The 71,064-nt window shown below is 45.7% G+C and overlaps 2 protein-coding genes across 7 annotated transcripts in view; one reads left to right on the top strand and one right to left on the bottom strand.

Moving 5' to 3' along the window:
• LOC311594759 (major histocompatibility complex class I-related gene protein) overlaps positions 1-11,242 on the bottom strand; it is an 18,046-nt gene extending 6,804 nt beyond the window's left edge. For 3 of the 5 annotated variants that reach the window (XM_084776761.1, XM_084776762.1, XM_084776760.1), the window contains exons 1-3: positions 10,998-11,242; positions 2,412-2,672; positions 1,463-1,738 (exon numbers count right to left, since the gene is read on the bottom strand). In XM_084776761.1, the coding sequence (XP_084632887.1) occupies positions 1,463-1,738; positions 2,412-2,672; positions 10,998-11,052 (592 nt within the window). In that variant the 5' untranslated portion in view covers positions 11,053-11,242. The remainder of the gene's footprint in view (positions 1-1,462; positions 1,739-2,411; positions 2,673-10,997) is intronic. The other 2 variants (XM_084776763.1, XM_084776764.1) reach the window with 2 other exon arrangements.
• Positions 11,243-25,628: 14,386 nt separating this feature from the next.
• Positions 25,629-70,754, top strand: STX6 (syntaxin 6). Of its 2 annotated transcripts, none has more exons than XM_084786404.1 (8): positions 25,629-25,859; positions 39,994-40,163; positions 43,119-43,213; positions 51,531-51,593; positions 53,834-53,959; positions 55,426-55,532; positions 59,652-59,746; positions 65,220-70,754. In XM_084786404.1, exons 1-8 carry the CDS (start codon positions 25,825-25,827, stop codon positions 65,294-65,296), a joined length of 768 nt encoding a protein of 255 aa, XP_084642530.1. In that variant the 5' UTR covers positions 25,629-25,824; the 3' UTR covers positions 65,297-70,754. The 2 variants fall into 2 exon arrangements, with proteins under 2 accessions (XP_084642530.1, XP_084642531.1); XM_084786405.1 differs by having other exon boundaries at positions 39,994-40,175; positions 43,131-43,213.
• The last annotated feature ends 310 nt before the right edge of the window (positions 70,755-71,064 follow it).

The following is a 71,064-nucleotide window of genomic DNA, read 5'->3' as shown; positions in this document are numbered from 1 at the left end:
CACCTCGAAGATCCCCTTTCAGCATTCCACCTCAAGCAGGGCTCTGCTCGCCATGCCCCCTCTCCTGGCTCTTCTGATCATGCCACTGCGATGGTGTCTCCACACTGCACTGTTCCAGACACTTCTCCCTCCCTCGCTGGTATTCCCACTGGTATTCCCACTGGTATTCCCACTGGTATTCCCACTGGACCCCTCGTAAAGGAGCCCGGGGGTTAAATCTCCCCAACGAGAGCATTTTGGCTGTGTGTGCCATGAGTCCTTGCCAGAACTTTGTGTCCCACTGTTAATCTCTGAAGCTTTTTCTGATGGTCACAATGATTAGCTAAAGAGGCCACATGTGATCCAACTCGGCCCACTCACAGCTCCCCTTTGGTCTGCTTATTTAGGCAGCAAGTACTCAGAGACCGTAGCCTGTCTTGTGAAATGAAGAAGACACCAGGATGTGAGGCTGGTGCTCTTAGCTTCAGCTACCCCATCACCATCAAATAGGATGTGCTTTCAAATAGGATGCGCTTGAACCTGTTTGAAACAGGGTTGTTAACTGCAACCATTGAGCCTACGACAGTTGTTCTGCTAGCAGAGAGGGAAGCCAATGTTAGGTTCTAATTGTCTGCCTCCAAAGCCCATAGTTTTAGGGGGATAACACATGTTTATTTTGTTTTGGTTTTTGAGTCATGGTTTCTCTGTCTGGCCCTGGCTGTCCTGGAACACACTCTGTAGACCAGGCTGGCCTTGAACTCACAGAAATCTGCCTGCCTCTGCCTCCCAAGTGCTGGGAATTAAGAGGCCACCACCACCCAGGAGGGCAGTACATGTTTATAAACATAGTCCACACCCCTCCTCTCCACGCCAGGCCTGCCATAGCTCTGGAAAGTCCCCCAGACTAGACCTTACTCTCATGGGAAAAAGTCTATAGTGTTCCGGGATTTCCTGAAACATTTTGAATCATCATCGGTCAAACAGGAAACTTCTGCATTCTGCTCAAGTTGATCAGTGGGGTCATGCATTTATGGCAGAAGATAAACTCTGTACCCAGAAGAATTATAGTGTTAATCCCCAAGTAAGGAAAAACCTTGTCTTCCCCAGGCTCTTCTTCATAAGGCCAGCCTTTCATGCACACTGAGATCGTGTGAACCCTTGCTTCTTAAATAATCTGCAACAATTGCTCCACTTCTGAAAGCTTTTCCCAGCCTCTCACTGACAGGAGATGGAACACTTCTCCTGATAGAGGTGCCCTTGGAGGCACTACATTCTGTCAAGGCAAGTGGAGCTGCTCAGGCTTGTCAAGACGCTGCTAAAAATATAACTAATGAGAGTTCTCTTGGGAGGTTACAGGTCAGAACAGTCCAACCAAGAGATGCATTTCATCCCAGGGTGAATGTCACCTGCAGAAGAGGAAGTCAGACACCCACATGGTTTTTCTAGGGGATGTAAGAACAAGGTGCTGTCCCCTTCTCTTTACCTGTTCTTTCTAGGGTATCTTTCCCATACTCCAAGAACCTCTTCAGCCAGGCAATGCATTCTTCTTCCAGCCAGTTCTTTTGGTATTGCAACTCATGCAGATTGGCCTCCCATGCCCTCTTGATGATGTGAGCCACGTTATCTATAGCCACCCAGGAGAGGCTGTCTTTATTGAAGCTGATGAAATCTCGTCCGTCATATGCATATTGGAGAAACCCCGTGGTGCTGCCGTCGTCCAGCAACTCACAGCCAATCATTCTCTGGTAGGTGTGAAGCCCTGAAACACACGCAAGCCATGGAACGATGGGTGAAGTCAGGGACAGAGGGCCTTTCTCCAGTGATGCAACTAGAGCACGGCTAGAGCCACTTTTTGCCTTGGAAGACACCACCACATAGGCCTGTATATTCGAGTTCCGGAAGGCTCCTGTTTTGCAGACCCACTCGCTAACAGACATTGGTGGGGTACCTACTGCTTGCCAAAGGATCACATTGATACTTGCCTTGGGGAAATTATCCTATCTTTGGGATGATTCATTGATAAATTTCATAGCTATTCTGAGTGCAGTGTAGGAGCAAGAGATATGCAGGAGCCAGAAATATCTCTGGGGCAATTAATATAGTAAGTCTCTATGCAGAAATAAGCAAATCATGAAGCCCAGCCATCAGAAAATGAGTCCCAAGTCAGGCAAATTTAAAATGAGAAAAGAGAAGATTGCTGGATGCCAATGGGACAGGAATATGGGGACAAGGGATAGACGGTTTTCATAGAAGGACAGTATGGAAGAGTCACAGAGAAGATGGTAGACATTGGACTCTAGCTACATGATCTAAGTTTTGCCAAAGGCCACAGAGAATATGAGCAACTGGTGACACTGGCCATAGGCAGCCCAGGGCCTCTCTTCTGGGGAGTAGGCAGCGAGGGAGCGTGCTCATCTCTGCTGCAGTCACACCTGAGTGGTTGTAGTGCCTCTGCAAATGCCTCAGCTCCACCTTGAATGTCTGCTGCCAGCCCCTCAGCAGCTGCGTGTACCTCTCCCAGTGATCAGGTGCCAGGTTCTCCGCCATCCATGGGGCCCTCGGCTCCTTCTGTCGAGTGACACTGTCATATGTGGTGACGGGGTGCGAGTCCACATACCCAACAGAGATAAATTCGGGAACCCCTGGGCCAGGTTCCGAAACAGCCAAACGAAAATATCTCAGCGAGTGAGTCCCTGAGGAGGAGGCAAGGAAGGCAGGTGTTGAGAGTCACAAGGATGACAGAGGGTATTAAGTGCAACCCACGGCATTCCCACGCCACTGTCCTCGCCCTGGACTCAATGGCTTCCATCCCACTCTTTTCTCCAATATGATTATAGCATCCTAGAAATTACGACCTGAACAAGACTTCAGTCCTGTGACCAGGAATGAAACTTGTAAGCAACATACAATGTGGTGCTCTGGGCATGGGGGCAGGGCCAAAAGCCTATACACAGGGCTGGGAGGGGAGGGTAGAGGGGCAGCTATACCCGAAGAAGCTCTCAGAACCTCTGAGGGAGAGAAACCCCTAACAACCCACCTCCCTTGTTTTATCAATAAAACCTCTAGGTTGATAAGTGAGGACCCTCATTCAACCCCCTTCCCTCTGCACACATTGGAGTATATGCCCCTCCTCCTAGGTTAGACAGAGTCAGAACAGCTATTAAGGCTCAGGCTTCCTGGGGCAAATACTTTGAGAAGCACAGTGATTTTCCTTGCTGAACCAAACCACTTCCTCCTTAGGTACTTTCTTATTTTTTTCTATTTTTTTTCCTTCTGCCTAAGTATCGATATGAGGATCATGCTCGCCACTAAGGGTTAAAAGTGAAATGAAATGAAACTATTTCTTGCTGCCCCCATGAACTCTCAGGTTGTCTGAGAAGTTCGGGGCAGGGTGGGAATAAACAAGATGGGTTCAAAGTAGCTGCTAGGAGCTTTCATGTCAACGGTGGGCTCTTGGGGAAGTCTTTGCAGAGATGGCAACACCTTGGGGGAGATCTCAGGGTCAAGAGTAGCATGCGGGGGGGGGGGTGGGGGGTGGGTGGGAGTTGGCCAAAGCGTGCATTCTGGCCAGCCAAGGAAACCACAGGCCTTCTCTGCATTCGCCCTGAGAGCCATCTGGTGCCTCTACAGGTACAAGTCATGCCTGCACTTAGCTGGGCTTTTCAAATGACACTTCGCTGTATCGGGATGTCTCCTGACAGATGTGAAAGTCACTAATTCAGAACAGAGAAGATGAAGAAAAGTCCACAGCACACTCTCCTTCATAGCATGTGAGACCTTGTGACAATTTATATCTTAGCAGAATGTGCTGCCCAGATGTTGAGAGACTTAATATAACTATTACAGTCTAATCATTTGGAAAGACCAATTGATTATGAAATTAGGCTGGGCTCTCCCCTTCCCATGAGTCAGCAGCATTACTCACTTGTTGAACTGAAATCTATGATCTAGACTTCGGCCCTTGGCCTAGCCGGGCCAGTCAAACCCCTTCTCGAGGGGCATTTGCTGCTGATCACTTCTGCTAGGCCCATCCAACCCAACAAGCGCGTCTCACACCAGCCAACATGCCGGCTGCTTCCCTCTCCTGAGTTTTGTCCCTTTAACTTGGTACAGTAGCAGTTGGGCCGTTTTTGACAAACATCTGAGGAAATTTACTGGAATATGAAACAATGGAGCATACATTTCCAATCCTTCATCCATGGAGATTTGTATTTACTGAATATCTACCATGGACAGGTTGCATAAGGCAACATCAGAAAGAGGAAAATCAATCAGGTACCAATTGTTCTCTCCAGGAATTTACAGTATGACTGGGGTTCTTAATTTATATAACATAGCAAATACAGTGTCCCAAGAGAGGCAGCAATGGAGTGCAGGCAGGGCAGGAGCCCAGCACTCACAAAGGGGATCTGCTGAGAAACCCTCCAGGGAAATCAAGGCACATCAGTTGTACCTTTAATGAGTCCAAAGGGCAGCAGGTACCTCCATCATAACTATTAGAATTGCATTTAGTTATCAAGCAAGTACCATACATTCAGTACCATACTAAACCTTTGAGAAACACTGGTTTCATTCATTCCTTACAATAATTAAAAAACAAAACAAAACATGGTCTCATGTACCCCAGGCTGGCCTCAAACTCTATGTAGTCAAGAATAATCTTGAACTTCTGATTCCTTGCCTCACGCATTGCCAAATCTGGTTCAAGTGGCAACGGGGATTGAATCTAGGACTTTATACAAGCTAGACAAGTACTGTCTGTCTATTGGGCCACATCCCCAGCCCTCACAATAGCCCATCAGGGAGGCGGGGGGGGGGGTGTCCTATAATACCCATTACACAGATGGAAAGTGCTCAAAATTAACTAAATTAAATAAGTACAAGCTTAGAAGCCATGACGAAGGAACCAGGAATCAAAATCTGAACTCTCACATAGGGAGCTTCTCTACCTATGACTACTCCACTGCTTGAGAGGGAGAGGCACTTCTCCAATACAGGATGCTAAGGCTTTCAGAGCCTGGATTAAAGTGCCCTCTCCTGCCCCCTTGTGTCAAGCATGGTCCAGCCTCTGATTTTCCAGTCCCTAAGGCCCATGCTCCAGATCTTGCTCAGGAGGTAGTAGGCTCCGATTGGATAGCCATGTCAACAATGCCGGTTTTATTGTTGCCCTATTCAAGTAACTCAGTGCCTTAGTAAGGTAAAAACAATGGTCATCTCTGATAACCACTCTTTAGGATTCCAGGCATTGTGGGAATGAGGGGAGATATAAATGGTTGGGTTTTTAAATTTTTGTTTTGTTTTTTTTTTTTTAGTTAAAAGAACCTTTGGGCACCTCTCAAAGCTTGCAGTACTGTGGATGGCTCAGCAAGCAGCAGAAACATTAGTCCCCTCTCTCAACAACTGTCAAGTGACAGGATCTTACGGTGAGTCTAAAAACAACACACTTGACACTCCGACTTCTTAGCCACTATATTAATTGCTTCTCTTGTCCCTATAGAAAAATATGTGATAGAAGTACAAGGAAGGGAGGACTTACTTTGGCACATGGTATAAAAGGGTACAGTCTGGAATGGTGGGGATAAAAGGTGGCTGGGCTTGGTCTGGTCTGGGTTTTCTAGAGCTTGTGGTATAGTTTCCTTACCTCTCCATAGGTCAGAAAGCAGAGGGCTCAGGCTAGAAGTGTGCTGGACCATTATAACTCTTGAGTTCTAACCTTAAGGACCTACATCTGTTAGTTAGGCTACATGTCCAAAAACTGCACAGCTTCTCATGAGATGCCAACTGAGCACCTGGTGTTTAAATATACACACCTGGGGGTACATTTCACATTCAAGCCACAGCATCCCACCCTGGGCCCGGACACCCATGACCACCTCATGATGCAAGATGCATTTTACAACTGTGGAAGTCCCTAAACTCCTAAGAGGTCCAAAACTGATCAAAAGTCCAAAATCTTGGGGCTGGAGAGATGTTCCTTGATTGTACTAATATCTTTAGTAATCACCCCAGCGTTTCCACAGTTGCTTTGGCCACGGCTATACTCACATTCCTTTCCTGGCCAAACTACAACCTTCTCATATATTTCTTCTCCACTTTCTGGTGTGTATCACAGTATTATGGCTAAAAGCAGGGACAGCAACTTCCATCGTCTGAAGGCTGTGCTGACTAGAAATTTTCTTCACCAAACAAATTTAATTCAGCCTCATTTTGACTTTCAGGAAGACCATAGATTCTTTGCTGGAATGTAGGACAAATGGCCTCTAGTCCAATTCCTGATAAGGTCCTTATTTCTTTCTGAAACTCCTGAGAGAGAACCTTCCCTGCCCTCACTCATCTTGGCTTCTGGTCTCCCATACTTCTGCCAGGATATCCCATGAAGCTCTGGTTACAGCAGTCTAAGGTTTTGCTAGCCCACAGCTCCAAACCTCTTCATATTACTCTTATATTCCACTTCTGAAGTCCTACAGACCTCACAGTCAGGTTTACCATTGCAATGACCCTACCCCTGGTACCAATTTTCTGTGTGAGTTACACTTCTCATTGCTGTGTGACATAGCACTTGATTGACAGAAACTACTTAAGGCAAGAAGGATTTATTTGCATAACACTTTAAGGAGCTATATGGTCCATTAGAGTGGAGTAGGCATGGAAGCTGGGATTAGCTTAGCTGGGGCTGGAGGATCTTGCAGCTCTCTATGCTCATATTACACGGTCAGGAAGTATTGAGCTTGGGATAGAAGTACGTCAACCTTTGCCCCTACAGCCTTGAGTCTGCAAGCTAAGTCCTATGTCCAAATGCTCTACAATATCATAACACTGCCACCATCTGAAACCAAGCGTCCAAACACACAAACCTGTGGGGGAACATTTGCTATAGAAACATAACAACTACTCGTTCACGGCTGCCCTTTCAAAGGTTACCAATATCCCATGTCATATAAGTATTATTCTTTGCTGAATTTCCAGGAAACACAGCTCTAGGTGCTAAGGGCATAACAATGAACACATTAAATCAAAGGCCCAGTCCTCTGACATAATTTCTAGGAGGGATATTGCCAATTGACAAATATATAATACAAGGTCAAGTGGTAATAAGTTGTATAAAGAAAACTAAAGCAGAGGAAGGAGATGGTGTGGGGAGGCCAATAAAAGCCCAGAAAAGGCTTCTTTGACCAGATAAAATAGGGTAGAGTTGTGTCTAGAGTGAAGGAGGGGGCCATGGGAGAAGACCCTTCCAGATAACTAAGGCCAAATCCTTGAGGGTGCGTGCCTTGTATGTTGGAGGAACATGAAGGAGAGCACTGTGGTACTCTGGACAGTGAGTGAATGAGGGGGCTCCTGCTCCCCACCATACACCCTGAGTACAATAATGCCCAAATAGATCATATTCTCAGGAGAATCTTATCTTATGAATCTTATTCTTTTTTTTTGTTTTTGTTTTGTTGAGATAGGGTTTCTCTGTGTAACCCTGTCTGTCTTGGAACTTGCTCTGTAAACTAGGCTGGTTTTGAACTCATAGAGATCTATCTGCCCACCTCTGCTTCCTGAGTGCTGGGATTAAAGGGGTGCACCCAGTGAATCTTATTCTTTTCAAATGATTCAATGAAATTGGAATAAAATGTGATTTAACACATACATTCTTAGTAGAGTTTCTCTAATATAAACCTAGATGTCAGAAATAATGACCCTGGTCATCGGTCTCAATTTGTGCTTCATAAAATGAAAGCATTTAAATAGTAATGTGTTTGATCCTTAATCTAGACTTCCTCCCTCCGACTTTTAGCAATCTTCTTCAGTAAAAGGATTGTGGTCATGCAAGACTAGACAGCTGCTCCGCCTAGCTAGAATTGGAAAAACCTATTTAACAGATGTAGATACATTCAGTGTCAGCCATGAAGAAGAGGGCCTAAGAGGAGTGAAATATAGCCTTGGAGAAATTTGTCCTGCATGAAGCTGGCCAAGAGCACAGGGAGACAGACTGCAGTCTAATAGGGATTTTAAGCAAACGCCCACATTTTCTCACGTTAACTCTTTGAACTCAAGGTTATTTCTAAGCACAAGATCTACAAGTTTCTCTTTTAACACTAGTGCAACTGGCCTATCTATTTTCAGCCCTTGTTTCTCTGAAGCATCATTCATAAAGTAGATTGATGTAGTGGGATAATGCATCTATTGAATTATGAATAATACCAAGAGACTAACTTGAGTTATATCAAGATGAAACACACAAACTACATATTGCTATACAAAGGAAACGTCAGGCACGACTTCCCAGTTTGATTACAGCAACACACATCACCAGTCCAGTTTCCCACCAGCTGAAATAAGAGCAAGAAGAGTGATATAAGCACAAAACACTAATTTTTACATCAGTTCTGCAGCTACAGTAGACCCTAGGTTTACATTTGAATTCCTTATCATTGTCCAAACTTGATATAACTCATAGTCAGGTGACCTTAATGTCTTAGGAACATTACTCTGCTTTGCTTTGTTTTGTTTTCTGAGGCAAGGTTTCTTTGTATAAGAGCCCTGGCTGCCTTGGAACGCTCTTTGTAGATCAGGCTGGCCAAGAACACATAGAAATCCATCTGCCTTTGCCTCCAGAGTGCTGGGATTAAAGGCGTGTGCCATCATTCCCGGCTGGAACATTACTTTGAAATATAAGGTCTTTTAGGAAGCGTTGAAGTGCCTGTTGGGAACTAGGTAGGGTCATAGAAACAAGAGTACAATGGAGCTGTCTCTTCCCACTGGTAAAAAAGGGAAGATTTGGGGAGAAGAGAGTGAGAGAGCCATGAACAGGAGCTGTGAGGAAGGAGCAGAAACCGTCACCTGGGGCCTATGCAGCTGAGGCAGGAAATAACATAGGGATTATCTTAACATTTCCTGGAGTTACATCTCAAATGCTCTGGTTTCTCTGCCCTATGTCTTCCATTCACCTATGGTGTAAAAGTATCTATTGGTGGGTAACACTGGGCACAAATATCAAGTAGACCTTAAGTCATTTTCCATAATCTTCCCTGTCATTGTCCTCAACGTTCATTTAGTGAGAGTTATGGGAGGAAACTGCTTCAATATATATATATATATATATATATATATATATATATATATATATATATATATATACACACATATAGATAGATAGATAGATAGATAGATAGATAGATAGATAGATATTTTTTAAACCACTTTCAGGAGCTGGAGAGATGGCTAAGAGGTTAAGAGCACTGGGTACTCTTTCAGAGGTCCTGAGTTCAATTCCCAGCAACCACATGGTGGCTCACAACTATCTATACTGAGATCTGGTGCCTTCTTCTGGCATGCAGGCACATGTGTAAACAGAATACTGTATAAATAATAAATAAATAAATAAATCTTTTTAAAAAACACCAACCACTTTCCCCCCTAAGATTGGAGGGAAATGAACAACAAATAGGAGTTAGTCAAGCCCAAAAGAAGCTACAAAATATAAAGAAGAGGGATTGTCAGAAAAAAGAAAACAAAAACAAACAAACAAAAAAACTACATTGTAGAGAGCTACAGCCGGAGACTCTCTTTTCCTAGTGCCTCCTAGCATATGAACCAACCCAGACGCTAGTCTGCAAAAGGACTGGGTGATGCAGTCTGTAGCGATCAGCCTCCAGAACACAGAGCAGCACAGAGCAGGAGCACACGTCAGGAGTCAGAGGGAAACAACCAGCACAGAGGGGCACCCCATCCTATGTGGCACCCTATCCTATAACTTCCCACCCGTTATCTAAGCACTGGGTACTCAGAAGTCCAGCAGTGTCACAGAAAGGCCTGGACTAAAGGCAGAAGACCTGTGCACCTGTGGTTGCTGCCTTTGTGGGTTCTGCCAATCCCCTTAAGCCAGAGAAAAATCTAACCTCATCTTTGGTTTTTGGTTTTTGTTTTCCTTAATTTCTTTCTTTCTTTCTTTCTTTCTTTCTTTCTTTCTTTCTTTCTTTTTTTCCTTTTCTTTTTTTTGAGGCAAGGTCTCAGACTCACCGTTCCCCATCTCCAAGCCTCTACAGTAGCTGTTATGGTCCTCCAGGTGTCTGACACATACCAAGCTATCTATCTATCAGTCAATACTTGTAGAATTAGCACACAGATGAATTGAAAGAGTTCCTTCCTGCCATGCGCAACAGTCAGCAGCTTAGGTGATCTGGTCTGAGTTCTGGATTTCTCCCATGAACCTTTAGAAATGCCAGCACCAGCTAGAAAGCAGTTGCTTAGGCCACGGAAGACTTGACACCCTCTCTCACACACAGGCTCTCTTATGTTTGTGGTAACACAGGGCTCCCAACTCCCTAGAAACACAAGCTTTCTAAACTACAATGAACCATTGAGGATTTTTGTATGTTTGCTTGCTTATTTTAATTTTTATCTATTTTTATGCACTTTGGTAGTGTTTGCCTGCGTGTATGTCTATATAAGGATGTTGGATCCCCTGGAACTGGAGTTACAGACAGTTGTGAGCTGCCATGTGGGTGCTGGGAATGAAACCCATGTCCTTTGGAAGAACAGTCAGTGCTCTTAACTGCCGATCCATCTCTCCAGCCCCAGAGCTTTGTTTTTAATCAGTAACTATTTCCTACACCTAGTAAACAATCTCAGAGCCTCGGCTTTCTCTTTCTTGGAGCTCTCGTTACAGGCAGTCCTTGTGGTGAGGAGGGAAACTATGAGCAATGGACCCACTGGACTGTGACTGCTCACCGCCCCTGAAACTCTCACTACAGTCCTGTAAGATTCACTGTAAGAAAAGAGGAGAAACAGAAGGAAAAGAAAGGTGAAAGCAGAAAGAGGAGAAGTGAGGGCATTACCGAGAAAGTCTTTGCAGAAAAACTGGCAGACACAGACACAGACACACACACACACACACCCCTGGGCAGCAGGTCCATCACCCTTCAAGTCCTGGGTGTAATGGGCCCGTGGATTTGCCCCTGCCTTTTTCATAGTTTGCACCACAAGTTTAGGGTTTAGCTTTAGGAGTAGAGAGCACCTGGGATACTTACGGGCCTGGCTGCGCTTCACCAAGAGTACTACGAGAAGAGACAACGGGAGCATCATCAGTCCCCCTCTGAAGTCCTTCTTCTTCTGGATTCTTTTACCTTAGACAGAGACAGGCCCTTGAGTCTTTTGAGAACCTGTCCTCTACCGGATCACGGAAAAATTTGGTAATTGAGCAATACGAAAGGCATTCTCCAATAAGAACTGGGAAAAATATCTGCTATCATCAGTTGCTAGGTAGAATAGAGACCTAGGAAATGAAAGCAATAAAGATTAACCCCTTGTTTTCAGACACTGCTTGATTCTATCGGTGAGCTTCTTTTCACCCATTCCCCAACTGTAGCACAGTTACATGAAGAGTATAAAGAAACAAAGATGAATAATTCATGTTATTGCCTTTGGTTCTTTCTTGGATTTTTGTTTTGTGGGGTTTTTTTTATTTTCTTGTTTGTTTGTTTGGTTTTTGTTTTTTTTTTGGTTTTTTGTTTTTGTTTTGTGTGTGTGTGTGTGTGTGTGTGTGTGTGTGTGTGTGTGTGTGTGTGTGTGTTTCAAGACAGAGTTTTGGGCTGGAGAGACGGCTTAGAGGTTAAGAGCACTGCCTGCTCTTCCAAATGTCCTGAGTTCAAGTCCCAGCAACCACGTGGTGGCTCACACCATCTATAATAAAATCTCGTGCCTTCTTCTGGTGTTCAGGTATACATGCAGGCAAAACACTGTATATATAAGAAATAAATAAATCTTGAAAAAAAAAAGACAGTTTCTCAGTGTAGCCTTGGCTGTCCTGGACTTACCTTGTAGACCACGCTGGCCTCAAACTCACAGTGACCCAACGGCCTCTGCCTCTCCAGTGCTGGGATTACAGGTGAGCACCACCATGCCCAGCTGCACTTTAGATTTTTAACCAAAAGACAAAGAAAATCACACCTGGGATCTAGGATTTGGGACTCCCTGCTCAGCCTGACTTTCCTATCCATCTATCTCAGATAGCATGTATCCTTTAGGTTGTCCTGTCGTTTTTACTTATGTCCTTCCTGTACTTTTCCACCTAGAACCATAGGCCCCAAACATGCCTGTTGGAGCAGGAAAAGAAAAGGCCTTGAGAGAGATTCTGAGAGGCTGCCATTCATCTCTCAAGGAGAGCAACCTCCAAGGTCAAGCTGTGGCGACATTGTCATTAGAAGCACATGACAAGTTAGGAAACAGCAGCTGAAGCTTGTTCAGGGAGCTGAGGGAACAGGTCTAGACAGGAAAGAGGAAGGGCAGTGGGATGGGGAGAAGAAATGGAGGCCAGGCATCGAGGCAGGCAGGCTTTGGCTCAGGTTCAGGGGCCTGGGTTTGATCCCAGCTCTTTGACTGGGGGTGGGGGTGGGGGGGAGGGGGGAAGAGGTGGGTGGGGTAGGAGGTGGGGAGATGGGGGGTATGAGGGGGTGGGGAGGATATCGGAGGTGCCAATCTCACATTGCAACCAGCCTGGGCATCTTCTGCTTTGTGTACTCCACAGGACTGTTGAGAGGCTTGCTGAGCTTGTTTATTATGCACAAGAGGAGGCAGAAGAATCAAATATCCTGGCTTCCTTCCAGGTGAGTTGAGTGATGGCTTACCCTAAAGGGTGGAGCCTGTGAACAAGGCACCACTTTATAAGGCAAAAGGAACTTCGCAGGTGCTATTGACTTACACGGGCTGGGGAGATGATCCTGGGATGTCTGGTAGACCCAATGCAATCATGAGGGTCCTTCTTACGGGGAAGCAGAGGGTCAGAATCCGAGAAGGAGCTGTGACATCAGAAGCATTGCTGAAGGGGGCGTGAGCCAAGGAGAGCAGGCTTGGATGGTACCCCGGAACATTCAGAAAGAATGCATGTATCAATACTTGGGGGTTTTGCCGATAAAAGCTGTCTTCAGAACTTTGGCCTCCTGAAGTATAAGAGAGAAAAGGTACATTGCTTTCAGACAACCAATTCTTGCTTTTTAAAGAGAACTTTTAGGCATGTCTTCCTTTCCCCAGGAAAGGCCAAATGGAACAAGTGATGACCGCTTCTCAGATGCCGTGTCTCCTTCTTCCTTTCCTTCCTCCTTTTTTTTCCTTTAACTATCCATCTAGCAAATATAGGTGCCCGTGTGCCCTCCACAGCCCTCCAGTTATTGCTTGTTGTGCCAGTATGTGTTTCTTCGGTGATTTTGTTGTGGAGATGCATGTAGGTATGTGTGTGTGAGGTTCTCTTTTTAAGGAGGGGTTTCATGTTCTGATCCTAGTTTGGAAATTATTTCTCAAATTTATATTTTCCAAGACTGATATACATCCTTAATTGCATGACTTCACAAGTTCTTATTTTTTTCCTTTTTAAAAAAAATTTTATTTTTGAGATTATTAGTTTGCTACATCAATACTCTCTTGCCTTTCCTCCTTTCAAACTCTCCCATAAACCCCTCCCTGTTCTCTTTCAAATTCATTGCCTTTTAAAAGGCTGTTACCACATGCATATTACATATATTCATAAATATAATCTGTCCAGTCTGTATGATGTTACCCGTATGTATGTTTTTAGGGATGACTGTTTGGCAGTGGACAACCAATTTGTACTGTCTTCCGTGGGGAAGGCCACCTCTCCCATTCTCAGTTGCCTAGTTCTTTGTGTCAGGTTGAGACTTCATGCTGCAATCTCCACTCCACACTTCTCCATCCAGTGTGCATGTTCACTGGTGTCATCCTTGTTCCGTTCACCTTTGAGCAGTGTGGTGGTTTGAATGATAACGGCCATATATTTGGGACATATATTTGCATGCTTAGTCTCTAGTTAGTGAACTGTTTGAGATAGGATTCGGAGGTGTGGCCTCGTTGGAGGAAGTGAGTCACTAGAAGTGGGCTCTGAGGTTTTTAAAAGCTCATGCCAGACTTGGTGTCACTCTCTCTGCCCGCTGCCTGTGGATCAAGGTTTAAAGCCCTCAGTTACTGATCCAGTGCCGTGCCTGTCTGTTTCCTTCCATGATGGTAACGAACTAGCCTTCTGAAACTGGAAGCAAGTCCCTAATTGAGTGTTTCCTTTGATAAGAGTTGCCTTGGTTATAGTTTCTCTTCATAGCAAGAGAAAAGTAAGCAAGACAGAAGATGGTACCGGAAGTGAGTGTATTGCTGTGACAGGCCTGACCATGATGTCATTTGAAAGAAAACAGAAGACCTTGGGATGTTAGACTAAAAAACTGTTGAGATGTGTTGAGCATGCCTTAACAAGACATCCTAGCAGGAACATGGAAGACAGTGATGCAAAGAACAGTGTAGAGTGTGAAGGCCCAGCTCAGGAGGGGAAGAATATTATTGGCTGGCCCATAGACCATTCTTGTGATATTTTGGCAAGAAATATGGCTGCTTTTTGCCCTTGTCCTATAAATCTGCCTGGGAAAAATTGAAGAGTTTTGGATTAATGGCTTTGGCAGAGGAGATTTTCAGACAGCCTAGTGTTAACTATGCCATGTGGTTATCAATGATTACTCTGATGCAGAGCTACAGTGAAAAAGAGCAACTGGGGCCAAAAGAAATACAAAATGAACAGTCTGAGGGGGAAAAGGAGCAGCAGGAATAATGAGACACTATCTCAAAAACAAAACAAAACAAAACAGTCCGGACGTGGTGGCACACACCTTTAATCTCAGCACTCAGGAGGCAGAGGCAGGTGGATTGCTATGAGTTAGAGGCCAGCCTGGTCTACAATGCGAGTCTAGAACAGCCAAGGCTACACAGAGAAACCTTGTCTCGGAAAAACAAAACAAAACAAACAAACAAACAAAAAAACCCGGAACAAACGGAAGGGTGGCCTCAGGGCAAGACCCCACCCAGCTAAGCCTCCAACTTGTGAAAAGGGATTAAAGGAGAGATTAAACAGCAAAGGAAACCACCAACAACAGAAAGTTTATGCAAATGAAAGTCAGGGAGGGGCCCAGTTTCCAGCCTGAGCAAGCAGAAGAACTTGGCAGCTTCAACCACACACTTTTGTTTTTATCAAGTAAGGTATAGGAAAGAGGTTATAGAATCATCCTCCATGTTTAAGGAAAGCTGCTGAGTACAGGGCTTTGGCAAGACAGTCCCCACATGAGGGTCTGGAGATGACAGTGCAGGGAGCTGTGACGGTGAAGCTTGGGTTAAGTTGGAGACCCCAAGATGGAGATGCCAGAGCTGTGAGTGGGGGGTAGGGGTACCTGCCAAGGATAGGTGCAGACAAGGTGTGGAACCAGCCTGAGAAAGAGAAATAGAGGAGAGAGGGAGGGAGGGAGAAAGAGTGTGTATGTTGCAATAAACAAAATTGCAGGAAGGAGTTGGAGGTCTGAAGAGCACTTTGACATCAGACACGGAGATGCAGAATTTGGAGTTTGCCCTGCTGGATTCTGGTCTTGCTTTGGTCTAGTATCGTCTCACATCTTTCCCCCCTCTTTTTTGGAATGGCAAGCTGTATTTCATGCCATTGAATGTTGGAAGTACGTGGTATACTTTTTTATTTTGATTTTACAGAAGGTTATCTAGGCATAGCATTCTTGTATACTGTGTAAAGACCCAAATGCTGGTTTCTGTGCCTCCATATCTGGTTGCAATCCCTGTTCTGAGACTCTCCTGTCTAAACATTGGTCCCCAATTGTTCCCTGATATGTCAATGAAGAAGCTTAACAGCCAATGACTGAGCAGGGGCGAGAATAGGGCTGGAAGAGGGGAGGGGAGGGGGGAAAGGGAGAGAGGAAGTGGGGATCGAGCAGGGAGGAGAGGTCCAGGAGACATCAGGAAAGAGCAGCTGGACCAGAGAAAGCCATAAAAGCAAGTATCTCGGGGATTTACACTGGAGGAAGCCAGATTATTTTAGAGGGTTAAAATAGATTAATACTGCTCAGATCTTGTGCTGTAAAGCATGCTAACCAAATATAGTAGCCCAGTCTCAATTATTATGCTGCCATGCTTCCTGCCATAATGACGATGACAGGCTAAACTCTGAAACTGAAGCCAGTCCCAGTTAAGTGTTTTCCTTTATAAGAGTTGCCTTGCGGGGCTGGAGAGATGGCTCAGAGGTTAAGAGCGCTGTCTGCTCCTCCAGAGGTCCTGAGTTCAATTCCTAGCAACCACACAGTGGCTCACAACCATTCTGCACACATGTGGGCAGAATACTGTATAAATAATAAATGAATAAATCTTTAGCCAGGCGGTGGTGGCGCACGCCTTTAATCCTAGCATTTGGGAGGGAGAGGCAGGCGGATCACTGAGTTAGAGGCCAGCCTGGTCTACAAAGTGAAGCCAGGACAGCCAGGACAGCCAAGGATACAAAGAGGAAACTGTCTCCAACCACCCCCCCCACCCCCCCACCCCCCCCCACCCCCGCCAAAAAAAAGAGTTACCTCGGTCTCTTCAGAACAATAAAACCCTAAGCAAGGCACCCTCTTCCCATCTTTTCTATTTACCTCTCTCTCCCTCCCTAAGGAACTTCCCTTTCATGTTCTAATTCTCTTTTGTAATTCTTTTACAAATTTATATTTTCCAGGATTAATATACATTTAATGGTACAACTTTACTGCTCCTTAAGGTCCATCAGGATCAAGATTTATTTTCGCCAAGGGATGGTGGCACACGTCTTTAATCCTAGCACTCGGGAGGCAGAAGCAGGTGGATCCCTGTGAGTTCGAGGTCAGCCTGGTCTACAATGCGAGCCCAGGACAGCCAAGGCTACACAGAGAAACGCTGTCCTGAAAAAAAAAAAAAGATTTTTTTTAAAGATTTATTTTCTTTTAAAATTTATTTATTATTATGTATACAGTGCTCTGCCTGCGTGTACATCTGCAGGTCAGAAGAGGGCATCAGATCACATTACAGATGGTTGTGAAGCACCATGTGGTTGCTGGGAATTGAACTCAGGACCTTTGGAAGAGTAGGGAGCACTCTTAACCACTGAGCCATCACTCCAGCCCAAGATTTGTTTTCTTTACACAACTTAAAAAATTGTATTTATGGAAGAGGTCCCCCTCAGTCACAGTCATAAGGAAGGGGAGTAAGGGGGAAATGGGAGGGAGGGAGGAATGGAAGGATACAAGGGATGGGATAACAATTGAGATGTAATATGAATAAATTAACAAAATATATTTAAAAAAACAAAAAAAGTTGTATTTATTATTATTGTGTTTATAAGCATGCGATTGTGGGTGCCCATGCCATGGAATACATGTAGAGGTCAGAGGACAACCTTGTGGGGGGGGGGTCACACCCCCTAATCCTTCTAAGTCTTCTCTTTCCTTCTTTATCTGAATTCTATGGATCAAACTGGTTCCTAACTTGCTTTATTGTAAAAAGTATTTAAAATGTACATATGTGACCACCTGACCTTTTTTTGACTTTTTTTTATTAAAGCATTTCCCTCATCAGGCATACTTTTAAACATTTCTAATGACCATCAAATGACATCCCATAAGACATTCATCCCTTTTTAGTGTTTAATATATAAGATGACTAACATTGGTCCATGTTTATTTTGAGCCAGCTTGTAGAAGGCAAGAGCAGACATGATGATGATAACCAAAGAGCGGGAAGCAAATACAGCCAGTGTGTGCATATGTGTGCACTCTCCTGTTGTTGGGTGAAAATGTGAACAATTACAGCCAGATCAATGGTATTTAATATAAATGAATATTTCCTGGAATGACCCAGAGAATGCACATTGGCTCCACAGTTGGTTGGAATAGAGCCTGGAGAGATGGCTCAGAGGTTAAGAATGCTTCCTGCTCTTCCAGAGGCCCCATGTTCAGTCCCCAATACCTACATAGCAGCTCACAACCTTCTACCTCTCTTGTCTGACCTCCAAGGGGTCTTGCATGCTCATGGTGCATATTAATTCATGCAGGCAAGCACAGCACACATACACATAAAACAAACAAAGTTTCCAGTAATGATAAAAAGTATAACATTTTATACTCATAGTATACTTTTCTTCTTTAGCCTTTTAAAAAAAAAAAAACACTTAGCATGGACCCAACAAAACTAACAATGCAGTTAAAAACAGACCAAGGATTTGAACAGGCCAAAGGAAGATTATACAAATGGCCCCAAACACATGAAAAGATTATTAATTCTATTAATCATTAGGGAAATGAAAATCACAACCACGAGATACCACCTCACACCCATTAGGCTGCTGGCTGCTAGTTAAACAGACTAGAAAAATAACAAGTGTTGGCAAGGAACCCTTGTGAACTACCAGTGGGGGTGTGAAATGATATAGCCACTGTGAAAATAGTTCCTCCGCCGGGTGTGGTGTTGTATGCCTTCAATCCCAGCACTTGGGAGGCAGAGGCAGGCAGATCACTGCGAGTTCGAGGCCAGCCTGGTCTACAAAGCAAGTCCAGGACAGCCAAAGCTAACAGAGAGACCCTGTCTTGAAAAACAAAACAAAACAAAAAATGCAGTTACCATATAATCTAGCAATTAAACTTTTAGCTATTATATTAATTCAAAATAGTTAGATTCAAGTCCTAATGAGATATATACACATTTGCGCTCAAAACATCATTATTCACAAACAGCAAATGGTGAAAATAAGCCAACTATCTCATGATGGGTGAACGGACAAACAAAAGGTGGTGAACAGCAGCAGAGCATTATTCAGCTCTGAAGATGAAACTCTGCAACTCCTTACAACATGAGTAAACCTTGAAGATGCTATACCCGGAGAAACAGAAAATCACAGAAAGACATAAGCTCTCAGAGTCCACTCATCTGAGGTACCCAGAGCAGTCAAACTCAGAGACACAGGAAGTAGGATGGTTGACATCAGAGACTGAGGGGCAAGGGGGAATTGTTTCGTGGGTACAACATGAAAATATTTCTGGAGATGGGTTGTACCACTCTTCACTTAAAAATGCCTGAGGGCGGCTAGGGAGCTGCCTTCGTTGGTCAAGCACTTAACATGAGGGCCTGGGGACCACCGGGTTTGACACAAGTGAAAAACACTGGATGTGGTGGCATGTGCTGGGATCTGAGCCGAGAGGCAGAAGCAGGCAGATGCCTGGAGCCTGAAGGCCAGCTAGCCTACTCTAATTAATTGGCAAGGTCCAGGCTGCCGAGAGATCCTGTTTCAGAGAACGAGGTCAACATTACCTGAGGAATTGACTCCAGGCTGTCTACCGGCCTCGATGTGCACTTTGCACACATATACACATGGATCATCAAACACACAAAACCATGCACCCACGTGTTTAAGATGATAGATTTTACAAGCCCTTTTTACCAATACTTTAAAAAGTTTAAAAATATTAAAATTGAGTTTGGATGGTCTACAGTAGTTCGTACTTTGTAAAATGTGCTCATGGATATGAGCCCATTAGATCCTTTACAACAACTTGCAAGGGAACAGGCAGAATGTTGTAACTTCCCTTTTAGAGTAGAAGAGATTCCTTGTAGGGGTAGGGTTTTGTTTTGTTTTTTTGGTAACAGGCTCAACAGGAATGGGGATTATTTTGAAGAGACATTTGTGCCCCTCCCGTTGACTCTCAGACTATGGAAGCAATGGTCCCCAAGGAATAGGAATTTCTCCTGGAATCTCAACCTGGGAGGAGGCTGAAGACTGGTGCCAGCCACAGGAGGAACTTTTTTTTTTTTTTTTCATTTTTCGAGACAGGGCTTCTCTGTGTAGCCCTTGCTGCCCTAGAACTCTGTTGACTAGGCTGACCTCATACTCAGAGATCTGCCTGCCTCTGCCTCCTGAGTGCTGAGATTAAAGGTGCTCCCCCCACCCCTTCCCCTGGCTCACGCTTTGTGTTTTCAAAGGAGGAACTTTGTTTCCAGAAAAGCAATTTCGCATGGTCTGTCAATTTGTCAGATCACCTTGTAGAAAAGACTGGAGCTGAGAAAAGACTGGAGCTATGGGCTAGCTGGCTTAGCTATGCACACTTCTGCCTTGTCTTTAGACCCTGATGCAGGCATCTGTGGTTCTGAGGTACAATGTGATCTCCTTTGGTCCTCGTGCCCACTGGCTCTGGGGTGCTGACACCTGTGTCCTACATTTTGCATTGTCATATCTTTATTTCTCCACACCCTATCCTGCAGGACCCAGTGAGCTCGCTCCACCATTCACTGTCCAAATGTTGGAGACCCACTCAGGGACTAGAGACTCCTCATAACACTTTCTCAGTGACTTCATAGAAAATGGAGTTGGCGCACACCTTTAATCTCAGCACTGGGGAGACAGAGGTAGGTGGATCGCTGTGAGTTCGAGGCCAGCCTGATCTACAAAGTGAGTCCAGGACAGCCAAGGCTACACAGAGAAACTCTGTCTCGAAAAACAATACAAAACAAAACAAACAAACAAACAAAAGAAAAAAGAAAATGGAGTTGGCACATTAGCTTCCCTCAGCAACCTGAACAGAATTTTAGTGCCACGGTTGGGTGAATTTTGACAAATACATGCACCCTTGTACCCCACACCCTATCAAAATACAGAGTATTTCTAGCAACCCAGAAAGTTTGCCACTCTACCCCAAAGCAAGTATCCTTTGGATCTTTTTACTCTATAAGAAATCTTCATTATTGGGTGGGGTGGGGTGGGGTGGGGTGGGGTGGGGAGGATTAGTGGGAGTGTGGGAGGCTGTGGCTTTGGCTAAGCATTGTCCCTAAGCTATTGTTTCTCACCTAAGACCTGGGGCCTGCTACATGGGGGTGGAGGTGGGAAAACAAAGACATGATTTCCTCTTGTTTCTCACACTTAGCTAGAACTTCCTTTTCCTTGGAGAGTGGAGGCCAAGTTCTAGTTTGACAGAGGGTAAAGGAGAGTGATATATTAAAGAGAAGGACACCCTGGTGCGCTCCGCACCCAGGACACACAGCTCCAGGTTCTCCCAGCGCATGGTCCCTATCTGCTGCAGGCCATGGCTGACATCCCCTGCCTGCCCTCTATCCTGAACCTTCAGGGCCGAGCTTTTCCTTCCCCTTCACTATATAATCTGGACATTTTGTTGCTATTGCTTTTCTCTCTCTCTCTCATTTCCTCTTACATGGCAGCCAAAACTGCTTCTAATGAACCTAAAATTCTATATTTTAACTTACCTTACATAAAAACAATTCAATGTTCCTCATTTTTTTAATTAGGAAAAGGGAGGAATGTACAGGCCACTGATTTTAATAATTAAAAAATAAGAAAATAAGATGCCAACCAAGAGATATTATATCGAGTTTTATTGTATGAGCATGGGGAGAGAAGGAAGGGGGCAAGGGTACCCCAGAGAGGGAGAGGGAGAGAGACAGAGACAGAAGCAGAGAGGGAGAGGGAGAGAGAGACAGAAGCAGAGAGAGAGAGAGACAGACAGACAGAGAGACAGAGGAAGAGAGGAAGAGAGAGATAAGAGAGAAAGGGGGTAAGAGGGAGGGGCTAGGTGGGTCTGTCCTTTTACGTACTGGGAAGGCCACGCCCCTGAGGCAGGTAGGCAATGACATCACAGGTAGGCTAGGCCGACTGAAGCCGAATCCTAACACACCCTATACCCACATGCTCCTTGAATCCTCCACTATTTCCATTATTGCCCCCCCAGATCCTAATTATTAAGCTTCCTTAAGCGTGTGTCCTCTGCCCTCTGTTCCCACTTGTAAAACTCTCATGTCTTTGTGGCTCAATTAATAAATCTATGAGCTGGAGAATAAGGGTCTGTGCCAGCCCTTAAGATGGTGATGACATTTGCACAGTACCCAGACCCTCCAGGAGTTTACAGTTTAGTGGGAAAGACCAAAACGCATGAAGCTAGTATACACATACCTCAATCAGGTCATCTTCTGGAGTCTCTTTCCTTAACAACAACAATAGTTTTTGTTACAATAGATTAGGCATAGTTTGTTTCATTGTGGCATTTTCATATATGCATACAATATGCTTTGATCATATTCGTCCCCTTCCTATTAACCCATTTTATCCCCTATTTCCACTAACTGCCTCACTTCCCCAAGTGGCAGGAATTTCCTTCTTGGAGAAGAAGCTGACTGCTCCTCCTAGACAGCTCCAAGCGTGGCAAACCGACTAGCTCACCTCTTCCTCCTCTTTTTTACCAGCGTCTCCTCATCTGGAACCAACCATGTCTACCTCCATGGTCTCAGTAGCTCTTCGCAAACGCACGCCTCCTCCGCCTCTTCCTTTCCACAGGCCTGGCTCTTCCCTCTTCTGGACACTGCCCTTCTAGCCACTGCAACATCTGTCTCAACGCCAGTGTCTCCGTTACTTTTCTAGTGCTGTGAAGAGACACCACGGCCAAGACAACTGAAAAAACAAAGTGTTTAATTTGGGGTTCACAACTCTAGAGGACAGTAGAGTTCACGATCATGATGGGGAGTACAGCAGCGGGCAGGTAAGCTAGTGCTGGAGCAGTAGCTGGAGGCTTTCCTGTTGAGACAACAACCAGGGTGGGGGTGTGGGGGGCGTGGGGGCGTGGGGAACAGGGGCGAGGGCGGGGGCGGGGGTGGAGACGGGGGGGGGGGGCGTGAGCATGAGAGCCCTAACTAGGAATGGCGTGGGTGTTTGACACTTCAAAGGCCACCTACACCAACAAGGTCCCACCTCTTAATCCTTCCCAAACAGCTTTATCAGCTGGAGAAGCGGCACTCAAACAGGTGAGTAGTGCACAGACGCCATGCTTGTTCAAACCACCACAGCCAGCTGGGACTCGCTATTTCTCAGTTTCTAGGCTGATAGGACAGAACACACAGTGCTCAACTTTCCCACCACCTAGCCCTGCCCACCTGCAGCCTTAGCTCGTGCTGAGGCAGGGTAGAAAGACTAGGAAAATGAACTGCCCCTTCGAAGGAGACTCTCCTTGCGCTGGGCTCTAGTTAGCCTTTCCTGCGGACAAAAATCACGGAACTGCAACACAAATGATAGAGACAAATTGCCTATAGAGATAATGTGTGTTTTCTTAAAAACATCTTAAGACTGATGTTAAAAACAGCAAATGAACTAGCCAGTTAATGTTAATCTCGTTAATTTAAGATTTACATTTATTTGTGTGTGTTTGTATGTGTGTGTGTGTGTGTGCGTGTGTGTGTGTGTGTGTGTGTGTGTGTGTGTATGAATGTAATGGAAGCCAGAAGAGGGAATTAAATCCTTTGGAGCTGGAGTTAACAGGCAGTTGTGAGCTGTCCCACTTAGGTATGGTACTAGGCTCTGAACTCCCACCCTTAGTATGAACAGTAAGGGCTCTTAACCCCTGAGTCACCTCGTAAAATCACTTTACAACTTCATTTACTACAAAAAAAAAAATCCTTTAAAAAAGCTAACAGGTTCATGTACCTACTTAACGCTTAAACTTTAATTTAGATTTTGCATGATTTTTAAAGCCCGTATTTTACATCCTTAGAGAAATTCAAACGTCGAAAAGCCACAAAATCACCTAGATAGATATCCAAGTGTGACTCTCTGTGGAGGAGCCCACAGTCACGTCTCGAGGTTGTGCTGTGCCTTTTCTAAATACTTAGTAAAGTTACTACTAACTTGGTTTCCCTAGCGTTCACCTGAAATCTTTCTGTGGCTGGACCTGAGTGGAAGTCCTTAACACCAAAGGGAGTGACTCAGGCTGCTGGCGGCCATCCTGTTGGGCTGTGTCTTCTGCTGCTCCGGATCCCAGCAATGCTCTTCACTCTGGCCTGAGAGGTTGCCCCCTCCTGTCTTTGGTCACTGTTTAGGAGCCTCCCATCTGCCCCTCCCACCCCCTACCCCCCACCCCCGCAGAATACACTGGCATCTCAGTGCTGTTATCTGGGCTTTGGAATTCTCAGGTTACCTGTGTCCTGGAACTGAATGCTCCTCCCCACAGGCCTGAGAGCTCCTTAAAGACTAGGGTAGTCATCTCTGAGTCCTCAGTGCTTTCAATGGAGGAAAAAGCTCAGGTGTGCTAGGCTTTGTCCCAAGCCTTCTACACTGTAGGAGAAAGATATTACTATGGTATCCACCCACCCTAAGGACAGTGAACAATTTGAAACCTTGCTCGGTCGTGGCTGCTGGGAGTAGCAGAGCTGAGGTTTGAAATTCAAGTGTCAGGCTCCAAGCATGGCTTATAATTCCTGGGCTCATCTGCCTTTCTGCTTACATGTCGTTGTCAAATGAATATTTTTGGTTTTGTTTGTTTGTTTGTTTGTTGTTTGTTTTGAGACAGGGTTTCTCTGTGTAGCCTCGGCTGTCCTGGATTCCCTTTGTAGACCAGGCTAGCCTCGAACTCACAGCGATTCACCTGCCTCTGCTCAAATGAACATTTTTAACCTCCCATCTCAGTAATCAGGTAACCAAAGCCGGCAACTCTCCCAGTAGCTCCCCTCTACCCCTGCTCCTTCCGGAGCTCAGAGAAGCATGGCTTCCCCTTCTCTCTTCTCTCCTCACCCCTTCCTCTATCACGTCCGGGTACTACGTTTTTTTTTTTCCTGGGGGGACATCGGGTTCACTCCTTCCTTTATTCTCTTTTGCTGTCTTCTGGACAACAGCTTCCTTCAGGTGCTCCTGATGCCAGTGCCTTGTCCTTTGGGGACCTCAGAGTTTACATAACAACAACGCAAGAGCTAGATAGTGTTTATATCTCCCCCACCTCACCCCAACATAGGGTTTCTCTGTGTAGCCCTGGCTTTCCTAGAACTCTCTCTCTCTGTAGACCAGGCTGACCTCAACTCACAGAGATCCACCTGCCTCTCTCTGTTCCCTGAGTCCTGGGAGTACAGGTGTGTGCTACCACCACCTGGCTTGTTTAAATCCTCAAGAGGGATTGCAAGTTCCAAAGGAATTTGTTTGCTGCAGCAAGCTCCAGGGAAACTAGAGGTTTTGGGCAAGTCACTAAACCTCCCAGAGTCACAGCTCATGCACAAATGAAGATAAGTAACAGCAGCTACCTCACAGTGAGATAGTGAGGTAATTTAGAGCCCTGCCCAAAGCAGAGTAAGTGCTCAGCCATTACCAGCAGTGACAGGTCACAGTCCTTATTCATGAGAGTGTGTCAAATATTCTAGTTCATTAACTGTGCAGGATAAAATGCTCTCTGGGCGTTTTGGAATCATTGCTGAGAGGAAGCTACCCTGCCTGACTCTGCCTTTGCCCTTCAACTATCTGCTGAGGAGTTCATTTTCAGAATAAACTTCAAAAGATAATACATTTTGGGGAAAGTGCCCCGGATCTGCTGTTCTGTGATGTCTGTGTTGTGTGACCCTGTACAGAAGAGACTGAAGCCTCCAATAAAATAGAAACGATAAGATCGTCCTCCAAAAGAGTATGGATGAGGATGTTTATACAGCCTTTGCACACTACATGATGTAAGACTTAACCATAATCAGATTATTTGAGACTCCTTTAGTGCAAGTCGAGGATATGATGCATGTAAATCACATGGCATTAAAAGCAAGTATTAAAAGTAGAGGAAAGGTAAAAAGGTCTAGGCAAATCAGACACTTCAGCTGCTTTCTTAAGACTCTGCTTTCTCCAGCAGCAGCAGAAGACCGCCCCCACCACCCACAGTCCCGCCTCTCAGCCCTAGCGACGCAAGCCCAGGTCCCGCCCCTCTTCGGCGCAGCGCCTGGGCGATCTGGGTCACATGAGCAAGAGTGCGGAAGTGAAGCTTCGGTACACCTCCACGATTGGTTGTGGCCAGGGTCCTGGGGGCGGGGCCAGGCGCCGGAGGTGCTGGGGGTGGAGGCTGTCGTGGGGGCCGGCTTGGAGTGGGATTCGGCCCACGGCGCTGACCGAGTGCTGGACCGACGGCCGTCGGGCACCGGCTCCGTGCGCAGCGTTGCTCCGGGTCGCCCCGGCCGAGGCGCTGGCCGCGGGAGACCTCTGGGAGGGCTCGGGCTACCGAGCCGGGCGCCATGTCCATGGAGGACCCCTTCTTTGTGGTGAAAGGGTGAGTGTGGGCCGAGGACTCCCGCCACTGGGGGAAGGGAGGGAAGTCGAGGCAGGGCGGCACACCCTCTGCGCCCCGACGCCTCACGTCGTCCGTGCCTGGGCCCCCGGGATTCCACTTTCGGCCCGCACCGCACTTCCTCGGGGTCGCGCGCCGCAGGTGGGGAGCGACGCGCTGGAGCGGGCGGACAGCATCTGGGCAGGAAAAGGGAAATGGCCCTCCTGGAGTGGGCGTGCGCGGGGGCGAGCTCCATTGTGGAGTCGCGGGGCTAGCCCGGGACGGCCACCCCGCGCCTTGCCCGCTGGCGTCCGGCTGGTGCGGGAGCCGGGTGCGGGAGGACGCGCGATTTTTCGGGGGAAGAAAAGTCCTCCAGGCCCGGTGCTGATGTTGGAAAGAAAACAATATTCAATCAGCCAAACCAAACTTTCCAAGGCTTTCCGTGAGCCGGGATTTTCCCACCGTATCGAAGGAAATGAGTGTTTCTTTTGAACTCCTTGGTTGCGTCCTGGGTGTTTGACAGGTTTCTCTCACTTAGCGTTCTGCCTTCCAGAAGCTGCCTGCCTTCTTTCTGCAACCTAGCTGTCCTGACTCCATCTTTGATTGTTGAAAACATCAATTGCACTTTGTTGTATCAACTTTGTAGCCATAACACAAATGCAAGAAAGAGCAATTATGATGTCGCAACTTACTTCTAACAACATGTCAGCTTTATGCTTTGAATATCAGAGAAATGTAAAAAATCTGAGATCTGCAAAGTTCTATTGACTGTGGAAGTGTTCCTCGCTTTTAACTAGTTGCTTCTTGGAACTTATTTGTATGGTGGTAAAAGCTAACCAGTTGTATGAGTGTTTGTTCTTGTATTTAAGGGTCCTGAGAAAATTTAAACGTTATTTTAGATGAGATACTTTATTAACCATGGTGTGTACAGTCAAATATATTATGACTGCTTTTTCTTTTTTTTCGGGGGCGGGTGATTTCACAGACAAGGTTTCTCTGTGTAGCCTTGGCTGCCCTGGAACTCACTCTGTAAACCAGGCTGGCTTTGAGATGTGCCTGCCTCAGCTGGGATTGAAAGTACCACTACCAACCGCTAAGATTGCTTCTACATTTCTGTAAAAGGGTTTTTCTTTTGCTTTGCTTTAATTTAGATGGGAGAATAGGAAGGTATAGATTTAACAGTAAAATTTACCTACTCGGAAAATGTGTTATTTATTAAGGAATTGATTTAGGGTTTTAGTTTTTTAAATTTAGAGTTAATTTAGAGTTGTATACTTTCCCCTTGAATGGAAGGGAGTTTTGTTTGTTTGGTTTTGGTTTTAATTTATTTTGTGTCTGGGGCATGTGAGTGTTGTGGCACACATAGAGGAACCCAGAGGACAGTGTGCACTCTGAGGTCCCCGGGAATCTAACTCAGCCTTGGTGGCAGGCACCTTTGCCTGCTGAGCCATCTCACCAGCCCAGAATTGCCGTTTTTAGCACTCAAGTTGCAGAAGTTATTTTTGGCATGGAGTAGATGTCGGAGATAACCAGAAAATTTTTTGTTTGCCTTGAGTGAAAATTTTGAAAATTCTTCATTGCTCAGCTGTATTGGTATTTCCCCCCCAATATGGCTGGGTCCCATGTGTGTGCCACAACACTCACTGGCATAGGTCACTCATTGCAATAGGAGAAACCAAGCGTGTGGGCTGGAGAGATAGCTCAGCAGTTAAGAGCATTAGCTGATCGTCCAGAGGTCCTGAGTTAAATTCCCAGCACCACATGGTGCCTCACAACCATCTATAATGTGATCTGATGCCTTCTTCTGGTGTTTATGAAGACAGAGCACTCATGTACATAAAATGCATGAATAAATACATGGGGAAAAAAAACACCAAGAGAGCCACATCATTGTCTCCAGATGTGTGATAGCATATTCATGCAGAGCCTTTTAAACAGCACTGAAGGCCACTGAGCTATCTTGGTAGGTGGGGCATATAAAGAGGAGCCTGGTGACCTGAGTTTGAGCCCCAGAACCCACATAGCAGAAGCAGTCCTGCTTGTTGTCCTCTCTCCTCGTGCAGGAAATTACACACACACACACACACACACACACACACACACACACACGAAATGGAAAAGTTAAAAAAAAGATTAAAATGCATCACGATGTAGAAAGAAATAAAGAGGACTCAAGTGTGACTTTTTTTTTTTTTTTTGGAGACAGGGTTTTCTCTGTGTACCCCTGGCTGTCCTGGAACTCACTCTGTGTAGACCAGGCTGGCCTTGAACTTACAGAGATCCACCTGCCTCTGCCTCCCGAGTGCTGGGATTAAAGGCGTGCACCACCATTCCCAGCTGAAGTGTGACTCTTAAACAAGGTGCTTCTAGTGTAATCAGTGGAATAAATCATGTCAGAATTAAGTAGAAACGACAGGTGGTCATTAAGTGGAGAAGCGCTTCCCACGGATGATAAGTATCTCAGGTGTTCAGAGAAAAGGCAGAACCTTAGGAATTTCTATGGTGGGAAAGCTATTGAGACAGGGATGTTTTGAAGGTAGCAGAGTTCACACACTTTAGGCTTCTCTCCTGCCTAGAGGCTTAGGAAAGAGACTTGTATTGTGTTCCTACTTCCATTTTCTTTCTTCTGCCTTTTGATATATTTGCTTAAAACTGTCCAACAGAAGCGGAGGTGATAACTAATATCTTTAATCCCAACACAGACAGAGGCAGGCGGATCCCTGAATTCGAGGCCAGCCTGGTCTGTGGAATAAGTTCCAGAACAACCAAGGCTACACACAGAAATACTGTTAAAAAAAAAAAATCAAAACCGAAACCCAAAATGATAGATGCACCAAGATTGAAAGATGTTTTCATCAAGGCTGCCAAATACAAATAGCCAAAACACTAACAATGTAACATTTATATAATTCCTGATTGCTTCATGGCTCTTCTTGCTGAAGATAGTTTATTATATATATGTATAATAATATAAATGTATATGTAAGAATCATTTAATAAAAAGGAAAAAACAAAACAAAACAAAATGAAACCAAAAACCAAAACCAAACTAGTGAACCAAATAAAAAATTGTTCAGCAGAAACATAATGCATGCTGCATCCCCCATCTCTTTCCCTCTCTCTCTCTTTTCTTTCTTTCTTTCTTTCTTTTTTTCTTCCTTCCTTCCTTTTATTGTGGCCAAGTCTCTTGTGTCTCAATCTGGCCTTAAATTTATGATCCTGTCCCTACCCCTCTGATTACTGGAATTTGAGCATGCATCATCATTTTATATTTTTTAGTAGTTACATTTAAAAAAAGTGAAAATGATTTAATGTCTTTGTCAGTAGATTCAAAAATATTATTACATATACTCGCACCCATTGCTACCAGCTATAGTGTTTTTGTTTGTTTGTTTGTTTATAGATAGGATCTTGTTATGTAGAACTTGCTGGCCTGGTACTTTCAGTGTAGCCCAGGCTACCCTTAAACTCGGCAGTCATTCCTCAGCCTCCTGGGTGCAGACATTATAGGCATGCACTTGGCTTCAATATGCAATTAAAGATTATTTGGAGTATTTTTTATTTTAAACTTCTATCTTATTTCAATTTGAACATTAAAATTTGAATATATCCTATATTTAGAAATAATTAAACTTAAGAGTTCAAAAGATATATTCAGTTTGGGTGGTAGGAAACACTTGTAATATGGTAGTCTGGAAGTCAGGAGCAGAAGGAACAAGTGTTCAGAAGCTAGCCTCAGAATGATGTTTGAGGTCAGCCTGGGCTACATGAGACCCTGTCTCAAAGAAGAAAGAAAAAAGAAAGAGAAATTCACATAACCCTAATTGCTCCAAACATACCAGTTTTTAAAATAAGTAAATGTGAGTTCTTCAGTGACACTATGGGTTTTTGTTGGTTTGTTTTTGGTTTTTGTTTTGTTTTGTTTTCCCCAAGGCCATGTAGCCTTGGCCTCGAACTCACAGAGATTCACCAGCCTCTGCTTCCCAAGTGCTGGAATTACAGGAGTGAGCCACCACACCTGGCAAGTGACACTACTTTTTTTTTTTTAATGACACTACTTTCAAAGTCCTTAGTTATACCTGAATAGGCACATGTGAATTTCATATTGGACAGCCTTCAAGGCCTAAGCAGGTGTAAGCCACTTAATTACATTTAATGGCTGCCTGTTGCCTAAAGAATAAACTGTAAAATCATAATACTTCAATTACCTACTACCAACCTAAATTCAGCCAAATTAAAAAAAAAAGTCTGTAATTGACTATCTACAGTTATATACATTTTTGACCCTAACTCACTGCCGCACATTTGTTACTTCTGCCTTACTATGACCAAAATACTAGAGAGAACGAGAAAGACTTAATTCTGCCTTAGGGTTTCAGAAAGGTCAGTCCATGGTCTCTTGGCCTCACGCACTTGGACAGAACATGACATCAGTGGGAGAATGTGGCAGAGGGGAGGTGTTCATTCATGACAGGCAGGAGCAGAGAAAGTGAGACAGGAAGGGCCAGGGACATCATACCCCCAGGAACACACACACACATGCACACGTACACGCACACACTGACTGACTGACTGACTGACTGACTGACTTCTTCCAGCTGGGTCTCCCCTCCTAAAGTTTTGAGACCTCCCTAACAGCACCTGCAGCTGAGGCCCAGCCTGTAGACACACAGGCCTCTACACGTGGCACTTCTTATCCAAAGCACAGCCTGCTGCTCCCACAATGCCCTGTGGTGGCACTCAACCACTGACACTGCAGGAGGGTCAGAGGGACTCTGACTTGTCCTCACTTTCACTATACTTGACTCTAGCTAGACCCATCACCCTTATTTTCTGGGAGTGGCTTTTATGCCTGTGACTTTGTGCTTTCCTACTGTACCCCCATTTTCTCCCTCTCCCACTGGACCCCAGTGTTTATTCCTCAGTGTCTTTTACAGCTTTGGGTGCTCACCAGCGTTCCCAGGTTCAAGGCACCTCTTTCAAGCTGATGCGCTCCCAACTGTATTTCAGCCCTAACCACTGATCCAGGGATAACCCCATCCTTGGTAGCCGCCTACAGAATATTTCAATTGCTAAAACCAAACATCATCAGATCTCTTACAAGAAAAACAGGTATTCAAACAAGCAAGCAAAGATAGACTATAAAGAACGCCTGCCTCCTTCCCTAACTCCTACGGTAGCCAGCAGCGCCACTTCCCAAGTCTGGGAACTTCTCTAGGCGTGAGTCACTGCCTCCTCCTTCACTTCGGTCCTGCACAGCCCCCACGACATTCTAGAGCTGCACGAATGTTCAAGACAACCTAGCCTTCACCCACGGAACAGCTAAAGAGATGAGGCCTCGGACATTTTGGCTGCTTGCCTCAAGTTCATTTGACCTTGAGTATGAAAAGTGTTACCCCACCAAGACCTGTTTAATCTCCTCTGGACAAATCTGCATTCCTTATGGAACCAGAAGATCTTTGTTTGAGCCCTTGAAAAAGTAGGTGGCTTTAAGCTAGTGAACAGTAACTTTTCTTAGAAAACAAAACAAAGCAAAACCCTACCTCCTGGCAGCTGGAGTGATGGCTCAGAAGTTAGTAGCCCTTGTTCTTGAAGAGGAGCTGGGTTGGATTCCCAGCACACACTTGGTGGCTCACAACTGTCCATAAAACTCCAGTTCCCCAGCAGTCCCCTACTGAGGACTGGAGCGCCCAGCCAGTCACTGGGGGCTGGTCAGCAGCTCCCAGAGCGCAGGCCACCGAGTGGGTTGGAGCCGTTGATTGGTCCTGAGCTGCCCTACAGACACCTGAGCAAAGGGGGAAAAAAGTAGAAGGAAAATAAAGTTCCTAAAAGCTGGAGAAAAACAAAACAGAAACAAACCAACCAACCAAAACCCTCCAGTTCCAGGGGATCCGATGTCCTCTGCTGACCACCATGGGAACCAGGCATTCATGGGAGCACAACACTCGCGTACATAAAGTAAAATAAATTGATCTTACTTGACTCAGTGAGGGAGGGTAGCAAAAGCAAACAAAACAAAACTCCTAACCAGTATATGGTTGCTGTGTGTCTGTAATCCCAGCGCTTGGGAGGCAGAGGCCAGGGGATTGCCATGATTTTGAGGTCAGGCTGGGCTGCATATTGGATTTCAGGCCATTTTGGGCAATATGGTGAAACTTTGTCTTAAAACAAACAAGCAAGCAAACCAAAAGCGGGGTCTGTGAGCTGACTCAGTGGGTGAGGTCGCTGCCTTCTCTGGGAAGCGTATGGTGGGAGGAGAGAACTGAAACCCACAGTCTGACTTCCAAGCAGTGTGGCAGGACCCTGCCACATGCACACAAAATAAATACAAATTTAATTTGTAAAATTAAAAACAGAACCCCATAGGATTATGGCCTTAATTGTGTAGCCTTCTTAGTTCATGTAAGCACATCTGCGACATTTCACAGTGAGAACATTGTCTAATGAGACATCTCTCAGACATAGCTCAATCACCAAGCAACACATGAGTGTATTGCCACATCGAGACATGCTTAGTTTTGTGGTTTTCTTGGTGTCTTGTTTCAGTAGAAGTTGCAAATTTAAAACAGCTTATTCTGAAAGCTTGGTAACAGGAGGGAGGGTGGGACTGAAGAGCCAAAAGCTTGACGGAATCAACTCATCCAGTACTGAGTTAGTTCCTATACTCTATTTTTTCACCCAACAAATTAGTGCTGAATCTATGCAGTAGCTAAGGACTAATAACACAGGCCTCTTAAAACACCCAGGCACATGCTAGGGGCCACCTGGCAATCCTCGCAACAAGCTGCGTCATGCACGTGTGCTGAATTAACTGTTATGCCACAGATGCGCTGGCGTGTCAGGCCACCTTTGCAGGACTGCCTGCTGATCATCGCACACTTTAGTCAGTGCTTTCCAAGGCTTCCTTTTCAATTTCCTTCACACTGATGGAGCCAGCACTATTACCAAACCAATATTCCTAATCCCTAATTTCTCTCCCTTCTCAGTTCCCAAAATCTCTTAATGGCTTCAAGATAAGGTCTTAGGTTGACAGAATTTGACCCTGTTCTACCTGTTCTCAGTGAAATTATGTTGCTTAATGTGGAGCCTGCAGCTGTTTATTAGCTGTGTGACCCCTATGTACTTCCTTGGCTGCTTCTCTTTGGACTGAGACAGAAATTCCCCCATTACCTGGCTGTCTTTACAAGGTGACATTTCATATAAAGTGCTCCTGGCGCAGGAGATGCATCCTTTAAATGCTAGCTGTTATGTCTCAACAAACTGTCTACCCCACTTGGCTGTTCACCTCCATGATTTCTAAACATACAGTGCCCCACCCCCACAGGGGAAGGTGGGAGGGCTCCGCCGACGGTGCTGCCTTCTGGGAAGCACCAACCTTGTCTATGAGGAACACCGCCAGTAAAGAATGCATACTAGCAATTATGCTGTGCATTTACAGTAGTGGATTGGAAATACAGGGGGGAAAAGTCCAACCCTCTGCTCACAGAGTAATAAGACAGTGAGAGGAAGCAGCACAATAATGAATGACAGCCGCCAAGGGGCTCTTCCTGGAGACGCAGGAGATGCTCACAGTGACTCATGGGAGCTCAGCGGGTAAACAGGCGGAAGAGCGAGCACAGTCAGACTGGACTGACATGCTGGAGCACTGAGGCAAGAGGGAGCAGTGTGAGTGCAGGCTCACAGAAGGTGCTCCCCCAGGCAGTGTTCTGTGGCGGCTACCAAGGATGGGGTTATCCCTGGATCAGTGGTTAGGGCTGAAATACAGTTGGGAGCTCATCAGCTTGAAAGAGGTGCCTTGAACCTGGGAACGCTGATGAGCACCCAAAGCTGTAAAAGACACTGAGGAATAAACACTGGGGTCCAGTGGGAGAGGGAGAAAATGGGGGTACAGTAGGAAAGCACAAAGTCACAGGCATAAAAGCCACTCCCAGAAAATAAGGGTGATGGGTCTAGCTAGAGTCAAGTATAGTGAAAGTGAGGACAAGTCAGAGTCCCTCTGACCCTCCTGCAGTGTCAGTGGTTGAGTGCCACCACAGGGCATTGTGGGAGCAGCAGACTGTGCTTTGGATAAGAAGTGCCACGTGTAGAGGCCTGTGTGTCCACAGGCTGGGCCTCAGCTGCAGGTGCTGTTAGGGAGGTCTCAAAACTTTAGGAGGGGAGACCCAGCTGGAAGAAGTCAGTCAGTCAGTCAGTCAGTCAGTCAGTCAGTGTGTGCGTGTACGTGTGCATGTGTGTGTGTGTTCCTGGGGGTATGATGTCCCTGGCCCTTCCTGTCTCACTTTCTCTGCTCCTGCCTGTCATGAATGAACACCTCCCCTCTGCCACATTCTCCCACTGATGTCATGTTCTGTCCAAGCATGTGAGGCCAAGAGACCATGGATTGACCTTTCTGAAACCCTAAGGCAGAATTAAGTCTTTCTTGTTCTCTCTAGTATTTTGGTCATAGTAAGGCAGAAGTAACAAATGTGTGGCAGTGAGTTAGGGTCAAAAATGTATATAACTGTAGATAAGTACAGATTTTTCCCCCCTGAATTTGGTCAGCAGTAAGGCTAAGTGAAGAGTGTTTTGATTTTCCCTGAAATATAAAAGATGAATGTGTGGAAGTCAAGCAAGGGAAAGAGCCGCTTTCACCCGAAGTTGGCAGGGGGATGAAGCATGTGGGGTGCAGGGCAGGAGCCAGCTTGGGGAGTGTGGGAGGTGGTTGCTGAGGCTTACACAGCATACAGCCTGGGTCTTTGAGGTTGCACCTCTGGATCAGAAACTATTTGCCTTTAGTAGTCTCTTGTATTTGTCAAGCCAGAAACTTCTCTGTAAGGACATTGACCGGATGGGTGCAATTCCAGACACGGGCTGCCCCATGTATACGTTGTCCCATTTGCTTCTTACACTGGGAAGTAAGCATTCATTTCTGTCAGTCAGTAGACTGTGACCCCTTGTGTTACACCCGGCAGACCTTTGTCACCACCTCAACGGACCAAATAAAGTGGTGACCCTGATCTCTAAGGTCCCTCAGCTGGTACAGCTCCCTCCACTGTCACCTTCTCTTAGAACACACACTTAGGATGCCTCCGCTGACAGGAAGTCAGCCACACTGAAGCCACTCTACCAGAGGGATGGGGAGAGACTCCAGAGAGCTGGGGAGCAGTGACAGGGGAGCCCTGTTCTCAACATTCTTCAGCTCAGACCCAAGACAGTGTGCAGCCAGGACAGGCCATCCCTGTTGTGTCTGATCACTCACCCACAGAGTCTGCGAGCACACCAAACACTGTTCTACAACAAGTTGGGGAGTAATTGTTGCGCAGGCACAGGCACAGGAACAGATGCCAGCTCAGAGTGTGTCTGCATGGTCAAAGAAGAAAGGCAGGATCCAAGAGGAAGTTGCAGCTGCAGTTAACACAGGCAAATAGCAGCTACAAAAGAGGCAAACCCTTCTCTCTTGGTCTAACCCAGTCACCAAGGCTGGATACTCATACAGAAAAGAGATTTACTCAGCTCATGCAGAGTCCAGGGCTAGGCCCTGTAGAGAGAGGCCCTGGGCGGCATCATACCATGACGCAGTCATTTATGAGGGAAACAGATGCTATACAGGGGAAAACCCCAAAATCAAGGAAGAAGGGTAAAGCTCTGTCTTTTGTAACAGTCTTTCTTTCAGGAACTACCTAGGGCCCCTCAAGAACTGTTTGAGTGCCATGTCCCAAAGATCCGATTACCTCCCGCTAGGATGTGCCTCGGAAAGCTTTCAGCACCTCCACACTGCCACACTGCCATGCTGCCACCAGCATGCGTGGACCCTTAGGGACACACTCAAACCACATCCAAAGTGGGACATTCATTCTTAGCTTAGATATTCCTTGTTTCTGTTTATATTTGGCAACTTTTTTTCCCCTTTTTGAGACAAGATCTCACCCACCAGGCTGGCCTCAAACTCACCTGCTTCTGCCTTCTAAGTGCTGGGGATAAAGGCGTGCACCACCACACCCAGCCTGTACTTGGTAAACTTAATTAAATACAAGTAAGAAAACTGATTTTTTTTTTTTTGGAGGGGGTGACATTTGGAAATATTCCTTGTTGTCCTCCCAAAGTAGTTGCTTGGGATGATGAACTTTATACTGTGGTGTGGCAGATTGCAATGCGGTACGGAAGAGGCTTTACAGTCAATAGCAATGGGTCAGTGTTGAGTTAGCTGCAAAAGGCTGTTCCTGTTGCTGTCAGCTTTTGTTTAAAGAGGGTGAAAGAATCTTGTTTGGAAAGGTTTGATTGCCTTTTCCTTTTTTCACACCCCCCCCCTTTTCTCTGCAAAGGCACATTCATTTATTAACCGGCAAAGAAGAGCGGTGTGACAAGTGATCCCGTGGTCATATTGTGGGTTCATTGTGGGTCCTTCATCTCGTGGTCATGAGAACTTGTCTGGTCCAGTGGTTTTGACAGGCTGTCAGACAGCAAGCGGGTAAACTTTCTGCTTTCAAAGTTACTAACACAGTGCCTTGCTGCCTGTGACATGGTCCATAAGGCTGACTTTTTGAAACATGTAAGCAGAAAACTTGCTTGACGCACATGGATTACTCTCCATCCGTGCTTGACCAAGGCTTCTCTGCATGAGGAGCTAGAGCTGCAGTTCTTAGGAAGCTAGCTTTAACTGAAGGGCCAGCCGTGGCTCCAAAGGCACCGGTGAGCCTGCTGTTCCTTAGCACGCAGCTTAGCTCAACCCTGGAAGTCAAAGTGTATTGTGCTCTTGTATGTTCTGTATCCTTCCCACTGCCCGGTTGGGAGAAAAGTCTGGAAATTGCTAAGCTGGACTGTCAAACAAAGGAGCGTTTTGGCCACAGCTGCTCATTCCAGAAAATGCTCACCTGGCTGGCTGTGTAGGGGAGGTGGTTTCCTGGGCAGCCCCTCCTCAGCTGGTTTGACTGAGACTCCCTTTGCTTTCCTAGGAAGCCAGAGAAAGGAAGAAGGACACTTCCTTCTCCTTTTGCCTTCCCATGGCAAATGGATGGACGGCAGGATTATGTGCTGAGGTTTAGGAATTGGCTTAGTTGAAATGCTGAGTGCTTCTCAGTGCTTACAGCTCGGTGCTTGTGCAGCTCTGAGTGGAGAGGCGTCCTGGTTGTCATGGGTATTTTTAGAGGTGGCTTGTGCTCTTGGCTATGTGGAAATCTCACGTTTTGGGAAATTCTGACTAGTGTTTCCAAAAGTTCTCTGCAAGGCCTGATTGCATATACCTACAATAACCCCAGCCTTCAGGAAACTGAGGCAGAAAGATTAACCCAGTTCAGGCTTAACCTGGGCTACAGAGTTTGAGACTCTTTCAAAACCCACCACCAGCCAGCCTTGGTGGTGCACACCTTTAATCCCAGCACTTGGGAGGCAGAGGCAGGCAGATCACTAAGTTCAAGACCAGCCTGGTCTACAGAGAGAATTCTAGGACAGCCAGGACTACATAGAAACCCCGTCTTGAAAAACAAACAGCAAAACAAGCCCTGGCCCCTCACAGTCCCCGTTCCCGCAAAAACAGAAAACAAAACAAAAACCCAACACTATGGTCAGAGAATTTGGTTGTGGATGTTACTAGCAGGTTACTGTTTGATTCTCTAGACGGCCTCTTCAGTACTGTTAAGTTGGGGTTCCTGAGTACACTACAAACTTTGGCCTTTCTTTCAAGGTTTGAATCCATTGCTGACAGTACCTACCTTTGAGGTCTCTCTAAAAAAAAAATCTGCCTTAGAAATGTGAAATAATGGTTAATGGTTGTTGTACCTTCCTTCCTTCCTTCCTTTCTTTCTTTCTTTCTTTCTTTCTTCCTTTCTTTTTTTTAAATGTTAGCTTTTCTTTTTTTAAATTCTATTTGCTCATGAGTGCTTTGTCTGCATGTTCTCATGCAGGCCAGGAAGGGCACCAGATCTCATTACAAATGGCTGTGAGCCACCATGTGGGTGCTGGAAACTGAACTCAGGACCTCTGCAAGAGCAGCCTGTGCTCTTAACCTCTGAGCTATCTCTCCAGCCCTGTTGTACCTTTCTTATGTCTGCACTCTAAAATGAAAACTACAAATGAATTCTGATTTGAAACTTAAGATTTTTCCCCCCAAGAGAGAGGGTTCCTCTGTGAAGCCCTGGCTGTCCTGGAACTCTCTTGATAGGCCAGGCTGGCCTCAAATTGAGAGATGCACTTGCCTCTGTCTCCCAAGGTCTGGGAGTAAAAGCATGTGCCACCACTGCCTGGCTCTTTAATACCAAGATCTTTAGTGTGGAATGAGCCAAGTCTCTGGTCAGGTGTGTGGGTGTTGGGCATTATTCTGAGACTGCCCTATATAACCTTTTTCTGCTTCCTGCTTCTTTGGGATGTGCTTTAGTTCTGGCATGCTTAGGTACTCCAGAGCCACCAGGGTCCACTCTATATTCCATCACCCCAGAGAGTTTTCGTAAGACCATGCAGCATCTTCCTTTTTTAATATCTGTCATTTCGATTCATGTAAACGTGTGTCTGTTGTGTGTATGCCCCATGTATTCAGGTGCTTGAGGAGGTCAGAAGAGAGCGCTGATCCCTGGAGCCTGGTGTGGGTGTTAGGAACAGAACTCAGGTCCTCTTTAAGAGCAGCGAACTCTCTCAACTACAGAGCCATCTTTCCAGCCCCGAGACCGTGTAGTCTTGAAAGTATGGTCTAGGACTACAAGTGCTCCTGAGACAAGCCACAGGAGGATCTGTTTGTTACTCAGACTCTTTTCATAACATATTACATTTTTGCCTCTCGTTATATTGACATTTGCACTGATGAATAGTGCTGTAGTGGGTGATCCTGTAAATCATTGTGCCTTGCTGTATTCATGGTGACTTACCGACTGGAACTCAGGGGAATGAGTCATATGCTCTTACAGAGAGCCTTCACAAACAGTAAGAGTGGCTAATTCTATAAAATCTTGCTCCTCACATAGGCTTTGTTTATTCTTTGTTTGTTGTTGTTGTTTTTTGGTTTTGTTTTGTTATGTTTTGAGGCAGGGCCTCTTCGTGTAGCCTTGGCTGCCCTGGAACTCATTATATAGACTAGGCTGACCTAGAACTCACAGAGATCTGCATGCCTCTGCTTCCAAGTGCTGGGATTAGAGTGGACCCCGATGCCTGGCTTTTCTTTTCCTTTTTTAAGGTTATACTTTACTTATAATAAAGGTCACCCCCTTTATTGTCTACTTCTGCATAATTGCATGAATTCACAGGTATGTGATTACTATAGTTAGGATACTGGGCGGGGCTATGGAGACCGTTCAGTTGGTAAAGTGTGAGGACCTTAGTTAGGTCTCTAGCAACCATTTTTTTTAAAGCTTGTTATCCCAGATGGGTTGGTGGAGACAGGCAGGTACCTGGGCCTTGCTCCCTAGCTATCCCAGCTTAATCAATGAGTGCCAGGCCAATGAGAGAGACAGTCTCAAAAGGCAAGGTGGATTAGCTGCTAAGGAGCTACAGCCGAACTTGCTGTTTGGCCTTGGCGTGTGTGTGCATACAGTGCACCTGCTGCTGAGGTTGTGGTGCAGTAGTTAAATGGGATTTAAGCCCAGTGATAGTAAGGAACATTTGTAGAACCTTTAAACTACATCTGCTGTGAAAGCATGCTATATGGTAGCGTTTCTGGGCCTAATCCCACACTCCAAACAAGAAAAACATCAATGTTATCTAGAGAAGCAGATACTTAGCAAAGCTGAAATGTATACAAATATTCCAGTGAGGTTTTGGGTTTAAAATATCTCAGATCAAAATACTTTGAAGTCTATAAAACATGAGCCATGGGAGAATAGTCCTCCACTCTTCCACCCCAAGAAAAGAGAGATTGACTACCATGCCAAATGAAAGCCTCATGGATGTGAAGGACCCTCTAGTTAATTTATAGGCTTGCTTCTTTGTGTTACTTTAGTATTGTCTGTTTAGAAAAAACCAGAATTGTCTTCCTCAAACAAACTTGATGTTAAAGTTGTGTAAATAATGGCCAGTTTGTTCTGCATCTGCTGGGAGCATAACACCCAGTCTGTGTGTGTGCTGGGGTTGTGAGGGCGGTGATGTCATGGTGCTGTGGGGATGGGTGTGGTGATGTTGCTCTCGTTGGTGGAATGAGTCGTGTGTGACCGCTCCTTTCCCTTCACCTTGACTACAGAGAGGTACAGAAAGCAGTCAACACTGCCCAAGGATTGTTTCAGAGATGGACGGAGCTCCTTCAGGGCCCCTCTGCAGCAACAAGGGAGGAAATCGACTGGACCACCAACGAGCTGAGGAACAACCTCCGCAGCATAGAGTGGGACCTGGAGGACCTCGACGAGACCATCAATATCCTTCTCTGTCGTCTGGGGCGGAGGGCCTGGGGGCGTAGGCAAGAGGACAAGGTTTTAGTTGGATGTCTTGAGCCATAGATGAGAGATTTGCTTTTATAGTGATCTGGCTTTCATCAGTACCACAACACATCTGAAGTCATTGCCCAGTGGTCTCAGGGGGGACAGCCTTGTTCTTCCAGGTATGGCAAATCCTGCATTATCCAGTTTTCATAGGGCAGTGATCATTACTTTGGACCCCGGAGCCAGTCTTCTGGTGTTCAGTTTCTCATTCCACCATTGTAAAAGTATAAATAAACCTTCCCTCTCACACAGTAAGATACTAATACTTCTGATGTCTGTGTGGCGCTTTTCCTCACACACCAGTTTTCCAGCAGCCACCATCTGACTGTTCTACATTTTGACACATCTACCTGGAGATAGCGTGGAGTCCTGCAGTATTCAGAGCCACCGTATCAGATGCCAGGTGCAAACCCCAGGATATGACCTGTGCTCAAACCCACTTCCTGTTTGTTTAATTTCTAGAGCAGCTTACAGAGCTCAGGGAAATGCATTGCTTAGGTTGCTCCTGTATTATAAAGTCTCTGTGTGGAACAGATGCCCAGGGGAAGATAGGCAAAGAGCGTTGTGTGGTCTCCAGGATTGCTACCTTCCTGTGGTGCTCCACGGGGATGATTAGGTCATTGGCCACTGCTCAACCTTTAGTCCCATTCTCCCCCCCCCCCCCAGGGGTAGTTGTGGCTAGAAGTTAGTATCAATAATCATAGAATTGGTTTGTTTAGTGATCAAAGAAACCGTGTAGGAGTCATCAGTCATCTACTCGCATATAGAGTCTAGAGACGCCAAGGGCCTTAGGAGCTCTGGGCCAGAGACCGAGTTGAAAGAGATTTTTGATACAGTGTCATAGCAGTAACGAGCTTTGGCACATTAGTGAGCTTCTCCGTACTTTAGTTTCCTCTTCAAAAGAATGCTAGGACTAGGAGAGTGCCCAACTCAGAAGTATCAACAGAGTTGTGTGTGTCAAGAGGTATCAAGAGCTTAGAGTGGGCCTGCCCAGAGTAGTTGACTTTAAAGGGTTAGCTGTTGGGCTGGGCTGCTCCTTGACTGTCCTAACATGTGAGGACCACAGTTCTGCGTGCATGCAGACACCAGCAGTTGTCATTGCTACTTAGCAGTGTATACAACCAGCGTTACAACTTGGTAGTTAAAGCTCAAAAGAAAATCTCCTCAAACACTCCTTTTCCACTGAATTGTAGTGGTTTTAAAATGCCACTGTCCACTGAAGAGCTGCTTGTACCATGAGACTGTGTTTGGTTCGAGCAGATCCATTATGCTAATTTATGCAGTTGATGCTGGGCGGGGGAAGAGCCCACAGATCTGACTGACGAACTAAAGAACTACTGAAACCCAGTTGTGCAGCTTTCTGACCTCAGCCACGAAGTCTCTGTAACCAAAACTTTGCTTAGAAGATAGGCCAGTTCCATGTCTGAGTTCTGGTTCATGTTTTTCTTTGAAATAATACATCCAGGAAAGCAGCTTTTGCAAGGCTCACCCCTGGGCAGCATGGGCTTATAAGCAGTTGCTATGGAGAGTTTAATTGCTGTTCTAGAACTTTTTCTACATTATTATGGTACTTATATTACTATATATGCTACCTTTTTTCTTTCTTTTTATTTTTTTGGTTTTTCAAGACAGGGTTTCTCTGTGTAGCCTTGGCTGTCCTGAATTCACTTTGTAGATGAGGCTGGCCTCGAACTCACAGAGATCCACCTGCTTCTACCTCCCAAATGCTGGGATTAAAGGTGTGCGCCACTACTCCCTGCCTTATATGGTAACTTTTAAGTTACTAAAGACAAGTAAAATAAAATGTGAGGGGATAGGATCAAAAGCAATTTCAAGAGGATATTGTTTCCTCTGAGACAGGTTGGGGGACGTAAGTTGTGAGGCAAGAGAACAGGGGAAGGCAGTGGGGAGTGAGCACAAGCAAAGTATAATGCGTTTATATGGAGTGTCACAGAGAAGCCACGTTGCTTTGAGTGCCAACTGGTTTGTTTTTTTTTGTTTTTAAGACTATACAAATAAATGAAAAGAATTTAAACTACAAGAAAGAAAGAGCTGGGCAAGGTGGTGCCCACCTGCAATCCCAGCAGTCCAGAGGATGAGTCCGGAGACTCACAAGTTGAATGCCAGCCTGGACGCTAGGACTGTGTGGTGAGTGTTAGGCTAGCGTTGACGACACAGTCTGTCCCTGTCTCAGGAAACTGTGAGATGAAGGGCAAACATTTCAGCATTAATCATTCGTTCAGTGACCATTTCCTGAGTGTTCTGGGTACCAAACATTTTCTTTTTTTTAAGGTTAGGTCAGAAGAAACTATAGCCACCAGGCCCTTGTGGAATTAGGCTTGGGAACAGATAATAACGATGCAGATAATGTACAGACTGAGGAGAACACAAGGGTTTCTAGTGTCTGATGCCAGGCAACTGAGCCAGGCCTGGGGATAGAGAGAGCAAAGGCAGTTTCTCTGAGGAAGCTTGGTCTCTGGAGGCTGAGGAGGAGGGTTACTGCTGGCATAAGGAAGAGCTTTGCAGTGGCCCTTGTAAGGGTTTGCAAAAGGTGCCTGTGGCAAGTCTCACGATCCCAGCGCCTAGGAGGCTGAGGCAGGTTATCACTACAAGTGCAAAGAAAAACTGAAAACACAGTGCGTTCCAGGCTGCTCCAGGTTTCCTGTGTCAACGAATCAGGAGTCAACAAAAGGATAATCACAGGTGTTAGCAAACATCTGGAAGATCCTAGCTGACCTGTGGTCTGTTAGCCATGAGTTTATGGTGAGCCCCATGGCTCTTTTCAGGAGGTTTGGGTTGTGTATTCCTTGTGTTTCAGCGCCCTGTGGTTTAACAGGATGGCATCAGGTTTTTGATGGTGCAGTTGCTTTACCTTAATGTGTTGGCCCACGCATTGTTGAAGCAAATCCTAGAAAGTTCAACCTGGATGCAACTGAACTGAGCATAAGAAAAGCCTTCATCACAAGTACTCGGCAAACTGTTCGGGTAAGGAGCACTCCTTACAGGGTTGTCCATGAGAGACACTTCTCAGAACCCCACTCAGTCACAGCCAGCAGCTTGACTCTGAAACAACCTTTCAGCATGAACTCATTGCCAGAGCCTCGTATAAAGCCTCTCTGGTGGGAGGGGAAATTCACTTTTACTATTGTCTGGGTGTTGCTAGATTGAGAACGATACAAAAAGCTGCTGGCTGGAGGGTGGTTATAAAAGCCTGATTCTACTTGCCTATGTCTCTAATTTCTATAAAATAGTGATTTTAAAAATCTCCTAATGCGCTCTAGTTCTGGACAAAAGGAAGTCTCTTGTAGACGCCATTTGCTTTCCTGACTGGCTGGTAATCGTGTGCATTGTTGAGGAGTGGCTGGTCCTGGGTTTGGCTGGTAGCCGTCCCTACCATCTGAGTTGCTTCTGGAACTCCTACATCCATGCCATTACTATTGCGATGACAGCCTCTCAGGACTTACCCAGGGCAGGCAAGCCAGGGATGGCATTAAAAACAAGCATGGACACACCTTTAGTACCAAATTATTATGAATACTACCCATAAGTAAAAGCTGAAAGAGAAAAATGTAGTTTAGATAAAATCTTGTCATTCAGATGTATTTTGTACTCTGAAAGTATATGGCTAAGCTGTCTGATTAGCATAACTAGATGTAAGAGAAGCAGCTGCCATTAACATATGTACTCAAAAGTAGCTTCCTTGAAGAAAGAGACTTGGGATCAGACCAGTGCTGACATATGGCAGGAACCTTGCCTTGTGTTTGCCAAAGACTTTCATCATGTGATTTCCTCTTGAAATGATCTCAAATGGTAGATTATCATTGAACTTACACATCCTTGTTTCTTGTTTCACTCAGAGTGGGCTTTCTCTGTTGTTATAAGTAAGTTGTTTATATATAAGCTCACATGTAATAGAGCAGGAACCTTTCTGACTTCAGGCCCCACCCCCCACCCCGGAGACAATGAGTGCTTGAATTCAACATTTTGACTTTCCAGGCAGTCGTAAATGCCACTCTGCTAAGCACATTGCTTGTTGACATCTTTTGTGTGTAATTCCCTTAGTCATTTTTATTTACTAATTTAGACACGATCTCACTCTGTAGCCCACACTGGCCTCAGACTCATGGTGATCTACTCTGCCTCCCAAGTACTAGTTTTGCAGGTGTGAACCACCACATGTGGCTGTCTGAGTCTATACCATGTGTGCTATGTGGAGCAGCACAAGTGCTCTTAACTGCTGAGCTGTCTGCAGCCCTCAATTATTTCTTTAATGTAGTTCATTTTCCCTCTCTCCTTTCTTCCCTGCTTCTGCAGTCCCACACTCCTTCCCTCAGTTCTCCTCTCTCCTCTTCTTTTTTTGTAATGGTTTTTCTGAAGGATGTTCCTGCTGACCTTACTATTTCACAGTGCGTTACTGTAAAGCATATATTCTTTAATCAGTGCATTTATTCTTTTTGTAAGGTGGTACTTGTGAGTTTTGAAAATTGGATCTCTGTATATTGAAAATTATTCTATGACTGGAAATAGATACTAATGTTCATTTCTTTTTTCTTTTCTTTTTTTCCTCCCTTGTTTTTTCTAGGCAGGATCTCTGTGTAGCTCTGGCTGTGCTAGGACTCGCTTAGTAGACCAGGCTGATCTCAAACTCCCAGAGATCAGCCTGCCTCTGATTCCAAGTGCTGGGATTACAGGCATGTGCCACCACCACACCCAGCTGAAGTTCATTTCTTAATATTTGAAAATCTATTTAAAGTACATCTTAGAATTATTTCAGATCATAGCAGATACCTGAACCACACTCAGCTGTGCTTTCAACTGACTGCTTGGTGGACTTTTAGCTATGTTGTTTTATTTCGTCCCTGCCCCGCTCTCTCCCCCAGCCCCCACACTTAGTATTTGCCAGAGATGGAGTTACTATATCTGAACTTTTGCTGACTTGGTTTTAATGACTTTAATTGAAAGTCTAACAGAAAAGAAGGGAATGGCAGCGGAGTTACCTTGATTGAAAACAAAAAAAGTGGCACGTGGTGACTTTATTATGTGTGTTCAGCCAAAGAGACCTCAGGCTCCCAGTAGAAACTGGAGAAGGGACAGGGAGTTAGCAGATTTGGGAAATGTGACAAGGTGGACTTGACACGGAGACTTTGAAATCACAGGCTTAGGTAGCATTGGTCTTACTGACCTTTCATTAATAGTGCCCTACTTTTTAATTTTTTTAAAAAGAATTTTATGGATAAGTGCTGTATTTATATCCTTTCCACCTGTCCCTCTCCTACTTCAACTCCTCCTTTGTCCCCTCCCCCACTTACTCTCAAATTTGTGCCCTCTTCTTTGACCATTGTTACACACATACACACATATACATATATACATTTATAAACACACACACATACATGTGCACACATATGAATATATAAGTGCAACCTGCTGTTTCTGTTTAGTATCGGTTGTGTGTATTTGTTTTGGCCTGACCACCTGGGATCAGATAGCTTGTCACAGGGCTCTGTGCCCGGAGAAGACTGGGTCTCCTTCTCAGCCGCCAGCCATTACCTTTCTTCATCTAGGAGTGCAGCCTGTGACATGTCCCCCATCCACATTAGCTTGTCACCTGGTGTCATCATTGTGTGGGTCTTGTTTAAATGACCGTGTTGTTAAAGCTTCAGGAGCGTATTTCCCTGTCATTCACAGAAGACACTGTCTCACAGTGGGCATCCTGGTCCTCTGGCTTTTACAGTCTTTCCGCCCCTTCTTCCATGATGTTCTTGAACCTTAGGTGTAGGGTTATGTGGCAGGTGTGGGCACCCCACGGTCGGTTGTTCTCTGCATTGTGACCAGCTGTGGCTCCCTGTAATGGCCTCCAGCTCCTGCAGAAGAAGCTTCTTGATAAGAGCGAGAGTGATGCTTATCCAGGGGGTAGGATAGCATTTAGAGTGCTTTAGGGAGTTTCACTGGTTAGGAAAGTTATTGCCTTATATTTTGTTTTTGCTTTTTTTGCGGCAGGGTCTCATTACACAGCCCTGGCTGGCCTCAAACTCAGAGATCTACCTGCTTCTGACTCCCAAGTGTTAAGATTAAAGGTGTGTGTCACCACATCTAGCCTTCTACTTTATTTTTAAAAGAGCATATGCTAATTTGATTGTGTTGCGTCTTCAGGCAGAGGAGTCAGTGATAAATAATAACTGTCTTCTTTCCCATGAAGAAGCGCTCTTTCTCCTGTATGCGTTTGTGTGAGGTAATAGTGCATGCTGCACAAGCACGCTGACCTACAGCAACAGCCCCTCTCCCTCGTGACTTCAAGCTTACTAGTCACGGGCCATGCACTTTCTACTCCTCCCTTGTTTAAAGAGTCTAAGGTTGTCCAATTTTTGTTACGTTTTTATGGTAATTTTTAGATGAAAAATACATTTATTTTTTCTGTAAAGTAGTTCCTCCTCCCCTGTTCCTTTTCCTCTGGCTTAGAGCTGGCGATCTGAGCAGGTTCTCATGCACATAGGCTAGGTACTTGAGCACCAAGCTACATCCTGGCTCATCTGTATCCAGCTAATTATCGTCTACGTTGTGGAGTCATCTGCTCGACAGAGGCGTCACTGGGGAAGTTTGTTTTGGAGCTATCCCTCAAGTGACTCTGGGTTCCTCTGGCAATTTAGCTTTGTAGCATATTCCGGGAGATCATTGAATAAGACACCAAGGAACCTGAGCTGCAGGCGAAGCTCTGACCGTAGTAGATTTCATCATGTCAGTGAGCCCTCCTGGACCTCTGTTTTATCAGTGAAAGGGCCGACGCTTACTCACAGTCTCTGATTGAAACTTTGGAAGGGAAATCAGAACTGCACCTGTACCCTGCACCCAACAATCCACAGTATGTTTCACCCCAAGAGCTTTCTGCCATCAGTTAGAGCAGAAATGACTTTGGTCAGCCTAAGAGGCTAAGGTAAGCATCAGTATACAGATAACATTAGGCCAGGGGCCATGAGTGGAGAGCGCTGGGATTGGCAGTGTCTCACTCATTCAGCTCGGAGACAGTTGAAATGAGAGCAGAAGCGTAAATAACCAGGACATTTGTTGTTCTTTTGGCAGATGGATCATGTTTTATTGGGACTAACTGCTGATCCTAAGCTTCGTGTGTTAGAAAGAGGATGAGTAATTATATTTTTGGCATGATAGATTGTTACAAGATGTTTAAAACTGTTTAGTAACACAGCTTAAATTTTCATATCCCAGTGTGAAGGTGATCTGCTGTGTGGTGTCTGGTGACTAGCCTACACAGATAAAATGCCATCCACACATGAAAGTTGTACTCCACTGCAGCAGTGAGCAAGTACAGGATGCACGCGCACACACACACACACACACACACACACACACACACACACACACACAATCTCCCTCTCATCGAATACAAACTTTAAGAATCTGACATTAAAAAGCATATTTCATTCATCTGTTGCTTTTTTTGTTTTTGTTTTGTTTTGTTTTTCAAGACAGCGTTTCTCTGTGTAGCTTTGGCTGTCCTAGACTCACTTTGTAGACCAGGCTGGCCTTGAACTCACAGCAACCTGCCTGCCTCTGGCTCCCTAGTGCTGAGATTAAAGGTGTGAGCCACCACGCTGGGCTCATCTATTGCATTTTATTAAAGAAAACTAGAGTAGCTTTTTTACAAGAGGAAAAAAGCAACCTATAACTCAGAATAACCCCTGATCCAACCCCATGTTGCAGTCTCCTGTGGCTGTGTAGCCGGACCCTGCTGTTTGTTAATCTAGTGTGTGTTTACAAACTGTTAGAATACTCTCCGCTTTCTGGTTTTTAAATGTAAATAATTCTGCCTGTGAGGTAAAAATGCCCCTCCATTCTGTAATTTACTCTCTAGAAACAGCCAGTTTCTGGAGCTAGGGAAAGGGCTCAGTGGTTTAGAGCGCTGGCTGTTCTTTCAGAGGGCAGGGGCTCAGCGCCCACCTGGTGACTCCCAGCTGTTTCTAACTCCAGTCCCAGGACTCTGACACCTTCCTTCTGGTTTCCACAGGCACTAGCCACGTGCATGGTGCATAGACATGCATACAGACAACACACGCACACTGAATATTTTAAAGAAATAATCATTTTCTGTCTGTTTCTGGGTATAGGAATGCAAACTAGGAACAAATAATATGATAACCTGTTTTGTTTTGTTGGTTTTTTCTGTGAGGAGTTTCATTGCAGAGAGTGCCCAGCATGCAAGCTGTCCTGAGTTAAATCCCAGACACCTCAGGGAGAGAGGAGAGTAAAGAAAAAGGGAAGAGGGCATATTGTGACTTGTATTTTGGGGCCTTACCACTTGGGAGGCAGAGGCAGGAAGATCATGAGTTCAAGACCAACCTGGGCTATATAGTGAAAACTGTCTCAGACAACAACATACGTGTGTATAAATGCGGATATATGTAGAACAGCTCTGTCCATTGAAATAAGTGTGAACATTTCTGTCTCATAGCCACATTAAAAAAAAAAAGAAATGAGTTTAATATGCCTTATTTAACTTAATATACACAAAAGATTATCATTTGAACATATAACCAATTTAAGAAATATTAGAGGTTAAAGTTTTTTAATTTGTTATACTAAAAAGTTTAATTTTTCAGTTCAAATTTGAAATTTTTATTGAAAATAACTTAGCTATCATTTAAACTTTATAAAACTTGCAATCGAAAAGTAGATTTAGAAACCCAGTTTTTTTTCTAAGCATGCTTAAAAGAGTTTACCAGTAACTGAATTTACGTTTTAGTTAATTAAAATAATGCACTGACCTTGTTTGAAGCGATGAGGAACCAGGGCTTGTATGGCCACTGTATTGGACAGAAGCGAATTCTGATCATCTTTTTCAGGGCTGCATACTTACGTGATGATAGTGTCTGATTCAGTGGTCAGGGTTAAACACCACAGTGGCCCTGAAAGATGCTGTTGCAAATGGATAGGAGAAATAGAATGTTAGTAAAATGCGTCATGTAGTTCAGCTAGCTAAAAAGTTCGGCTAAATCTTGAACTTGGTTATTTTTTTCCTGGGCTAATTGGGAAGAGGCCTCTAGCCTCGATTTGGTCACCAGCAGGCTAGTATGTCATTCTCTGCGTGATCATTTATGTACGGTCTGCTTTCAGAAAGAAGCCTGATGAGCCGGTGTCTGCCATAGCACTGTAGTGTATGACTTTACTATAAGTTCTCTACCCCTCATTTGGACACAGTCTTTATTTCTAATTTTATATTATAAGTGACTCTGCAGAATTTTTTTTTACACATCTGTTTTAGTTAATTTCGTTAAATTGATATTAATGGGGTCAGGGCAGTGAATATTCTTAAAGTGTTCAATACAAAACAACAAAATTAATTTCCAAAGAGTTTGTCCTGTTACCCACCCATCCGTTATATGGGAACACTGGTAGTTTCTAAAACACTTTATTGACATACAGCAATGTAGAAAGAGTCACCTATCCTAAGCATTCAGTTTGATGAGTTTATCAGGGGCTACTCCACTTGAGCAGCACCTAGAAGCACAAAGCCCAGCCGGGCTCACCCAGCACTTCAGGAGCTGGTTGGAGGTCTGTCCAAGTCATTGCCTACGCCCGCCACCCACCTGTAGACAGCGAACATTCTCCACACACACAGCATCTGAAGGCTAAGGTGCCAGTTCTTCTCTGTACATGTTGGTGGTTCCAGTGTGGAAGTATTTTGCTCATGGTGATTTTAGAAAGACTGTTATAAAGTTGCTAAACAGACTCTCGTTAGTAATGTATATTAAATAAATTTAATTTCTGGATTGAATAAGTGTTACCTTAAACTAATTCAGTTGATCAATAGGGGATTCTACAATTCAGGACACATTATCATTATGACCATCTTGTTTTGAGATTTCTAGAATTTGTATGTAGCAGAGATTCTCAAGGTTCAGCCTTAGATTCCCCAGAGAGGCTGGTTAAGGTGTGCCATAAAGAGCCAGGATGGGCTGGGGAAGTGCACTTTAGTAACTTCCGGTGTTTCCGAGTCAGGTAAGTCACCATGCATTCTGTGGGAGCGGAGAACCTGCTGCATGCTTGCTGCATAGGAGACGTCAGCACGCACTTGCTGAGGGAATGATTGGGTACTTTGAAGGTTGAAGCAAGGTGGCTATTCAGAATTTACCCTAGTTGGAATTTTGAGGCCGTGGCACACCTGATCTAACACTCTCTTGTCATGGGTCTTGATACCTGGCTGGGTGTGATGCTGCACACCTTTTATCCCAGTACAGAGGAGCAGAGACAGGCAGATCTCTGTTTTAGGATTAGCCTGAACTGCATAGTGAATTCCATGCCAGTCAAGGCTATGGAGTAAGACCTTGCTTTAAAACAGCAAAAGTTGAATGTCTTAAGATTTTCATCTATAAAAATTAGTCTACCTAGCTGGGCGTGGTGGTACAAATCTTTAATCCTAGCACTCAGGGAGGCAGAGGCAGGCAGATCTCTGTGAGTTACAGGCCAGCCTTGTCTACAAAGTGAGTCCTGGACAGCCAAGGCTACACAAAGAAACCCTGACTTGAAAAACAAAACAAAACAAAAATTAGTCTACTTATCAACAGAAAATTTCAAAAGTATCCTGACTTTTTTTTTTTTTTAAGGAAAATTGTATTTCAAGCACAGTACAATTTTAGATATTTTTCAGGGTTTTCCATTACAGTTAAATGTAAGAATTAAAGTGGCTCATATTTAATGAAGTCTGTCTTATTAAATAAATACATCATTTAACATAGTATATCCACTGATTTTTTTCCCTATACATTATTTTTGATAGGACTTTAGAAATTTGCTTCAGCATTAGAAATAGTCTGTACTGTGAATGAACAGAGCTCAGAGATAGCCTAACACGCAGGTGTTTTGGTATTAATGGTAAATGTACTTCAGGAAGAACAGGCTCTAAATGTGTTTCAGAGGATGCTAGTCCTTGTGCACAGGCCTTCGGTGTTACCCTCACCTTGTCATCTGTCGGCTGTGTGATTCTGAGACGTTATCAGTCACTCTGGACCTGTATCCCCTCAACCTGCAAACAGATGGCATCAATTCAGGAGAGCTTCTGACTGGCAGTTGCCTTTCTCTTTCAACTTAAATTTAGTGTCTGCATTATCTGTTTTTAAGGGAAGGTCTTTCCTATTTCCTTATGTCTAAAATTGAAAGTAAAGGCCAAAGAATGCTGTCATTTTGCTTAAAGATAGACAGTCAGTTGGGTATTTTGCTAATAAGGGAAATACTGGCCATGATTTCCCTTAAGAGTATTTTCATTTGTTTTCTGCCTTTTCTGTCTCCTTAGGACATGAAGGATCAGATGTCAGCTTCCTCTGTTCAGGCACTGGCTGAAAGGAAAAACAGACAGGTGAGGAAACACCAGAAAGTAGGTGTCCAGTAAAGAAGTGCCTGCTAGGTAGTTGAAATGTGCAATTGCTGAACATGCCTGGGTTATATGATCAAGAACACGACCTGTGTACACTGCTGGGATTAAAGGGGTGCACACACACCTCCCCCCAGCTGCCTCTTTTCCTCTTAAAAAAGCAAAACCAAACACAAAAGCCAGCACACACAAAACCAAAGTGTGGTCCGTTTTATGCTGGTGAACTGCTCCTGAGTGTGTGGCCTGTCCTAGACTGTGGTGAAGAATGCCCAGTGTCACTCTTTTGGACTGATTTTCATTCAACTGGCATCATTCAGTGGCAAATAACTTTTTGTTTGGGATGGGACCTTGTGCCTACTTCCTCTTTACCATGCTGGGGTTTTGTCTGGTTTGAACCTGTGCAGGCCTTGTCTGTGCTGTGCTGTCATAGCCCCTTTGAGTTCATGTTATGTCTCAAAAACGCTATCTCCTCGGAGTTGCCCACTCTCTCTGGCTCTTAACGTCCTCCTCCACACAGGTCCTGTGCCATGAGGGCAGCGGTGTGATACAGGGATCCCCCTTAGGGCTGAGTGCTCCAAAGTATCTGACTCTGCACATTGTCCAGTTTAATCACCATCTACTGCAAGAAGAGGCTTCTCTGATGAGGGCTGACCAGTGCACTGATCTGTGGGTACTAGCTATACTTCTAGAAGGTTCCATTACCTCAGGGGTGCCACAGGCTAGTATTTACCACATGGCCTATGGCAGACATTTAGACAAACCTTAGCCAGCATTCCTCAGTTCCCCCGCTCTTAGCCACTGAGCCCCACAGCACCTTCTGCTGTCCTGCTGGCACCTCTGCGTGCCAGGCATCTGCTAAAGACTCTTGACTACTTATGTCTTTTTAAGAGGACTCCAGGCTCTTGATAATGACAAGGTTATGTTTGGATTTGATGTAGCCAGCTACTTACTTGTACCTCTAGGATGGCTACAAGTTCAGGGTATATAGTGAAACTCTGTCTCAAACATAAATAAATAAATAAATGAAATTTATATAGACATTTGAGGAATCTTAAACATGTTTCAAATTTTTATTTTATTTTTTTTAATCTTTGTTTTTTTGAGACAAGGTCTTTCTACATAGTCCTGGCTGCCTTAGAACTCACAATGAGTAGGCCTTGGACTCACAGAGATCCACCTTCCTCCGTTTCCCAAGTGCAAGAATCAAAGGCCTGAGCCAGCCTGAGCCCCGCCCACCCCAAAGCATCGGGTTTTTTTTTTGGGAGGGAATTGTTTTGTTTGCTTTGAGACAGGGGTTTGCTGTCTAAGTAAGGGTTTTGCTGCTAAGTAGCCCAAGTTGTCCTGAAACTGAATAACAAAAACAAAACCTTCCTGCTCTGGCTTTCTGAGTGCTGGGATTCCAGGCATGAGCCACCATGCCTGGTTGTTGAAAGTATTTTAAGAAATTGCATGCTTTTTATGAAAGAAACTCATTTTTGGGCTGGAGACAGGCCTGCAGTTACCAGCACTGCTGTTCTTCCAGTGGACTGTGACCCGGATCGGCTTTCAGCATCCATATGAGGCACTCACAGATGCCTGTAACCCTAGCTGCGGGGATCCCATGCCTTCCTTCACATGCACATACCCACGTGTACACACACACTAACACATGTAAATGAAAAGAAACTCCTTAAAGAATGGCAGCTGGCACCTAGAACTTAAACTTGAGTTCAAGTTCTGATTTGTTTGACATTTCTTTTGGTGAGGTAGAATATTCATTCCTTCATGTCTGGTTTTTGTTTGTTTGCTTGCTTGCTTGGGTTTGCTTTTGTTTTGTTTTGTTCTTGTTTTCTTATTTATCTCGCCCTCTCTTCTTCCTTTTTGGAGCTGTAGCTAGGAAGAGCTATCATCCAGCTCTTCTCATCTACCTTGAACCCTTCAGAGAAGCTAGCCAGTGGCCAGGTGGCCTTTACTCAGGGGCCTCTGGCAACGACTTAACCAAACAGTAGCTAGCCTGCCCTAGCCTGCCCACCCCCACTGCTCCCTCTCATCTCCCCCAGCCACTCTTTCTTAGGAGTTGCATCCATCTGTGAGGCTGGTCCAGAGGTCTTGAAGACAGAGAGGCCCCTTCCTGATGTTCCTCCAACCAGCCACTAACCTGCATGTCCACATCAAAGCCTGGTCCAGGTTTGAGGACCTGGTAGCTCCTGGTTGTCTCTCCTGACTGCTTGTCCCTGCTCACACAGGCACTGCTAGGAGACAGCAGCAGCCAGAAGTGGAATGCTGGAGTGACGGATCGCTACGGGCGCCTTGATCGAGAGCTGCAGCTAGCCAACTCCCATTTCATCGAGGAGCAGCAGGCCCAGCAGCAGGTACCTGAGAGCAGCCGGTGGAGGACAGCGGGTAGCAGGGAGGGTGCCTCCCTTGATTCCCCTGCTAGCCACAGGCTTATTACCTGATGACAAGCAGTCTAGTCCTATGCTTGAGTGCCCAGTGTGTAATGATCGTATACACTGTTTAATATCTTGAGAATGTGGTATCCAAAAGAACCAGACTTGGTAGATCTCAGGAAAGGCAGAGCTGACATCTAAACTGACAGGGCTAAAGATATGTGCAGGTCTTGGTTTTGTTGCTGTTGTTTTGAGACAGGCTCTCACTGTGTAATTATCTGTGGTTGGCTGGCTGGCCTCCAACTTACGGACCCGCGCCTGCTTCTGTCTTCTAGGTGCAGCGTTTAAAAGTGTATACTACCCCAGCTGAGGCCGAGGATTAAAAAAACAAAACAGTCCCTCTTCTCCAACCTCTTATTTGTACATTCGGGTTTTTGTCTATTTTTAACAAAGATGCTTGCACAAAGTCCATTAAAGTTGTTAATTTGTCCCAATATATTAAAAAAAAACAGTTGCTTTGATAGAGGCTGACGTACAGAAGGAAAATAAATTTAATTGTCTCCATGTTGTTGTGTTTACTTATTTATTTATTGTTTTTATTTTATTGAGCCGGATCATGCTATGTAGTCCAGGCTGCCTCAAACTCAAAATCCTTCTGCCTCAGCTTTGTGTATGTTGAGAGTGTAGGCCTGGGCCCCCACGCCAGTTTGTGTTGTTGCTTTTATGGCTAGCCATGTAGTAAAAGGAAGCTAATGATTAAACTATCAGGATATGAGAATCAGCTGTCCACTGAAACTTTGATTCATAAATACTGTGTTTTATGTGCATATGTAGGCTTTGTATTATTTTGTTCCATTTATGTTATGTTGGCTTAACTAGTTTTTGCTCTCAAATGTTACAATGAAGCAAAGTTTTTAATAGAGTAAGGGAACCACAGCACAAGTAAAAGTGTGTCTTTGTTAGCCAACAGCTGTCCTTGAGGTAACTTACCATCCTTGACAAAAAGGACTATGCAGTCCTCTCACACCAGAGATTTGCCAGACTGTTGTTCCCCGATGCTGTGGCACTGTGTTGTGGACAGAGACTTTGGCAGTGGGCTTCCTCTTCCTAACCACCCCTGAGGTGGTAGTCATCATATGTTTCTGTACTTTCGGCCACTGTCTGTTCCCTTTCTGGACCTCAGCCAAGCAGAGTAAATCTCTCTTGGTGGATCAGGGCCCTCTGACTGCTCACAAGTTGGGTCAGCAGGGGAGAGCAGTAGCTTTGGCAGTCCAGTCTTCGGAGCAGTGTGCTCCTCAGAGCCAGTGGCCTGGTCCTTTGATTTCTGGGCTTTGCTTTTGAATGTGAATTGCCCCAAGCTGGCAGAGAAACTAGCATCTGCTGGAGTGCTGGGCTTGGGACCAGGTAAGATGGGTTTTAATTGCTTATTTCCGTTTCTCTGGCACCAGTTGATTGTGGAACAGCAGGATGAGCAGTTGGAGCTGGTCTCTGGCAGCATCGGGGTGCTGAAGAACATGTCCCAGCGCATCGGAGGGGAGCTGGAGGAACAGGCAGTGTGAGTAGTGAGATGCCCTTATCTGCAGTGACACTGGGGGAGGGGCGCCCGGAAAGCCTGGCAGCGAATTACAGGGCTCCAGAGGAGAAAAGCTGCAGTTTTTACTTTGTTGAACAGAGAAACTTCCCCAAAGAAGAAATCTACCAGATACAATTCACAACTGTGGTTTAGGCAAAGCGGTCACAAATTTCTCTGAGCAGATTCTTGAGGCATGGGTAAGATGGCAAGAAGATAGGGCCACAGCCTCTGGAGCCAGTCCTCTGAAGAGGTGGCAGGCCTGAAGGGAGACAGGAGACGGTGGTGTTAGCACTCTCAGCTGTCATCCCAGGACCCTCCTACATTGAACATAAATCATAGTATTACAAAAGAACATTTTTATCTTCATTAGCAAAAGTATATTCCTTCTCAGAACAAGGAAATAACCAAAACATAACTCTTTAAAGTTGTTTTTGCAGAAGAACGTGTCTTTCGCAGTCTAAAGTGTGAGAAGTAAAGACAGCTTTCTTGAGTGCTGCCATAGACCGTTCTACTTTTCATTTCCTGGGTGGGGGGGACATCTAGCACGATGTTTCAGAAGCTCTGCCCCAGTCTTAATGTTCACCATTACACACGCTCATTATCAGTGCTTCTGGGCCCTTGGTTCTGCACCAAGCAGTGGGGAGGTCCTTGGGGATGTAGGAGAGAGCAGGGTGAGCTCTGCCTACCATTCAGATTGCTTGCTGCATCCCAGGGACACCACATATTGTACAAAAGAAGGAAAGTAGTTCCGTGGTGGCACTGGGGAGAGAGCCGCTGTCACTGCAGTAGGCTGGTACAGCTGGCTGGAGAGCCCTGTCTTTCCCAAGAAAGAGGCTCAGCTGAAACCTGGATGATTACATGATATGTGGCTGAGCGGGAGCAAGTGAGTGTGCACACGATAGCTGTGTGTGTAGGCGGGAAGAGGCGCGTGGGGAGCCAGAGGCGCAGGTGTGCACAGAGCAAGGGGCTGAGTGTCTGGCATGGGGAAAGAGGGAGCACAAGTCCTGATGGAGAGTCAGGACAGCAGGGAGGGCCTTGCCAGTGTGACGAGGAGGCAGGACTTTCCCTTCCCAGTGTGGAGAGGGGGCAGGGAGACGGTTTTTGGAGTGATCATGTGAGCAGATGCTGGTTTTCAGATGGTATCCAGATAGGAGCCAGGTGGTTATGTCAGGTGGGAATCTAGAGTATCAGGAACCCAACCACACGGGGTGAGTTTCCACCTAAAATGGAAAGGGGCTTTAGCTAATTTGTTGGCGAGGCAGCTTGAGAATAGAGACGACCTGAGATACACCCAGTCTAAGATGTTGAGTGACGATGGTCTGTATCCATTCCCTTCAAAGTCACTGCAGCAAGAACAGAAAGGGTTTTGCAAAGATATGAAACTTCTGGAGAACATAGAACAGGGAACATCAGTTGCCCCAGTCTCGATGACGGAAAGCAGGCATGTGGCTGGCTATGGGTTCAATAGGCCCAAGGAAGCTGGGGAGTGAACGTGGGGTAATGTGACTTCCACCGCAGGCCTCTCAGCTGGGACTAGTTGGTACTTAGGCGGCTTAATGCTAATGTTGAATATTGACCTCATCAAATTGTGACATAACTATATCAGAGATGTGGGAAAGACACAGGGATGGAAATCACATGATCTAGGGCCCAATCCCAGTCTAATAATGCTGCCCCAGCAAGTGCAGTCTGAGGACAAAAGTAGCATCACAACACACACACACAGGTGCTCCTTCAGAAGTGGAGACAGTACCAGCAGAAGCTGAAGTGATGGGAACAGAAGAGAATTATAGCTAAGCAAGATCCCCATAGGTGTTTATGTATTGAAGAAAATAAAAGGGAAGAAATACAGACCTTGACCTGTTACATATGCTGTGTAGAATAGCCACTGAGCATGCGGGATATGGCCAGTCTGAACTGTGATGTGCTCTGAGCGGAAAGTGACTGCTCAAGTCTGAAGCAAAGGGGCAGAGGAGTATATTAATAAATCTTATGTTACATGTTGGATATAGTAGACTAGAGAAAAGATAGTTAAAAATTAACTCCAGAGGCCAGTGGTGTGGTGCTTACCTAGTATTCAGTCTCTAGCCTTGCATTAGCCAGGTGTGGTGGGCCACACACTTGGGGGTATGGATAGAAGTATTGGGCCAGGAGTTAAGAGTCATCTTTATAAGTTCAAGGCCAGCCTGAACTACATGAGAGATCCTGGCTCAATTAAAAAAACCCTTTAAAAGGCATAGCTGCCAGAAAATGCAAAGTGGCATTAGTGACTTTGTTGGGCAGAAGCTTGGTTGTGGCTATACTTGGCTGAAGTTTGAGCAATGTCTCTGTTTAGCCTTAGTAAGAAAAGTTACGCCCAGCACACACAACATTGACCTCATCAAATTATGACACAACTATATCAGAGAGGTGGGAAGGATGCAGAGGTAGAAATCACATGGTCCAGCATTCATTCCCAATCTTTTCAGTGCTTGGCCTGGAGCTGCCTGCCAGCCACAGGACCAAAGTGCTACCAGGGTCTGAGATGAGCTAAGCATGTTTTAATTTGAAAACTCAGGTGTAGAACAAAGGCTTATTTACTTATAGTTGTCAATGTACAGTGTGATAGCTAACTTAATGAGGATTTGGTGGCTCCATCCTGAGGGTATGTCATGTGTCCTCTGTGGGCTTGCACCCAGAGCAACAGTTTATAGCTGCCAGTGACACTGTCAAAGTAAATAAGGCCTTTGTAGGAAGGCTGTGGTACTAATTGGAGTGTTAATTTTAGCCTCAAACTAGTCAGAAGTTGAAGTCTGGAATGTGTAGTGATTTATGAAATAAGGGTTGCTAGAATACAAGTACAGTATTCACTGCTGTGTCTTCCAGCAGCGTGTTGGACAGCAAACAGTGGGGCCTCATGAGCTGGTTCTCCAGTTCTCCTTAGAAAAGCTCTGTCTGTAGATATGGTGTATTACACACACACACACACACACACACACACACACACACACACACACACACACACACACACACACACACACACACCATCCCCAACCTACCCCATATTTTTGAGACAGGGTTTCTCTGTAAAGCAGCAGCTCTGGCTGGTCTGGAGTTGCTTTGTAAACCAGGCTGGCCTTGAACTCACAGTGATCTGCCTGCTTCTGCCTCCCAAGTGCTGCGATCAAAGGTGTGCGCCACCACCCAGCTTCAGAGACGTCTCCAGTTCCTAGAGAAACACAGCTTGTCTGCAGTGATGCGCTCTCTCTCTCTCTCTCTCTCTCTCTGTCTCTCTCTCTCTCTCTCTCTCTCTCTCTCTCTCACACACACACACACACACACACACACACACACACATACACACACACATACACACACACATACACACACACACACACACACACATACACATACACATACACACACACACATACACACACACACCATCCCTATCCAACCCCATCAGGGACATCAGGTCTCTGGCTTTTAACATAAATAAGGCGGAGTGCTTTCAAGGGGAATCTGTCTGATTTAAAGTGCACTCCTTAACTCACACCGACATAAAGTGCTTTTGTGTCTTACATGCTCCTGGCAGGAATTGGTTTAGTAGAATCACCCTGTTTAACAGGTACCAAAAGAGTTTCAGAGTTGTGTGGGGTGCCTTGCTCAAGTGGCAAAGCCTGGCTCTCTGATGGCACTGAGCCTAAGCTGGCAGTGTTGCATAGTGAGAGCCACACTGCCTCGTCTGCAGTTCGGAAATCTACAGATCCAAGTATTTAATGTGCAGGAGACTGGTGTGATAGAAAACCTCAGACTGGAGCTGTGATTCTCAAGGGTTCTTCTGCAGAAATGCAAGCATGCTTGGTTATGGGAATACCCCAGGCCCTGTAAGGAGTGTTGACTAATCTGAAGCAAATGTAACTTAGCTTTTTTTTAAGGCATAGATCTCCCAAATTTATAAAAAGACATAACTTGTCTCAACAGTTTGGGGTATTAGAGTGGAATCCTGAGTTCCAGAAGTCCCTTATTATCTCTACTGAAATGGAGGCCCAGGCCCAGCTTAATCACATGGCAGATGCAAGGCTCCGCTTACCACCCACTCTCCTCTCCTCTCCTCTCCAGCATGCTGGATGATTTCTCTCATGAGCTGGAGAGCACTCAGTCTCGACTGGACAACGTGATGAAGAAACTTGCAAAAGTGTCTCACATGACCAGTGGTATGTACGCGTGACTCCTGGGAGTTTCTACTTAGCTCTGTCTGTGACAGTCTCCTGCCTGTGCTGCTTTAGGGTCAGAAATGGAATACGAGCATGCAGAGGCTTGGCTTGTGGGCCACAGTTTGGAGACTTTTCCCAGCTGCCTTGCAAGCACAGAATCCCTTCCTTACTTTTTCCTGTTTCTCTTGTCTTCTGGTGTGTGTGTGTGTGTGTGTGTACTTTACATGGCACATGTGTGCAGCAGGCACTTTTGCTCACCAGCCCTAGGGAGCTTATTTAAGGTTGCAGTTGATGTACCAGTTGTTGCTTTCTCTGAACTACCTTCCTTTCATCATTAGAAAAATACCTACTACTTCAGACTATAGCGGCCTTATAGAGTGCTGTCCTAGCAAGTGTGGGCCAGGACGGGGATGAAGAAGTAAGTTTTCAGGTCAGTTACTATGTTTGAAGATGTTTTCTCATGACTTTTTTTTTTTTTTTAATTACCACAAATCTCCCCTGTCAGACAGGAAATGATATATTTCAAGTCAAAACCCAGTATCTCCTCTTTATCTGGAGGGGGTTGCCTGGTGAAAGGAAGACCTGAGACATTTCTTGCATAATTTGAGTCCTTTAGGACCATAGGATGCCCCCTCATTAAAAAACACCTCCCATCTCCTGACACCTCATTCCCCTGTGGTGTCCTCGTCAGGTACATGTGACATGGAAGATTGAAATACAAATGCCATGGACTAGCTGAGTTACAGCATACTGTCTGGCCTTCATTTCTTAACTAAAAAATTGAGGGTCGTGGGTGTGACTCAGAGTACTTAACCAGGCATGGGTGAGGCCCCATGCTCTATGCCAAGCACCACAGAACAGTGAGCACTGAATGAATAAGAATACAAGGGTGTATAATAGTGTATTTGTGCTCTGTAAATATCTAAACCAGAAAGAAACTCCTGTCTGAGTTACTCCTTTCTGTAGGCCGAATGCTTTTACGCTTCAAGCAGGTTCTTGGCCTGAAGCTATGCATATGCAGGAAGCAGGCACCAGCTCAGGGTTGCTTCCCCGTGACTAGAGAAGGGCTCCTCTGTTCTTGACTCTTCTACCTACGCTTCTCTGCTTCATTTAAATTTTATGTATGAATGTGTGCTGTACATGTGTGTACATGTGTTCTTGCATGTGTGTGCATCTGTGGAGACCAGAGGTCATTTTTACTTTACTGTTGATCTATTTATTGTGTCTGTCTGCCTATCTATCTATCTATCTATCTATCTATCTATCTATCTATCTGTGAGCTTGTGTGCACATGTGTGTGTCGGTCAGAAGACAACTTGAGGGAGTTGGTTTCTTCCACCATGTAGGTTCTGGAGATCTAACTCAGGTTGTCAGATTGGCAGCAAGTACTTTCCCCACTCCACCATCTCACCAGCCTCTCAGCCTTACTACTACAATTATTACTATTACTCTTAGTTTATTTTTTATGTGCATTGGTGTTTTGCCTGCATGTATGTCTGTGTCAGGGTTTTGGGTCTCCTGGAACTGGAGTTAGGACAGTTGTGAGCTGCCACATGGGTGCTGGGAACTGAACCATGATCCTCTGGAAGAGCAGCCAGTGCTCCTAACCGCGGAGCCATCCCTTCAGCCCCAGCCTTATTCTCTTGAGACTAAGTCACCCACTAACCCGAACCTCAGCATTTTGGCTCGCCTGGCTGACCAGTGCTCCCTTCCCTTTCCCCCAACCTGTGGAGGGTTGGGGGGAGGTTATAGGCACATGCAACATGCATGGCTTTTACGTGAGTGTGGGGATCCAAACTCTGAGTCGTCTCCTCAGAACCCTTGTACTTAAAAAAAAAAAAGGTTGCTGTAAGGAAGCGTTATGTAACCAGTTTAAGCCAGGCTGGCGTGTATGTGAGCCGTGCAGTCAAGTGGCTCCTTTAGCACCAACTCTGTCAGGGACAAGTGGGTGAACAAAGGGGATCTGTGTGTGTGTTGTCTAGCGTTCTGGGTGTGAGTAGTGTAGGAAGTCTTGCAGAGTAGCTGTGGCACTGAAGCTTTCTCTTGCTTTATTCTGTTTCTCCTGAAAGAGAAGTTTGGGAAAGAACATGAGATATTTGGTCATATTTATATACAGAAGAGAGCAAATGAATGCTAACAGAACAGCGAGCGTGCGCTACCCTTAGCTTTAATACTGCTATGATGTCTGCTTCAGTTTATTGACCAGGCAGTCTGTGTTGTCCCTTTTCTCTTCCATAACTTTTGGTTAAGTTGATTGCTTTGTTATCAAACCTGTACGCCGAGGCAGTCTCTAACGTCAGGGTTTGGTTGAGCAGCTCCGGGCACACGCCAGTAGTTCCTGAGGGCCGGGCCCGCCCATCCCTTCTTGCCTGATCGTTTTGGGGAAGAAATGAGCCAAGACCCCACACTCACTTTTATAAATGACCCAAGGGAGACAGTAACTTGGCTTTTTCTTACCCAGAGAAAAATGCTCTTGAATAATGCCAAGTTCCCCTTCTCCTTCAACGATCTGGGATTCATGCTTTCTCCTGAAAGCCGGGGAACACCTTGAGGAAGGAACTACCATTGGACCTCCTCTTGTTCCGAGCTTGCTTCCGGCTGGACGTGCAGGCCAGTGGTGGAGCACAGGCTAGCTCTGGTTCTGTGCCTGGTACCAGAAAACTCTAGCCAGGCCCCCTTCCTTGTGTGCATGAAGCCACACAAGAAGTACTCAGATGTGTGCTGGGGGAATAGGTCCCTAAGGCAGCCTAGTTCACGTCTCACAGAAGCAACTTAACCGCTTCAAAGGAAAGTGGCTCTAAAGTGCTGGCCTGGGCTGTGTTAGCTTCTGCACTGGTCTCCATGATGTATTATTGCAATTTTATATTAATAAGCTTTCTTCCTTCTTTTCTTTTTTTGAGACAAGGTCTCTCTACATAACCCTGTCTATACTAGGACTCACTGAGATCTGCCTGCCTCTACCTCCCAGCTCTGGGATTAAAGGTGCATGCCACCATATCAGGCCCATTGTATGGATTTTGACAAAAATATGACATATCCATCATCATGTTGTCATATTGGAGTTTTAGTGTCCTAAAAATTCTTGGTTAATTTAATTTTTGGAATTAACACATAATATTTGTAAATATTTTTGAACTACAGAGATATTTTGGTCCGTGTGTACACTGAGTAGTGATCAAGTGAGAAAAAAATGGCATATCTAGCACCTTGACGTTTCCACTTTCCCACGCTCACTGACAGGCTGGTTGAGCTTTTGGAAGCAAAGCTCACCAATGTTGGGCTCCTTTCAATACAGTGGTTCTCAACCTGTGGGTCATGACCCCTTTGGGGCTGGGTGAAGGAACCCTTTACAAAGGGCATGCATGTCAGCTATCCTGCATATCAGATACTTATAAAATTCATAACAGTAGCACAATGACAGTTATGAAGTAGTAATGAAAATAATTTTATGGAGCTGTATTAAGGGGTCGCAGCATCAGGAAGGCTGAGAAGCACTGCGTTATCAGGTTATATCTTAGAGTTGTCTACTTGGGCTCTCTGATCAGCAGCTGGCCAGGTATAGCTCATGCTTCCCAGCTCAGCCTTGGTCCCAGTGGCAGTCACTGCCAGGGTTGAAGTGGGGGAAGGGCGCCACTCCAAGATGTGATTTCCCACGATTTGTCTGTAGGTTTCCTGTTGTTCAGGGCAGCAGCCCGCCCTGTGGCTTCACTCCTCTGCAGGGTCTAGAAGGGCTGTTTTTGTCACTGTGTTCACCCTTTTCTTGTTAGGACAGAAGGATAAGGGGCAGTCCCTCCATGCTGGACTGGAAACTACAGTCCAGTATCTTGGAGATAAGAGCATGTGTGCTTTCCCATCGCTGGCGTTCGCCTGCTTCAGACAACAAGGAGTGGGTGGACACAGCGAGCTCCTGGGGTGTCAGGACAAGGTGTTGGTCCAGTAAAGTGCTTGCTGTGCTTGCTGGTGTTCGTGACTTTTAGACTCTGATCCCGTGGCGGTGATTAAGTACATGATTTGCTCTGTGGAGAGTTCTGCTAACTTTGTCCCTAAATGCAGAACCACCTACAATATGCCCAGCGAGCTTGCTGTGCTGGAACCCGCGGCTCTCCAATAGCCTTTAACAACTCTGCACCTCTATGCACACCTTTACACTTTATGGTGGGGGCACTCCTGCCCACTCAGCTGCGTTTTCCTAGGTGATGACTGTGCGTGTGGACCAGAGGTCAGCCTTGAGTGTCTTCCTCTATCACTTTCCACCTTAGTAGTTTTATTTTTTAAGACCTAAAACATTTAATTTTTGCTAGAATGACTGGCCAGCAAAGTCCAGTGATCCCCCTGTTCCTGCTGCCCACCAGCACTGGATTCCAGGTGTGGCTGCCGTGCCTTTGCTTTACCTGGGTTCAGGGAGGCAGATTTCATGCCTGTGCAGCAGACAGCTACACACTCTGTCATCCCGTCGCTGCTGTTTGCTTTTTGTTCCTTAACAGGATTTGCATAGCTCTGTCTGATTTGGTAACTGTGTAGCCCAGGCTGGCTGTCAACTGGTAGGAAGCTTATTTGAGTCTGCCCAGTGCTGACCTCACAGGCATTCCCGTCATACCTAGCTTCTTAGCAGCATCCTTTTGTGGAGGACTTGCTAGTGGAACTGTCGCTTGTGTGGTCCACATTTCTCCAAGGCATCCTAATAATGGTGGTGTCTCAGTGAGTGCCACAAGCTCTGTGCGTGTGACACAGATGTTATTCAACCCTCGCAAGGGCCCTGTGGGCAGCTGCTGTAGACTCAGGAGTGTGGGCTGCGGCCTGTCTGCCCGTCTGTCTCACAGAGGGCTTCCCTGCTCTCATCATCTACACTGAGGAGCCCCAGCCTCTCACTCCTGTGCTGATTGTTCCCAACTGTTGGGCTGAAGGTTTTCATTTACAGATCTACTGTGTAAATCATCTGAACACACTTACTAGCTAAGTAATCTAGGTGTGATACAAAATTAATCATTCTCTGCCATGGGAGCTTGCTTTCTTGGCTGTTCATTTCCTGACACGACCAGCAGTGGTTTTCATCTCCTCTCCACCCTCTCACAGATCTCCCTGAGAGACTAGCATGCGCAGTGCTGATGTACATTTCTTTGGTGGTAGATTAAAGCAGGTGGGCTTTGATCTGTCACACCAGTGCCAGCAGCCTTTTCCCTGGCACACCAACCACCAGCAGAAAGCTAAGCTCTGTAGACCTCAGCTAACGGCTCGGGACTCAAAGCCTGCACTTGATGGCAGAGTTGGAGACATGTCTACAGTGCAGCCCCTAGAACAGCAGAACAGCATAGGGAGCCTGGTGCCTGGGCAGAGTCAGGAGCCACTTTGCCTGTCATGTGCACGCTCTGTTCCTCCTCTGCTTCAGCGATGTTGTCCTAAAGTCTAAGTACCTGTGTCTCAGGGAGGGGAGTACCTAATCCTGGGAAGGTCATCTCTGTGTCCTGCCTTCCAGATCGGCGCCAGTGGTGTGCCATAGCCATCCTCTTGGCCATCTTGTTGGTTGTGCTGGTCCTCTTCCTAGTGCTGTGATGACGGCCCTCCTCAGGCCTTTCTGTACTTGGACCCAGGAGAGAGGAGAAGCAAGCACTCCACCATTTACATTCCTCTCCCAGAGCTGTGCCTCTGCCCCGCTTCCTCTGTGACTCCACCACTGAGACAGCCCTCTCCCCCCACCCTGGAAGGGCAAGCTTGGAAGAGGAAGAAGTGTCCACGCTCCTGGCTGGACAGCAGAAGCGCCAGCTGCCATCCATCCTTCCTGAGGACAGCGAGCCACTGCTTTGCCTTATGGGACCTCACTCCTTGAGGAAGGAAGGACTCAGAGGACCAGAAGAACTAGAGGACCCAGTTGCGCTGTTCTCACTCTGCTGGTCTCTGGCGGCCCTTTCCTTCTGCTCAGACCCTTTCCCTGCTTAGATGGGTGCCACTGTCCCTGCAAAAGAAACCTGGCAAGAATGAGTGCATCTGGGATGGACATTTCTCATTGCTGTCGTGTTTCTTAGCCCCTGAGAGCTGGCTGTTGCTGAGGACTGAAGGCTCAGAAACACTTCGTGACAGAAATGCAGTGTTTCATTTTGCTGGGTAAGAGCTAAGATTAAATTGCTTTTCCAGGTGTTTCGTGGCAGGGTTAAGCAATAGGAAATAGTGAAAGCCCTGGGTCTTGGGGGTGCTGGTGACAAATGCCTTCAGTGGACAGGAGCAGTTGAGAGCATCAGCACTTGTGTTATCCAGTTTATTGAAGGGCTGGTGACATTTCCAGAGGCCAGACCAGGCCTGCTGATCCCCAGAGGTGCAGCTTGCATATTCAGAGTGCCCCTCCATGCAGTGTGGAACAGCATAGCAACACTCAGCTAGGTGGAGCACGCCACCTTCTCCCCTGGTGCTTTTACTTAATGGCACTCAGAGGTGAGGTGGAGGAATAGCACATTTATTATGTTTAAGCAGAAACTATCCTGACACAAAAAGGCTGGTTCTGGACCACAGGTCCCTTACTCTGTGAGTAATAGCATGGTTGGGTAAGAGAACTCGATGCTCTGTTCTCTTTGATGACTACGTGATGTCATCATCCATTTGAATAACTGAGCCAGTCCAAATTCACTGACAGTTTATTGGGTTGAAGTAGCTGAAAATGCTGACACTAAACTTCAGACTTTGGGTGACTTTTTAAATGCCTCAGATGTGCACATACATGTGGAACGTTTTTATAACATCCCTGATCAGTAATCTGGTATTAGAGTAGCTAGCAAGGTCAGAGCCAGCTTTTGACAGTGGAGGCTGCTGCTTAGTCCTCTTCTGTGCTGGGAAGAGCAGCATCTGGACAGTTTGACCTTTGACCTCCCTTGCTTTGCCTTTCTGTGCATTCCTTAGCACGACAACTTAAAAAAAAAATCCTGGGTTGTTCATATTCCTTGGGATTTTGATTTTGGGGTCCCTTTTTTGTTTTGTTATTCCCAATGATGTGCTTGCCCAGCTAACTTTTAAATTGCACTTTTAAATAAATATTTGTAACAGTTTTTAAAAGAAGGATATTTTATCTCCTTTAGGATCATGATAGGTAAGGAAATCTACTTGTTGGTGGAAGCTAAAAGAAGACTTGTAAAACCGAAAGGGTGGTCAGCACTGCGTTTACATTCAGCTCTGGTGTTTGATACAGAGATGTTATTTCTTTTCAGATTAGGAGAAAATGTGAATATTACAAAGGGCTTCAATGTAGGTCCTGTGTTATTTATATTTCACGAAGTTTTAAGGTTTTGAATAGTCTTCTGTGAACTTAGACCATGGGTAGTCCTTAGATTTGCATTAAAATATAGAAGCCTTTTGTTAAAAATCAATGTGGGCCTTGTCTGAGTACTGTAACCCACATCCACAGTACAAAGCCGTGAGCAGTCCAAGAATTAAAATGACCCCGTGTAAAGCTATGTTCTCTGCTGGGAGAAGCGTGTCAGAAGCACCGCCCCTCTAGTAAGATTTCCCCATCGGGTCAGGGGTGATGTCTGTGACCCCGGGCTTAGTTTTCTCAGATCTGTTTTGAGTTGGTCTGTTGACCTCACTGACTTACAGTATTTGCTGAACAGTGTTGTAGACCTGAAACAGGCTGCAACTGAGTGGCGGGTGAGCAGAGGGATAGCCAGTGCCACATGCAGGTGCTGTCTCCCCAGCGCACATACTCCTGCAGCAGCTAGTTTAGCCCAGGCCCGCCATGTTGTACCCACCTGGGCAGTTACTGCAGGGCCAAGAGAACAAGGACACACCTTTCTTCCTCAGTGACCAGAGAGCTGACAGTGTCCTTCCACCATGTGTCCTAGAATAGGGAAGGAACAGCCCAGATGCCCCACACTGCTTAGGAGTGGCTCTTACAGATGTGCTCTCCCCCAGCCCGCCTTTTGCACTTGGCCTCACACTCATCCCTTTTAAAGAATTGGCAGAATATGCTGGTTAACGAAAAGAGCTCAGTGTGTTTACTGAAGGACATTCGACTGACTGCTTGGGGGCAAGAAAGAGGCCACTCCACGGAGAGCACTTGCCAGAGTGCAGATCCAACTGGAAACCCAAATACCTGTGCTTCTCAGCCCTCCTTTCTGATCTTGCCTTTGTTTGGGCTGGGAAGTCACAGTGCTGTGCATGCTCTGGCCTGTGGGGCAAGTGCAAGTGTCATGTACGTCTGGGCACGCATGTTGTACTTTCCTCAATTTCAGAATTCACACTAGAGCTGAAGCCGGGAAATTTGGTAACTTGCCTGTTATTCTCTGCCTTTAGCCAGAGTTAAACAGACTGATGGGTCTGGTAGCCAACAACTTGGCAACTTCCGTGCCTTCTCACCTCGTGCGAGGAAGGGCTGTGAAGAGAAATCCAGTCTGACTCCAACAGAAATCTGTCTCTGTTAAGTGTTTACCTTCTGTAAGTAAAGGTGCCGGAGCCAAGGGTTTTCTCCTGGTAATCTCTCTGCCCACAGAGTGAGACCAGAGGGGCATTCACAGCATCTGCAGGTCTAAAGCTCCAGGGAGGACTTGATGCGGTTTGGCTTCACCTTGTGCCACAAAGTGAATTTGTAAACGGACCAGAAGTGGATGGCCTGGAAAGCAAGTTACAATATATGGAGCGCAGCACCTGTCAGCTCCCTCTGCCTCCTCCAATGTAGAGCCTCCCTCCCAAATTTGTAGGAATGATGGGTTTTTGTTTATTTTCTGAAAGTGTACTTTATCAAGAGTAGAAAAAACATAAAATCAGAGTTCCCAAATGTATCAGTCCCTCACTGTGCGCCCAGTTAGTTCCTGAAGAAAAGACTCCCCAACAAGAGGCCTTACTGGACCACTGGAGACCCAGCCACAGCATCCTTCCTGGACCTTCACTTCGGGAGAGCCTGGTGAGATAGGAAGTGGTCTGTCTTAAGTGCCCAGCTGCCCTTACTGAACTCCCAACTATCAAAACCCAGCTTACCCTGAAAATGGCCTTTCTCTTAAGTGTGTAGCATCGGGACTGGGGAGATGGGAAGGGCCTGCTGCCAAGCCAGATGACCCAGTTCTAATTCCCAGAACCCACCTGGGGGAAGGAGAAACCCAGCTCCCACAAGTTCTCATCTAATATATATATTTTAAGAACAGAAAGATGATGTTGGCCTGTTGTATATAAACATGGATGCCAGGGTCACCTATCTCCATTAACGCTCACTGGCAGCTTTGCTGTCTGGTTTTTAATCCAGAAAAGTGTGAGTTTGGAGTGAAACAGCTCCTGTGACCCGAGCAGCAGGGCTGCAACCCAGGGCAGGAGCGAAGCTCTGAAAGAGCTGCCTCTGCCATCACTGTCAGCTCAGTGAGACAGAGGGCCACTCGCTGTCCCTTGCAGAAGATGAATAGCCACTGCAGGACTTAGCCATTGGGACAAGTCAAGGCTGTTGAAGCTGGTAACAGGACTCAGCTATGCTAACTTGTGCTCAACTCCTCATCGTGTTGTGTTGCCTGTGGACAAACGCTGAAGCCTGGTCAGGTGGCTGCAGCCTGGCTGCATTTGGAGGGCCTCCATATGGTATAGCCTTTGCCAAGTCAGCTGCCAGGGCAGGGCGAAAGGAAGAAGAGTGTGTGCGTAAGCGTGTGCCCATGTGGTGCACGCATGTGATTGTGTGTGTGCACGTGTCCCTGTCATCAGCTAACAATGTTGGTGCTATTTTTCTTCTGATATGACCTTAATCCAGAAATGCTCTTACAGCTGAGCGCACCAGCTGCCCGGGCAATGCCTGCTGGGGTTTCACATGAACAGTTCATGGATCTGGTTTGCTAACTGCAGCCAGAGCTTTCTGAGAAAGTGTATCTTACGGTTTGTTTCCTTATGGTTATGAATTTTCTACTGAAAGGCCACTTGGTCCTCAGTGGCTGTTTAGGAATAAGACTACCCGTCATTGCTGACCAGCTATCTGGACCGTGCCCCCTGCTCCGTCTGAGCTTTCATAAGCACTGGGTTGGGACCAAGATCAGACTTTTCTTTACCAGCTCAGCAGAATGTAGATTCAGCCAGAATCCACTTATGAACAGCAAGTGTGACCCTGAAGCTGAGGTCTGACCCACGAGAAGCAGCTGTCTTTTTCCTGGGAATGCAGAGTGCCTGCATCCTGCTTGTCTGGGGTGGGGGTGGGAGGGCAGCCACGCACCCACTGCCGAGGCTTTGGAGTTGGTTTTCTGTTTTGTTCTGTTCTTGTCTGTTTTTGAACCCAGGACCTTGCCTATGCAGCACATTGGGTACCAGTGAGTCATACCTCAGCTTTGGCAAGTGCTTTTAGCTCAGGATGACGTTTTCCTAACTGGCCCAGGCTAGGCTTAGCCCTCAGCATGCTAGCAGCTAGGAGGGCCATCTAGGAAGAGGCCAACGGAGCTAAGCTGCAGATGATGGCAGATTGGAGTTTATAAGCAGAAGTAGCTTCCCTGGCTCATTTTAATAAAAAATTGGTATAATTCAGAAATAGAATATATAAGTGGCAAAATAGTGGGGAGTGAACCCTTATATATTTTTCCAAGGATAAACAGCTTTACTGGGCTTTACTTTTAAATAATAGGATGTACGCAGTGGTTGTGGGGTCACTATCAGAACTTTACCTGGATGGCTTCCAGGTCTCGCTTCCCCACAGCATGGAAAGAGTGAGACGCTTGTGAAATGCATTTTCTGTGGGATCATTAGGTCCAGAGATGAGGCCAGACCCACCACCCCCACCCCAGGCTCCAGTGCACGCCACCGAGGACCACTGTTGCTGCATTGTGGGCCTCCATCTACAGGGAAACAGTCCTCGAAGAGTCAGCCAGGCTTTGATAATAAGCCTAAAATCTGACCACATCACACACTTGAAAACTTCTAAGACATACTTGTGTAAAATAAACTTAACTAGCCATCCATAAAAGCGATGTTTTTATACCTTAGAGTCTACTTCTTCCTTCTGCTCTTGAAGTTGTGTTGCAGCGTGTAAAAGAATTCTGTTCAGTATTAAAGCGAGATGAAGAGACCAGAACTTTGTCCTGGTGTTTTTCTTTCTTCTCTTGTCTCCTCTGCCCGTCCCCCCCCCCCCCCCCCGCCTTAATGGAGGATTGAGCTAATGCTATCACCATGCTATGTAAGTGCCTTGCCACATCATCCTCAGCCCATTCTTGTTGTTTTTAGTCTTTTTCACACATAAATAGAGGTTCTTCCTCCTTCCCTTCTGTACTAGTTAATATGACATAGACTGGGGAGATGGCTTAGTGGCCAAGAGCGCTCACTGTGCAGGCTTGAGGACCTGGGCTCAGATTCTCCAGTACTCACGTACGTGCTGGGAATGGTTG

This window comes from Acomys minous (genome assembly GCF_964271855.1).
Source record: "Acomys minous genome assembly, chromosome: 1".
Lineage (NCBI taxonomy): Eukaryota > Metazoa > Chordata > Mammalia > Rodentia > Muridae > Acomys > Acomys minous.
Note: the sequence above shows the minus strand (reverse complement) of the source record. Positions and strands in the feature narration are given on the sequence as shown.

What these genes read in the sequence shown, in the direction of transcription:
- STX6 (XM_084786404.1), top strand. Translation starts at nt 25,825, where the DNA reads ATGTCCATGGAGGACCCCTTCTTTGTGGTGAAAGG. An exon ending in CCCTTCTTTGTGGTGAAAGG is followed by an intron (nt 25,860 to 39,993) that starts GTGAGTGTGGGC and finishes CCTTGACTACAG; the next exon opens with AGAGGTACAGAAAGCAGTCA. An exon ending in GAGCTGGAGGAACAGGCAGT is followed by an intron (nt 55,533 to 59,651) that starts GTGAGTAGTGAG and finishes TCTCCTCTCCAG; the next exon opens with CATGCTGGATGATTTCTCTC.